The following is a 61,850-nucleotide window of genomic DNA, read 5'->3' as shown; positions in this document are numbered from 1 at the left end:
TTCCTTATCCATTTTCAGTGAATTAGAGATCTTTTTTATTTTTATATAACAAATTTTCTATCTCTAATATTGCCAAATAGGTAATAAGTTATTAGTACTCAAATTACATTTGATATACTATTTTTATCATGCATTTTGAATAAGTTATTTTTTTCTTTGTTTTAGTTGTGATTTGATTCTTGTAATTTACTGTGTACTTTTCTGTGTGGATTAAGCATCGATATCATTTGGACTTTTGGTTAATCAATAAGTTCACGTACCACAAAATGGTATGTAAGTCAAACTCATACTTAGAGTAAATTACATTCATATTTTATTTGAATTCCAGATTGCAATTACTTCAATCTGGTACAATCTACATGTTAAACACTTCCATTGTAATTTGAACTATGGACTTAGAGGACTCAGTTTGTCCAGACTGAGGTACATCTTGTGGTCTTCATTGTTGTGGTCTTGGAAAAAAATAGTTTGTCCAACGTGAGATGCATCTTGTGGCCAACCAAGTTGTGGTCTTGTAGAAGGAAGTTTGTCTAGCCTAACTTAATAACTTTTTGCAGGTTTCATTCCTTATAGTCTGCTTTCCTTTATTTCACTTGGATAACCTTCAACCTTCTTTCATTGTTCAGAAACTGCATGCACATAGCTTGATTCCTGCAAAGAAAATATAATAAAACAAAGATATAATTAAATTACTATACGACATACTTTATACTAAATTATAAATACATCCCAAGTTTATGCATTCACATGTTCTGCAAAACAAAATCATATGGAATGTAATACAGTTCATATGTGAGAAATCTGATGATAAGTCAACTCACAGGACAATGAAAAACCTTTTTTCCTTAGAAAAATGGAGGAGGGGATTCAACTCCTTTTCCCCTTTACCTAACACTGGAGTTGAGTATGGATTTGTACTTGCACAATCTTTTGACCACATTTCATTTTAGCTCCATTTCCCTTATGTTTTTTCTTTCCTTTCCTTTCCCTGCGTTTTCCCCTCTCATTGGGGGTACTGAAATTGTAACTGTTTTAACCTTGTAATGAAACTTCAAAATAGAAAATGGCACCACATCACACAAAATTACATTCTCAGCAAAATATAAAATACCTTTGATATTGCCTCTGTCTTAGTTTCTCAAGTTCAAGTTGAACATCTTTTAGGGCTATTGATGATTTAACCATTGGAACTCCTTTAGCAAACTTCAGATTTGTACTGAGAATCTCCATTAGTGAACAATAAGGAGAAATAGCATAGAAGAATAGAAAATAATGGATGGTAGAATTGTTTAGGATTATAAGAGTATTTATAGTGCAGATTATGTGGCTGGTTATGGAGCATTATTATTTGCAGAAATAAAGATTATTTTGCAGATTATGTGGATGGTTATAAAGAAATCTCGATGTACAATTGCAATTGCAGATTATGGCTGATTATGAATTTATTTATGGAGCAATTATAACGTAAAATAAGGTAAATTTATTAATAACTGATTTTATTGATTGATTATTGAGTATATATAAATCTGGACATAATACTTACGGTACTATAAATTAATTAGGTAAGATTGTGTAGTAATTCATTTGGTAAGTTATGATTCACATGTAAATTAATTTCTATAATTAATCGGATATGAATAATATATAATTACTATACTTATTAATTAAATAAATTTAGATATTACATAAATGACCCTAAGTTTTGGGGGGAAAATTTGGGAAGGAGGATTTTAGTTTTATATATATATATATAGATATATAGATTATTACCGGTAACATTATTACCGTCAATTATGTTCTCCCTTAAATAGTATAGGCAAGTGAATATGAAACCACATGTAATAACAATAGATCCTGGCTACTCACAATTAAGTGGTGAAAATAAATCCAAGAATTATCTATTATATTATATACTAATAAGAGGAAATAAAGTTAGGCTTATAACGGGAACTAAAAAATGTCCATGCAATTATTTGATGAAATGAATGGTTCTGATTATTTTGATTTTAGTGTTTGTTTTCTATTTTCCTACTTTATCCTCCATTATATTATTTTCTTCCTTTAAATACCATCGCATTCCGTTAGTATATACTTTAATAACGAAATACTCCGTTAACTATTTATTATTCTTAACTTACTCATTGATTTCTATAGGAAAGGTCTTAGGTTCAAACCATATTCCAATAAGAATTGACATAATTGTTAAACATATACTACAAATATGTTAGAGGTTTTGAAAAAATACAATATAAAATTTAACATAACATTCAAAGTTATAACACAAAATAATGTTATATATTTATTTACCAAGTATTTTATTAATACCATGAAAAATATTAAAAAAAAAAAAACAATTTGAAGCCAATCATTTTAACTACTTTGGAAAGATTTGTTGACAAAGAGAGTACGTATTCAAATAACCCAAAAAATTGAAGTGGATACTATCCAGTAATATCTCTAGATTACATCACAGTTGTTCACTTTAAAGGTAAATTGTATTTCTTTATTAATATGATTTAAAATGTATAAATTTTTACTACATTATCTAATCTTATTCCTTAAATGAACTAGAATTTTTTTATCCGATCCACAAGAACTCATTCAACTATAATGGTTGAACCAAAAGTAGCTCGAGCAGAACACATAAATGACTGATATGCTTTTATGCTAATAATAATATGTAATGGTAATTAAATCATTATCTTATGTAGCTAAATTTAAAACTCATTATTAAAAATATCAATGTAGGGCAATAGAACATCGTGACACATTTGACGCATTGAAAAGATGTCGAAACTACAACAATGGTGCATTTAATCTTACAAATCCTGAAAATGAAAAAATTTAAAAAATAGCCACCGTTGCAGCATTCATTGATCTTGTATGTAAAATTCTTATTATGCATTCTTTAAATATATTAGAACTAATATAAATTTACAATTCATTTCATTTTCTAGACTCAACATGCTTAGATTAAAGACAAAATCAACATCAACCTTGACAACAAAAAACACTTGATATATAAGATGTAGTCACTGATTAAAAAAGGTTTATGCACAAATTAAAGTGACAAACTATTTAACTGCATACATTGTGGTGAAAAGACAACAGTGAGTACTCCAAGGCTAGAATCAATTTAACAAAAAAAAATTAGAAAACACACACACACACGCGCGCACACACACACACGCACGCGCGCGCGTGCGCACACACACAATCAAGTACTACATTCATTCATACTAATTCCAAAAATATGAACTTCAAAATAAACATGTACATAATAGATGTGGAAATTATTGATAAAATTGAACACATTATGACATCAGTATTCGTACTATGTGCAGAGTCATTGTTGTTACTATCAAGTAAACAAGTTATGGAACTAGAACAAGACTACAAGAGGTATGTACTATCATATATGAACCTTCTACAAATATAATACTCCATAAATATTAATATTTTGTTCAATACTTTCACATGAGAATCTACGACACATCTCACAATACATGAAACATGTAGGAAAAAAAACTACCACTGCCAAATATCAATAGGCGCTTGCAAGATCAAAAGTTCATAGTACAACTAAGATCTCAGTCATATACACAACGTAACAAGGCAAATCTACAACTTCTTACATCATAATCTCATTGCATGACGCTACCCTTTATGTTACCACCAGTAACCCAATTGCACATGATGCACTACCAATAAAAAAGAAGAGAATAAGTACTGAAGATGAAGACAAGACAATGCTACCCAAAAGAAAATTAAGAAGATTTAGAGAAATTCAAACCAAAAGTAGTATTTATTTAGACTATAATTTGTAGACTAAGTATTTAGACTAAAGTTTTTACAAAATTGCAAACATTTATTTTAATCACAATTATAATCAAACTCTCATATATTTTCTTGCATTCATATACTTTGAAATACCGATTTAAATAAACAAATTCAACATTCAATTACCTATGCATGAACATTTCTTATAAAATCTTACATTGATATACTTTAAAATACCTATTTAAAAATAAACATGGGACATTATCTTATGCCTGAAACTAATTATTTAATAATGAGAACCATAAATTTTGTTCGTGGCTTGCATTTTTTCTTAACATTTTTTATTTTGGAAATATTTTTTAACATAACTTTTAGTTCATTTGTAAGGTTATTGACAAGATGAAATTTATAAGCATTAAATGCTTATGAGTGAATTGTCGATCAAATTTTAATTTATTGAATGACAACTCCTTATTATTACTTACCCACCATCAATGTCTTAGAAGTTAGACCTTGATAAATGTGATTGGCTTATAATTGTTTACGTGCATGAATTATAATGGAAAGGAAATATTATATGCCTTCGTATTTTTTACTCCCAATTTGTATTTATATATTCAAAATTTTGATGTAAATACAATTACATGGGCTCACATCAAAAAAATAGTCTATCAATATCCGTCATATCAAGGAGTAAATGTGATAGAGTAAGATTTAGAAATACATATATTAAAATTTTAGTTGAAATTGCAAAGACAAACGGTCATGATTAATTAGGTAAAAAAACCATGCCATTTAGTTATGCAACTTTTGACTTTGTCATCGGTCTAATCATGACCGTTCGTCTATTTGTTAGCAGTTGGATGACCTATTTGAATCTTATTCCAATAAAATAAAAAGAGAATCCCAATTTATTGGAACTTTGACATTTTGGCTTCTCATCATCATAGGCCTTGTTAACAATAATAACGATGGTACATATGCATTATTATTACTCTTTTAATTTACTTCATTTTTCACATGACAATTCATTGAACATCAAAGAAACAATACATGGCAATTCATTGAACATCAAAGAAAAAAGAACTGCAATTTTCATGCTTTTTGAGTTGAATATAAAGTTGGTTTTCAATTTTGGATTAATTAACCTAATTTCTAGGTTGGAGAGAAATTCAACCCAATCAACCAATACCCAAATTGCTTTAGATTATATTGTGACATATGTCATGTGGTGTTGATTAATCCCTTTAAAATGGATATACTGTTAGTTAAGATTTTAAATTAATACTCCCCGTCCTATTTTATGTGTCTGGTTCGGTTAATGATACTTGACTGAAGTTATTTTTAATCAAATTTTCTATAATATTAAGTTTAGTATTAGTATACAAAATTTATATATTTAGAAACTACACTAAAAATACTATTAATTTTAAAGGTCAAAATTACAACAAATTATTACACAAGAAAAAAAAAACACAAAAAAATCAAATTTAAAAATAAGTAAAAAATACTAAAGAAAATTTTAAAAAATTGTTTTGACCAATAAATATTAAGTAGAACAGATAAAAATAGAGTAATTTTCTTTCTTACAAAAATGTTAACGTTTGAAGTTGAATTGTTATTTGTATTAAAATATTGTACCATTAAAATTGTTTCATATCAATTTGTATCAAGATAATTAATTCATGAGTAGTCAAATCACATTGAAAGATTTACAAAATTTCCTCCAAAATAAAGTATATGGTTTGAATCTTTTAAATAAAATAACAGACATTAAAATTGACAAATAAAACTAATATTTTTTTCCTGCTGTACTAAATTTATCCCAATGTTTTAAAAATCTACTTAGGTGGCCGTCTAGATTGAGGGGATTTTAGCCTTAGGCGTCTTTTAGTCGGTCGACCGACTCGGTCAAGTCGGCGCCTAACTAAGCTGAGTTTTTTTCTCTTAGGGTTTAAGGTGGCTACACTTTATTATTATTATTTTACTCGGCCGTCTAGGCGCTCTAGGTGTTAGGCGTCTCCCGCCTGTCCGACTAGCGCCGAGTGCCTTTTGCAACCTTGATTTATATATCCTCTTAATATGATAATAAAACTTTTTATATTCATTAGATGCCCGTAAATTATTGACCCACCAAAAATTTTAAAATAAAAATTATTTAGCAAACAAATAAAAAAAATCAAATAGTGGTATATAACAAGATGTTACTTAGAAAGGAGATCTAGGATATGCTCATTTTTAAGAAAAATTCTTCATTTATCTAGAGAAATGAAAATCTAGGGTTATGAAAATAGAAAATTTGTTTATTTGTATATTTCTTCAATTTGAAAAAATAATAATAACTAATGGATGATAGAAAACTGAGGTTAAAGTAAATGTAGTTCATATATAGTGTAAATGAGATCAAAGGATAGGACTATAGGATTACACTACGTAATAAGGACATAAGGTGACTTTGTGTTGTTGATTATGTACAAGGTGAGTAGGGCTAAGTCAACTATATATGGATGGACTCTTATCAATTTACAAGATTAAGCTAGTGTGAGTTGTGATATGGAGTTGAAAAATAATTTGAGTTACAAGAGAGGGTATTATTTATACTAAAGTTATGATGATCTGTGGCAAGTGGTACGTGTTGACATGGCGAGCTTTGGTTAGTGGACATAGACAGTTAGTTAGGTAGCGCGACAAATATACAACTATGACAACCTAGTTTGGTATTACTGGCTACTTGCTAGGCATAGGTCAACTTATCTAATTTTACCTTACTAAGTGCAAGTGAATCTTTATTTGTTCTTCTCAACAATATATGTTTAGCCGAGCCCTCAAGAACACAACTTTTTTTTAATCTTTGCATGATTTGTTGGACCTAGCTATTATTCAAGTTATTGAGCGAGTTGGACAGCCTTGTAATCCTAACGATTTTCTTGTCCCAAGTCTATTGCATAAGTGAGTAGTTAATATGCAAAGAGATACACTAGAAGGCAAAATGTGAGAATATATATCTAGTACCCTTTTAGTCTTGATAATATTTTTTGATTGATAATTGACAATAACAAGTTTACAATGGTTCTACAATATAAACTATGTTTCAACTTAAAATTGGATGCCTTTAGATAATCTCTTTCCTTTTATAGGCCCCTATGATGGTTTAAAATTTCTCCACACAACCTGACATCATGGGTTGTGCATGTTCACCAAACTCTTGTAAAAATGACTTTGACCGCACTCCTCGATTGCCCACGTTACCAATGACACACATGTGTTGTGCCTAGGGCATGCCCGTGCTATGCTGAGATGTATTCATGCCACACTAGGTCTTGTGGTCATCATGCCATGTGCCCATGCTTATGTTGCACCATTTTTGCGCTTGTGTTACACCAGATCATACACTTGTGTTACGTTGCATGCACGCGCTCGCGCTTATATCGTGTTGCTTTTGTGCATTACCTGCATGCCTCGTGCTTGCGTCGTGCTACCACTACACCTTGCTAGCACACCTCATGCAAATGCCTTGCTTCACCATGGTACCACACATCTCACTACAACACCTATATGTGTTGTGTACTTGTTGCCACTACGTAGTGCATGTTCGTGCCATGTTGTGCCACACCTTGTATTGTGCTTGGTTTTATACTTTTATTTTATATATACCAAGCACCTCAAGATCAGATTCTAACTTACAATTTCGCTCAAGATTTCAAACAACTTAGGCTCAAATTTTCATCAAACCCTAATAATAGGATAACATTACTTAAATTAGTAATAACTTAATGTTGAATTAAGTGAAGATCTATATTAGATACTATAAGTTATGATTTAGAAAGAAAATAGAAAAAGCATTTTGTGAAAGCATATGCTCCATATGAAAGGAGCGGAAGGAAATAATCTCCGCGGAAAAGGGGCAAATGACAGCCACTGGATGGACGCGTGGCCATGAAAATCAAAACAAAAACTTTACGGAAACTATTTAAAGTAAGAAGCAAATTGAAGTTGCAGCTGACTCTTTCCTGTAATAAATTCATAAAGTAGCTTTTTAATGTATGGACCACTCTGTCTCTTTGAATTGGTCCAACTCCACTCAGACCTCGACGTCTGCTGCTTCAATCCAGCTTAGAGTCAAAACTATGAATGTGAACCAATGCTTTTCAAGCTTATCTTTTATTTTGAGCTGTAAATAACTTCAACCTAGCTGATGATTAACACGTTTCAGGCTAACCAAATCTTGTACGGTGTGATTTAATTACCTACTTGTGATCTGTTACCGGTTAAGGTCACAAGACGAGATTTATCCAAATATTCTGAAATAATTATTGCGGATTTTTCTCGTCACTTTAAATCTTATACTGTGACACAATCACAGTTAATTAAGTTCAACTCTTAGCAAGAACAACTTATTGACTTTTATGATTTGAATCAGTCAGTTAAGTCTTTCTTGGTTGAGCCGGTCACGCAGAACCTTCTTGATTGAGCCAATCAACTATGTGCATCTTTGTAATTCTCTAAAATATTGGTATACCTCAATTTGCCCACAGAGATAAAGTAAAAGTATGATTTATTTTAAATTGGTTGATTAATTTAGTTCAGTCGACAACACCAAATTATAGAAGGTGGATTTTTTAAGATAAAAATCTTTAGTCAAGTATTTTGTGGTCTGATGACATCACTGTTATTATTTCAAATGGAAAGTCTCGAGTTCGAGTTCCATATTCGAATCAAAGATGTTGACATTATCATAAGAAGATACTATATTTAGGAATCCAACGGGATAGCTCAAGTAACAAATGAGCTCTCTTTGTGGGTCGATTCCCCTTGAGCCAGCTCCCGAGGATTAATCTGGTGGACCCGTCCGACGGGCATAAAAAAACCTGAACCCGTCGGACTGACATAAAAAGACCTAGACCACATGGTGGTTTACACCAAAAAAAAAAAAAAAAAAAAAAAAAAAAAAAAAAAGATACTATGTTTAGGAAAAGATAAAAATCTTTAAGAGCATCCACATTGGTTGGGAAGAATGGGGAGATAATGTAAGAGTGATTAGGAAAGAGAGTGTGGGAGAGGAGAGAAAAAAAAAAAAGAAAAAACAAAACAAAAAAAAAATTAAAAAAAAAAGAAAGTAGTCAGACGCGTCAGGCGCGCCTGACGCGCCTCCGCGTGCAGTGCACGCGCCCGGCTTTTGCCCAAGGCTGTGCGCGAACGCGCACAGCCTTGCTTCTTCTTCTTTCTCTTTTTTTTTTTTTTTTTTTTTTTTTTTTTTTTTTGACAATCTCCCTACATTTGCAGGGAGATTATTTTTCAATTATCTCATGTTCACACTAGCTATTATCTCATGAAGGGAAGATTTAATTCTGAATTCTCCCCACAATATCCACAAGTGTGGATGGCCTAAAAGGTGGCAATGATGTGAACTTTTGTAAAGAGTAGTGAATGCACAATAAATACAGTTTCTGTGGAGCTATAAATACAGCAAAGCAGAAGAGATTCAGAGCACAGAACAAATAGATATTACAATACCCTGCAATCCCTCATTTCCCTTCTTCCCATCACAAGAAAACTCTGTTTCTTCATTTCTCAAACCATTTTTTTTTCTTTATATTTACAGTCCTCTCTTCCTCCATTGATCCTCACCTTCACTCAGGGGTCACTGGACTTCCCGCAAATTTCCCGTGTTTTTCTGAGAAATTTGCAGCTTTTCTTGAAAGAAAATGGAGAGCATTCATGGAAGTAATATGCCATTTGTTTATGGCAAAAACTCTGAAATTGGACCGTCTCTCTCGCAACTCATTTTGACGGGCGGTGCGAACACAATGGACTCCATTTTCTCCGGTTACCCGGAACCGGCGGCCAACCACAACTCCGCCGCCTCTGAGCCGCTGGGCTCTTCCGTCTATCTCCTACACAGAGAAATTCTCCAGAAATTCTGGCAAGAAAACAGAGTAACAACCCCTGCGTTGTTCACAACTACAAGAGCCCCTGGGGCATTCAACGATGGCCTTAGCGCTTACATGAACCCGATGAAGAAGAAGCTGTACAGAGGAGTGCGGCAACGCCACTGGGGAAAATGGGTTGCAGAGATTAGACTTCCCCAGAACCGGATGAGAGTTTGGCTGGGGACTTACGAGACCGCCGAGGCGGCGGCCTATGCGTATGACCGAGCGGCCTATAAGCTTCGCGGCGAGTATGCGCGCCTGAATTTTCCCAATCTTCGCGATCCAAGCAAGCTGGGATTCGGAGACGACGCCAAATTGGCGGAGCTGAAGAAAGCAGTGGACGCCAAGATTCACGCAATTTCCCAGAAGGTGAAGAGGGAGAGCAAAGCCAAGGAGTCCAAGAAACGAAATGCTAAGCAGAGCTCTGCTCAGACTGTGGGAACTATTGAGTCGCCGTCTTCTCCGTTCGCCGGGAATCAGGTTTCTGAAGAGGAATTCTGCAGCTGCAAGAGCAAGGCGTCGACGACGAGCTCGGATTCCGGCGGGATTCCGGCGCTGCCCTCCATTGATTCCGATTTTGATGATTGCAGTCTTGCGAGGATACCTTCTTTTGATCTGGACTTGATTTGGGAAGTTCTGGCTAATTAGGACAACAGTTCTGTTGATCTTTATATTTTGCTATCTAATCTCCACTCATATTAGTAGCTTTCTATGGCATGAACATAAATTTTTATGTTTGTTCGTGGCCAACACTAGTAGAATAAATTATTGACTTTCTCAGTTTAAGTCCGGTTAGTTATAACAATCTAGACTGGTTATCCATCTTTAGTAGTTGTTTTGGACTTCCCCGTAAATCAAATAATAAGTTTGTATATTTTAACTATGGAAAAATAGGAATTAGTAATTGTATACTCATTTCACTGTTAAAAAGATGTTATTAAGGTGATAAATGTGTTCTTAAATAAAATTTAGAAATAATTTAAGTATTTTGTGATTATTTGATACAAGACAATTTGTAACAAAGACAAAAAAAATCTGGGAATTTTTTTTTTTTTAAGTTAAAATATAATTTATAAGTTATTACATAGAAGCAAACTTTAATCATGTAAAAAAAAAAAAAAAAAAAAAAAAAAACTTAGGAGACTAGATTGATAACTAGGATTAACATGTGAGGTGTAGAGCAAAGCGGGAAGCTTGCATGTGATGTAGAAAACTATTTCCATCATCAATAGATTTGTGCAATAATGGTCCTCCTTTTGGCTTTATGATTTTACCTAATTTTCCGTCTCTCAAATATATAGCCAATGTGGGAATTAATCTTCGCATTGATAACTAAAACTAGGTGTAGAGGTGGCTATTAGGACTAACCCTATAAGCGTCGTGCCAAGCATTTTGTGCTCAATTGCTATCTCTATAATTTTTCTTGAGGAAAAGTTACAAAATTGAATCATTATTCGGTGGTATGGTATTGACTTTTGATCTACAATTGAATAGATACTACATTGTAATAGAGTGGATAGTGCTAACAAAAATGATTCCCTATAAGGGTTGGTCAAAATCCTTTATTAACATAGATATAATCTCAATTAAGTTGGTTAGACAGTTAATTTAGTAATCACAAGTTTCAAGTTTGACTTTACGTATGAGCGGTCTAAATACACCATTGCTAATTTGCCTAGTTCGTTCCAATTGTATGAATTACTACATGATTTATTATTCTTCGAAAATATATATTGCAATCCCAATATGCCTAAATTCCTATATATTTTGTAGAATTAATGATCGTTGTTTTGGTCCATCAATTATGTCGTAATTATTAAATTAGTCCTCAGCTATAATTTTTAACCAAATAAATTCTCAATTATTGATTTCCTAACCGATTTGGTCATCCATCAAACTGATCGAGGACCAATTTGATAATTACGGAGGACCAAATCAGTTACGAAGTCAATATTTGAGGATTTAATTGGTCAAAATTGATAGTCAATGACCAATTTGATAAGTATGATATAATCGAGTGACGAAAACAATCATTAATTCTATTTTGTATGTATTTGTTTTAGATATTATATATATATATATATATATATATATATATATATATATATATATATATATATATATATATGCTTGTCTAGCATGATTACGTATATTTATGGAGATATAATTGCAATTTAATTTGTTGGTTGCTGAATTATTTGTCCACATTTATGAATTCTGCGTATATATTTATTTTGAAAACATTTTTTTTTAGATTTATATGGGCTTATAATTTAAAATTTTCAAATTGAAAATATTCAGTTAGAGTTAATTCCATTTTTAGTCCTAAATTTACATGTGACACTCCACTTTTAGTTATTTTTTATTAGAACATCCTCATTTAGTCATAGTATTATTGTGTCATGGCCATTTTTAGTCCCCATTCAATAAAATCGTTGAAATATCTTTAAATACAAAGATATTTCAATCTTTTTTTATATACAAAGTAGGTTGAACCACTATATTTTTTATGTTTATTTTTTTTTTTAAAAAAAATCCACAATTGAAGACCGAAATGCCCTTGTATTTAATGTTATTTAAATTGTTTTGTTGATAAAGAACAAAAAATGATCATGCCAAAATAATACTAAGACCAAAAATGGATGTTCTAATAAAAAAATAACTTAAAGTGAATTTTCACTTATAAATCTATGACCAAAAATGGAATTAACTCTATTCGGTTATTATTAAATTGATATTCAATTTGGGCCTTCAAGTTTTGGACTTGTATGTTTATTTGAGTTTAATAATTATGTTCATATGCCAAGGATCTTATGGTCTAGTAGAACCAAATTGCTCTCCCATATGAGAGATTGTGGGTTTAAACATCAATGGAGGTGGTATTGACTCTTAATAGTGTTAATAATACTCAAAACAAAATAGAAAATTATGCTCATATGAAATTGTTTTAATTGTTACAATTTCTTTCCTGCCATTAGTTTAATAATATGTATATTCCGTAGCATTTTATTTTTTTCTATTTTAATGTATACATTTAACACGTACACTTGTTGATATGGATTGAAGAAGCTTTTCCCTTAGTGGGAATTTGGCATTTGATGGTGGACTTCTACCTTACAACGCTTCTACTGGGAATGAGAGGCACATGCATGTAATAGCTGCTCTTGTGTCACTACATTATATTCTCAAAAAAAGCCAATTTTTATTTTCCTAGTTTGAAGGTTTTTAGTTGTCAATATTATTTTTTCCCATGTGCTTCATTTGGAAAGGGAAGCTAGGGAAGCTACCCTTGATCAACATAGAGTTTAACCCTATGATTCAAGGGTTACTTTGGAAGTCTTGCTTCAGCGGTAGGGTGGAGGTTCAATTCCCACAGCTTAAAAATTCGATCAGAGATAGATGAAGACCTTTTAGAACACATTCCAAATGGATTTGACATAAAACAACTTTATAACGCAATTGACATAAAACATGATATAAAGTGACTCATTACATATTAAACAAGATAATAATAGTCCCTATTTTAGAACCACACAACTTTCTCACATGAGCTTCAATGCTTGTCAATTTTCATATAACACACAACTTTATGTAAGTATAGAATCATTAAAACACATGTAGTTAGAATACATTGAGCACAACCCTACTTCACCGCCTAAACTCATACTATAAATTCAAATAAAGATCGAGCATACTCTCCATCACCAAAATTTTAATTTAACCAAAATTAGTCCTACTATTGATTTTGTTCCAATTCTAGTCCTTATGTTAAATGTCAATTAAATAGACCTTAAATTTGAAGGCAAGAATGTAAAATCAAGTCTTTTGCCATTTTCTTCTTCATTCTTCTCCATCACATTTCTTATCAGATCAAATAAGGAATTCCTTAACCAAATTCTAGAATCCTAAGAGAAATGTTGAAATAGTGATGTGGTAACATAAACAAAATTTAAGCAAATTATTAACAACCCTAGTTTTAATTGTCCAGCAAATCGAAGCTATAAGTATGGGCTTACGATGAAGGATTGGGATTGATGATATTCCAAACTACGGTGTGTTTTCTTTTAATATTTTCTATGAGATTATAATTTCATTGTGCTTGAAAGTTATGTAATGCATAATAAATATAGTTTTTTTTTTCTTGTGGACCAGGGTGATTTATTGGTGTATATATATATTGAGTATGAAGAATGTGATGTATAGGGACCATTGATCAAAGTGGAAATTATTTATTGAATGTTTGCTAGTGTAACAAACCCTCAACTCCTTGTGACCATTGTGTTGTGTTGTGTTGTTTGCTAGTGTAGAAAACATTTAAATAGAGACCATTGTGTTGTACGTTGATAACCAATTTAAATATTGGAATAAGGTCAAATAAGCTCATTAAATTTAGTGAACAATGCAATTAAATTTTAAAACATAAATAATTAAATCTAAGCCAATTAAAGTAGGAAAAATACAATTAAGTCAGGGCATGTGCAATGTTAAAATTCTCTTTGAGAAGTTTTGTGAGATCATATCTTTCACACCAACCCTCAATATCTCATCTACTTCTAATATATTTCCCCTCCATTGTTACTCATCACTCTCCCTCAAACTTTTGTAAGATTAGCCTTTCCATATCATCTATAATTTATTTGTCCGTTTGATTTAAGGAAAACCTACCGGCGTCACCTATAATTTATAATTCAAATTTTAAAGAAATTAAAAAAATTCAATTTTAAATTAAATACTACATATATAATTTAAACTTTAATTATAAATTCGAATTCAAATACTACAAATAGAAATAATACAAAATAAAAATACACAAAATATATCATATAAAATAGGAGTGGCCAGTTCAATTTGAGTTATTACCTAAAGTAAACCGAACCGAACCAGTTCGATTTTGATTTATTATTTAGAAATCGAACGATTTCGATTCGTTTTTCGAACCAAGTTGAAAACTGTTCAGCTATATATAATTAATTCCAATAATTTTTATACTTACAAATTAAAATAACCCAAATATATATACTAAATTTAGCCACACTTTAAACTTAATTTGTATTTTTATATTAGACACTTAGATTATTATTTTGTTATTTGGACTTATGTGATATTTGGATTTTGAAATATGCATGTTTGACTTGTTGTATAAACTTATTTTAGATTGAGAAATTTAAAACATACATTGTTAACTTGTTGTTTAGCTTTTGAAATTTAAATTATTGGTGAAAATAAATAAATAATTATGTGTGCTAGAAAATTAGGGAATATTTGAGTTCTCAAACCGATTCAAAATTCGAACCAAACTAAGCATTAGTCGAACCGAACTCTTTCAAATCGAACTAAACTAAAATTGTAAACTGAATAATTTCATTTTTTTCAAAACCAAAAAAATTGAATTGAAAAAAAAAAAAAAATCGAACCGAAACTCAAAATGTTCACTCCTAATATAAAATAAGAACTATACGCCCTGCAGAGTTTAGCTGAATGGTTCAAAAGTCACCCTTAAAGTCTTGCTCCAATAACAGAATGGTGATGAATACTCCTTGTACGCAACTCGCAATTTACCTATTTGATAGTTAAATGAAATACAACTACTACAATAGTACATAAGTACACATTTTTAATTAGTAATTGTTGTCATTTGTCCATTTGTGCTCAATCAAGTCACTGGTACGGGTAGTTGGGATTGTTTGGTTGCATTTTTATATCAATTTAAAAAATGTTAAAAATTATGAGAAATGTTCAAACCTCAGTGGAGGCGTTATTGGTTCTTTGTGTTTCAGTGGGTTGAGAAAGTATATGAACAGATACTACAATGTAATAGAGCCAGTAACTTTCAAAAAAAAAAAAAAAAAAAAGAGGGTAAAATATGAGTGATGTTGTAAACATGGCAATAATAGGCAATTTTTTTTTTAAATGATTGTTGAGTTAAAAACGAAAGCAACGGTCAACTTTTCTTTGAATATGTGATATTCATTTGGAATATCACATACCTAAATCACTTCTATCTACCCATTGGACTTGCCCTAAATAAATTGAAACATAAAAGCATTCCCATTGGTAATTTTTAAATTTAATATGATTTTTTTAAGATTTTTAAACTGACTTGGAGTTAGAGGCGAGTGATGAGAGGATAAAGAAGAAAAATGAATTAGACCATTCTCAATATGAAAGTTTTTTGCCGGCTAAATAAGATGGTTAGGTGAGAAAAAAAAAAAAACAAGAAAATAGAAAAGAAAAAATTTATACTACTTACGTGCCTGCTAGTGCACCACACGCGCACCATGAGTTTTTTTTTTTTTTTTTTTTTTTTTTTTTTTTTTTTTCTTTCTTTTAGGGTCTGTTTGGAAAGCAGGAAAATGACTTTTGGAAAATGTTTTCTGAAAAATGAGTCATTTTCCGAAAAACATTTTCTTTTCCCGTGTTTGGTTGCATTCTGAAAAACTGGATTGGTGTGTTTGGTTCATTTTTTAAAAAATGAGTAGAATTGTATAAATTAATATTTTAATTATTTTATTTAGAATATAAAAATATTTATAATAATAATACTAAAATAATTTTTAATATAATCATATAATATTAAAATAAGTACATTCAAAATATAAGTACATTTAAAAAAAAAAAAAAAAAAAAACAGATCTTCATTGGTTTCTGGCGGAAACCATGTCATGGTTTCCGATAGGGAAACCATGTTTGATTTCCGCGCCGGACACCATGGAATGGTTTCCGATACGTAAACCATGTCTGGTTTCCGCCCGAAAACCAGATGGGCATTTTATTATAAAAAAAAAAAAAATACCTTTGGTTTCCGGCGGAAACTAGATTCCCGCCGGAAACCAAAGCTTAAAGGAAACCAGTGCTCACTGGTTTCCGGAAGGACGCCGGAAACCAGTGAGTACTGGTTTCTGAAGCCAACAGATGAAGAAGAAACTAGCGCGAAAGTGGAGAAAGTGGAAAGTCAACATCTGGAAATTGACTTCCCCTTTAAAAAAGGGAAGTTGTTTTCCGGAAAAACAAGCTCATTTTCCATTGGTCAATGCCTCATTTTCCGTTGACTTTAAATTTTCATTCTTTCCAAACAGTGAAAACTCGAAAAATAATTTCCAGAAATCATTTTCTGGGTTTCCAAACACACCCTTATTTCCTTCTAATCCTGGGTTCCACAAAAAAAAATAATAAATAAATCATCTTTCCTCCAACTCATTACCTCTCTCCGTCCAACACTGCAAAACAAAACCAAGAAAAAACCCTTTTTTGGATACTCTTACTCAATACGGAGTATAATTTTTTTGAGTTATATTATATGTACTCGCAAATTTTACTTTCTGAGATGACAAACAAGGATTGATTATTTAACACGTGGGTTTACAAAAAAGTATCTACATCAAAAAAAGTTGAGAGTATAAAATGAGAGCATACCAAATATTTTTTTAAATTTTTGTTTTGTGAATAGAAAAAATAAGAAATAATTGTAGAAAGTTGGAAGAAGAAATAATTGTAGTAGATGCGCGTGGGGTGCACCTACCGCGTCCAACAGGCGCGTGCACTGCATGCCCAAGCTAGGCGCGTTAAAGCCTGCAGAGTTTGTTTGTATTTTTGTCTCTTTTCCCAAAATGGAAAAAAACTCCAACGGGTACGTATCGGAGATGCTCTGCCTTTCAGAGGAATCAGAGCTGTCTACGTTTTAAAACCCCCGTGAAATGCACAGCTAAGATCACCATGAAAACCTTCAAGAAACCCTAGTTTCCCTTCATTTTTAGATTTATTCTCCCAAAAGCGTAACCTTTTTCTTTGTTTCTCCAAACACACCGATGAAATTCTTAACTCTCCGTAGCCGGAAAGATGATAGTTGGAACTTACGGCCGGCGGAGCCGAAGGGCGGAAATGGATTTGAAGATGGGGCAGGGGATTCGCTCCATTAGGACGTTTCCAATTTTACATTTTCGTCCCAAGACTCCGGCCACTGATCATCTCAGGAGGCCGATGGGGATGGAGATTTTGAGGATAGGAATGGGCACTTCAGGAAATCCAAGAAGAAATCAGAGGGTGAGTGGCGATTTATTTCTAAAGTTCTGGGTACTGAGTTTAATATTTTGATGGCTCTGGTTTTATCATATTTTGATGACCTGTTATGCAATGTTAGCTTTTGAAATCATATTATATATTCTATAGAATTCAGCCTACAATTTACCTTTAAATTTCTTGGAATTATTTTGGTAGAGCTACTGGTAAAACTAGTACTCATGTTATTTTGATTACTTAATATGCAAAATGACATTTAGGGAGCGTTTGGTTCAGGTTATATTATATAACCAAGGGAATGTGACATTCCCGAGCTTACATTCCTATGTTTGGTTCATTTTCTGTGAGGGAATATAACATTCCCAGGGAATGCAACATTCCCTCCACATGGGATTTTGAAGGGAATGTGATTCCCTTCATTTTGTTAGGTAATGTAGGATAACCTTGCATATTTATGAATTTTGTCATTTTAATTCTAATTATTTAAAGATATATATTTTATGTTAGCTTTTATATATATACTAGTTTTTTACGCGCATCGCGCGATTAGTATAATGCCCAATGCTTTTTTGTTAAATAAGTACTTTAAAGTATATTAAGGCAGGATTATATTGAAATTATGCATGCATAGATAATTGAAGGTTGAATTTGCGTATTTAAATAGGTAATTATTCTCCCAAAGGTTGAGTCCCCAACCCCAAGGGCCCCCCACAATCCGACCCGACAGAGCATTATGGGAAGTTGTAAATCACGGTGACTCAATGGTTCAGCAGACAGGGCCAAATGCTGATACGCACAAGGAATCTGCCCACTTTGGGCATAATTCCCGCACTGCCGCCGCTGAGGTTCAAACCTTGGTCTCTTCTCCCAAATACTACCCACTAAACCATTGAGCTAAGCCCGTGCGAGTTAAATAGGTAATTCTAAGTTTACAGATGCAAGATAATATAGTCAAGATTGATTATAATTGTCAATAAAATAATTGTATAGGTATAGTTGAAACCAAATACGGGACATAAGGGAGAACAAATAAAAATTAGGGCATAAAATATTAAATATATACTAATATTGTTTGAGGAGATTCCGACATTAGGATTTGTGGTTAAGTTCTATTAATACTTTAATATTAGAATTAGATTAATGGTGTAGTTATAATTCTATATTAGACTTTAATATTAGAATTAGACTAACGGTGAATTAACGGAAAAGTTAAATGGATAATCATATAATTAATGATAAATTAGAAAATCTTAAAAGAAAAAAATTAAAACCTGAACAATATGAACCATTCATTTGATTTAATAATTTGGCCGGTCATTTTTTCTACCCAATGTTAATAATTAAATAAATTCGCTGATCAAATCCGCTAACGCTAACCGTTAAGTGCTGATTGTCAAACAAGGACGTTGCGAGGTAGTTCTCACTTCAATTTGTTGTGTGATTTGAATACTCTCTTTGTCACAAAATCTTTCAAGTAGTTAATATGGTTGGCTTTATTAATTATATTTTTTTTAATTTTTTCATGGTATTAATAAAATACTTGGTAAATAAATATATAGCATTATTTTGTATTATAACTTTGATATTTAATTAGAAAAATAGTGCACAAAAAAGATAATAGATAATGTAGTGAATATAATCAATTGATGAATTTGAATGTAAAAATTTTTACATTTTGAGAAAAATTAAGACAATATAACTAATGAAAATATTTCTTTTAATTAATTTATTGATAATTAATAATTTTTTTTCACTGAATAAAGACATTGTAAGGACAATGTAGCGAATATAATCAATTAATAAATTTGAATATAAATAATTTTTATATTGAAGAAAAATAAAGACAATATAATTAATAAAATTATTTCTCTTATTTAATTTATTGATAATGAATAAATTTTTTTTTTTTGAATAAATGCATTGTAAACACATAATTCTAAATTAAAGAAATGCATATGTATTATTTTTTGTTGTAACTACTAAATTATTATTTATATAATTTAATAAGAGTAAAATAGAGTACTAATTATGCCAACTTTGATTGGGATGTGGTTCGAACCTAAGACATTTTTTTATTGAAATCAATGAGTAAGTTAACGGTGAACTAACGGCAATTCTTAAAATTTTAACGGAATTAGTAACGGTGTGTGGGTATTTTAGAAAATTTTTGTGTAAAATTTAAATCTGATCAATCTTTTAATCAATCTGAGCCATTCATTTGATTAAAATCTGCGACCGCCATTTTTTCTACCCATTATAGGCCTAACTCTCTTGGGCTCTTATTAGTATAGTAGATATATATATATATATATATATATATATATATATATATATATATATATATATATATATATATATATATATATATAAAAGATAAGATAACCCTAAACCAAACATAATTATATTACATACCTCAATTTTAACCAAACACAGGAATCTAACATTCCCAGTAATCTAACATTCCCAGCAATCTAACATTCCTAAGGTAATCTAACATACCGTGAACCAAACGGCCCCTTAGGGTGTGTTTGGAAACCTGAAAAATGAGTTCTGAAAATCATTTTCCAAGTTTCTATTGTTTGGATGTGCCTGGAAAATCAAATCTAACGGAAATCATTTTCCATTGACTTTGAAAAATAGGCTTGTTTTGGAGGAAAATGACTTTCTTTTTTTTTTTGAAAGTTATTTTTCAACTTTTAAACCAACATCATCAAACCATACCACCATCACCACCATTACTACCGCCGCCACCACCACTATACCATCGCAACCACCGCCACCACACCACCACCACTACCACCACTACCACCACCATTACCACCACCAACACCATACCACCGCAACCACTACCACCACTAATACTATCAACACCATACCACCACCACCATACCATCGTCGCCGCCACCACCGCAACCACCGCCACCACCACCACACCACCACCATCACACCACCACCACCACCATACCACCGCCGCCACCACTGCCACCACCGTCATACTACCACCAGTTGTTATTATTATTATTATTATTATTATTATTATATAACAAATAACACCACTACCATTACACCACCACCACCACCATAATATTTTTGATATATTATTAGTTATTTTTTTTATATTTAAAATTATTATTATATTATTATATATTATTATACATGTTGTAATATTCTAAATAAAATAATTAAAATGTTTAATTATACCATTCTACTCATTTTTCAGAAAATGAACCATACACACAAAAACAATTTTCCAGAATGCAACCAAACACGGGAAAAGGAAAATGTTTTCCGGGAAATGACTCATTTTTCAGAAAATATTTTTCAGAAGTCATTTTCCTGCTTTCCAAACGGACCCTTAGCTTATAATTTTTAGATGATTTTTTTCTATCATTTCCTCTGTGAGTACAAGTGATGAGGGGGCCTTTTCCTTAAAGTGGTTTACTGAATCTCAAACTGATCTGATTGGAAGGTATGACCATTGATTCTTGGTGGTTGAGAACATATTAATGATGGAAAAATTAAGAACATATAGCAAAAGTTAATACCTATTGATCAAAATAGAGATAGATGGAAGAAATAAAGGACAGAAGCTTGAACTTATGGATGATCCTTTTGCTTCTGATGAGGATGATTTTGAACCTTCTAAATGGGATTTACAGTTCATGGACATGAAGACAAAAAGTAATTTTCTTGCTTGCTTGTTTATATTCCTTCTTTAGACTTTTAGTAGTGTGGAAGCCTTAATTGTGCACTGGGTCCAACCAAAACTTTTTTATTGTTTCTTTTGCTATATGAAGAAAGTGAGCTTTCCATTGTCCATGGAAGAATGATGAGGAATTTTCATGCCTTCATTGGATATTTTAAGAGTAAACATTGAGTTTCATTCATGATTTTTTCATTGACAGGTTTTGATGAACTTAACAAATGACAGCCCCATCGGCTGGGCAGTGGAAGGTGGTGAAAGCTGGAAGGGGGACGGGGCAAATGGCACCAGGTTTCTGTTCTACTTTGCGGTATGCTTTTGTGATTTTCAATTTATTGCTATGCAGCCTAAGTATATTGTTCTATCGAAGTATATTATGTTTGCGACTTAATACCATCTGGGTTCTCCGAATATAGTGATTCTGTCATGTTTAGTCTTAAACTTTCAAATTGACCACCCGTGGTCCTTCGACTTTCAAATTGCTATCATTCGTGGTTCAAGTTAACCACTTATGATCCTTCAACTATCAAATTTTAACCACCCATGGTCCTTTCAGGAAGACCAGAACTGGTTAAATTTTGAAAGTTGAAGGACCATGGGTAATAAACTTAGATCATGGATGGTAACAATTTAAAAGTTAAAGGACCTTTAGGACTAAACGTGACAAAACCACCATAATTGGAGGACCCCATATAACATTAATTATTATGTGTGCACACACTTCTTTTTATTTCGTACTCAAGCAAAATGATATGATGCTAGAAATAAAATGATACCAAAGAAAGTAACTCTCTTTTTCTCTGTTTACTTATCAAAGATAGAATATCATATTACTTGGTGTTCTGGATTTGTTTCATAGTGCAAACTCTTAAGAAATATTGAACTAGTGTTATTTACACTTTTGGTTCTATGAATATTGGGGTCTTGTTAATTTCAATTCACGACTTTCAAAACTAACAATTGAGTACTCTAACTATTCAATTTTTATCAATTTTGGTCCATCCGGCCAAACTGCCAACGAAAAGTGACTGAAAAATTTTAATGGATAAAATCTTTAGGGCAATTTAGTCATTTGCTCTTCCTCTTTTCTTTTCTCTGTTTCTTCTCTTCTCTTCTACGCCAGTAGCCATGGAAGATGACGGAGAAACAAAATTGTAAAGTTACCCTTTCTTCTAATTTTGAACTATGGTGAGATGAGGGTGTCGGTGTCCGGTGCCGGAATACTGAATAAAAAGCTCACCATAATCCACCGTTCCTGTTTCATCCAGGCACCCCATTATCGACCTCCCGTCGGGGATAAATATCCTCGTTTTCGTCCTCATCTCCTGCAACCGACAGGTGCGGGATTTTTCCTAGCCACCGGGTTTTGCGTCCGTCAATTGCACGAGCTTTCCAGCAGGGAGTGTTTAGTTTCCCCTCAATCCCTCTGTTTCCTACTCTGGGCTTGTGGGTGGGAACAACTTCTTCTTGCGCCATTCCAACGATAGTACCATCGCCTTCAGTGCTGGCAATGGCCGGGGTTTCGACATTCCAACGAGAGTACAATCGCCTTCAGTGCTAGCAATGGCTGGGGTTTTGCCATTCCAACGAGAGTACCATCGCCTCAAAACTCGCATTGGGTCGAGATTTCGTTTGCGGGTTGCGCGATTCGGACAAAGTTCAGTGTCTAGGAAGTGATTCAAATGTCACCGATTATGCCCCTAACGGGACTTACAGTGATTCGCCGGAGGGGCAGTTGGATTGCAAGGGAGATATGGCTAGAGAAAAGTTGGACGAGGAATTTGTGAATCTTGCCTTGGGAGAGAACCGGGGATGCGCGATAAGACGGTCTAACGGAACAGTAGTTTGCTGGGGAGAAAATGGGTTTAGCCTCCCCAAAAAGTTGCAGGGCAGGCGTTTCATGGCGTTGGCGGTGAGAGAAACAATGTTTTGCGGCGTGGAGGCGGCGAATTCAACGTTGTATTGTTCGGGAAATGCGTTTTTCAATTCAAATTCTAAGGTTTTCGACGAAATAGTTCCTGGCCAGTGCACGAATTCTTGTCTTTGCAGTCCTATGCCTTTTTATGGTAAATTTTGCGGCTAAAATCTAAGGATATGTGAGCCGTGCATTCTTGAAACTCCCACTGAGAATCCACCTTCACAACCACCAATGTCGTCGTCGTGGTTCTAATTTTGAACTGTTGGCGGCAACGACGACGACGACATTGGTGGTTGTGAAGGTGGATTCTTAGTAGGAGTTTCAAGAATGCACGGCTCACATATCATTAGATTTGTCCAAAAAATTTATCGTAGAAAGGCATATGACCGCAACGACAAAAATTGCAAGGAACTACTTCGTCGAAAAGCTTAGATTTTGAATCAAAAAATGCATTTCCCCAACAATACAACGTTGAATTCGCTGCCTCTACGCCATAAAACATTGTTTCTCTCGCCGCCAACGCCATGAAATGCTTGCCCTGCAACTTTCCGAGGAGGCTAAACCCATTTTCACCCCAACAAACTACCGTTCCGTTAGACCGTCTTATCGCGCATCCCCTGTTCTCTCCCAAGGCAAGATCTACAAATTCCCCGTCCGGTTTTTCTCCAGTCATATCTCCCTTGCAATCCAATTGCCCCTCCGGCGAATCACTGTAAGTCCCGTTGGGGGCATGATCGGTGACATTTGAATCACTTCCTAGGCACTAAACTTTGCCCGAATCGCGCAACCCGCAAACGAAATCTCGACCCAATGCGAAATTTGAGGTGATGGTACTCTCGTTGGAATGACGAAACCCCCGGCCATTGCCAGCATTGAAGGAGGTCGGAATTCTCCACGATTCCAGAAATGCAAGAATTCCCAGAACCAAGATCGACGATCCTTGAGCCGAGGTAGATTCTCTTGTACGCCATCTCGGTCCCGTTTATTGAAAATCTCCAGCACACCATGGCAGAAACTGATGAAGAAAAAGAAGAGGTGAGAGCGCAAGAAGAAGCTGTTCCCACCCACAAGCCTAGAGTAGGAAATGGAGGGATTGAGGGGAATCCGAACACTCCCGGCTGGAAAGCTAGTACAATTGACGGACGCAGAACCCATCGGCTAAGAAGAATCCCGCACCTGTCGGTTGTAGGAGCTGAGGACGAAAACGAGGATATTTATCTCCGACGGGAGGTTGATGATGGGGTGCCTAGATGAAACAGGAACGGTGGATTATAGATCCAATTTTTCACTTTTTTGGATTCCTTGTCATTTGTTTTTCTTGTTCCTGGTGGTATCAAAACGCCGCTATGTCGGGATATCTTATCTGCTCTTCCAGGGAAATATATATCTCCAGAAAAGATTTTCAGTTCAATTCTTTTTTTTTTTTTCTCCACCCTGACCAACCCGCCTACTCGGCTTCTTATATTTAAGGTGATTTGTGTATCTACCCCAATGATACTATTGTTCCGTACCATTATGGAAATGGAAGAAGATCCGGGTAAGATATGCACTTCTTCGGGAATGAAAAAAAATCGATCTACTTTCTTTTGGTGTTTTGGTCGAAATTCCCTCACTCCTCGATACTGAATCAAATCCTCTTTTTTCACGATTGAATGCATTTCTAGAGTCCCATATTTAGTACTGCCCGAACTCATTCTTCTGTACCGAGGATCGTCGAAATAAGCAATAATACTATTTCCACAGAAAATACCATTTGTGGGGATTTTCATCGAGATACCTGAACAGGGCATTAGTTCCTTCTTGCGTTCTTGAATCGATTGGAGTGGAATGATGAATTGATTTCTTCGCCTCTTTGATAATAAATTTGACAAAAAATCCGAATTCTCGGCTAGAATAGGTAGAATAGCCGGATATACGAGATTAGAATGATCAGTACATATGATTCGATTGAGGTCTGAATAATCAGCAATCCTATCTTCTTTTTGACCAGAAAAATGCGCACTAAAGATTTTTTGTCTCGCCCGATCATTAGTTTCTGAGAGGTTGGAAATAGATCTTCGCTTGACAAAAAGGGAATGCGCACTCTTTTGATCCTGATCCCTGTGGATCGAAAGGGAGACTAGACTGGAACGGCACGGCTCCCCTAATAATATCCATAAATGACTTGTTTTTGATAATAAATGAACATTCCCATATGTAAATTCAGGTGCATGATACACATCAGTACTCCAGTGCATTTCTCCATCTGAATCAGAATAAATATGTTTGCGAACCTTCTCTTTCAAATTCAAAGTAGATGTTCCTGCGCGAATCTCAGCAATCACTTGTTCGGATTCTACATATTGATCGTTTTGAACTAAAAGAAAACTTTTGGGGGGAATATTCACATTATGTAGAATATCTTCACTCTCAATAGTTACATACAAATCTATAGAACATAGAAAAGCGGGATGCCCATGACGTGTACGTGTCGGATGAACCAAATCCTCATGAAATCTTATTTTTCCATTAGAAGGGGCTCGGACATGTTCTGCAGTACCCCCTGTGAATACTCCGCCAGTATGAAAAGTTCTTAATGTTAATTGAGTCCCAGGTTCTCCAATCGATTGACCTGCAATAATACCTACAGCTTCCCCCAATTCAACCAGGTCGCCATGAGTAGGACTCCGGCCATAACATAATCGACAAATCCAAGATGTACTCCTACAAGTAAAGGGAGTTCGAATCGATATTGGTTGGGCTCGAAAGGTTATGAATCGATTTACAAGTCCAACTCCAATGTTTTGATTTCTAGTGGCAATACACCGTGGGCCTATGTATATATCATCTGCTAATACACGACCAATTAATGTTTGGATCAAAATCCTTTCCGGCATCATCCCATTCTGAGGACTCACAGAAACCCCTCGGACAGTGCCGCAATCCGCTCGACGTACAACAATGTGTTGAACTACTTCAACAAGTCTGCGCGTGAGATATCCAGCATCTGATGTTCGTACAGCAGTATCCACAACCCCCTTATGGGCCCCGTAGCAAGAAATGATGTATTCCGTTAAAGAAAGTCCTTCGCGTAAATTGCTTTGAATGGGTAAATCAATCATTTGTCCTTGTGGATCTGACATTAATCCTCTCATACCTACCAATTGATGTACCTGAGATGCATTTCCTCTAGCTCCCGAAAAAGACATTATATGAACTGGATTCAAAGGGTCAGTCATCCTAAAATTAGGATTCATTTCTTGTCGCAAATACTCACTTGTAGCATACCATATTTCAATGGATTGACGTAATTTTTCTACCGCGTGTACATTCCCATAATGATGGTGTTTTTCCAAAATCAAACTTTGCTGTTCCGCATCTTGAACTAGCCATCCCTTAGAAGGTATTGTTAAAAGATCATCAATTCCTAATGAAATGGATGTAGCAGTAGCTTGTTGAAAACCCAGAGTTTTGACTTGATCCAGGATATGTGATGTATATGCCATTCCGAAGTGATTTATTAATCTACTAATAAGTCGTTTCATGGCAGTTCCGTCTATCACTTTATTGTGAAAGACCAGATTGGCCCGTTCTGCCATAAGTACCTCCATATTCTGCTAAGTAGGATTCGACATTCGACAAGACAATGTTTTTGAGTAATTGATTGTAAAACTTCCTTTTATCGATCTTGTTTCGCGTAGAAATTCCGGAGCTATGGTCCTAGCTGAACCGGAGAGCCCCGAACTCCCGTTGGTATCTATCATAGAATTATGTTAGGTATCGGATGACCCGGCCCGAGAAAACCCCTGTATAGCTTCTTCGATTTCTCGATAAAGAGAAATGTGGCCAACAGTGGTTCGAATGTATATAAAAATAATTTCTTTTTTTAGACTTCTTACTATTAGATAGTGTCCATAAATCTCATAATAAGTCCCTAGGGATTCATAGTGAACTTCGATGGGAGTTTCTCTTGAAGTAATAACGCGTTGATCTAGTCTCCACCGGAGCCATAAAGGACTATCTAAATTGATTCGTTTCTGTCGATAAGCTCCAATTGCATCATAGGAATTACAAAAAACGGGCTCTTTCTTATACTTATAATTACTATTGTCACTTCTTTTAGTTTGAGAGTTTCTACGATTACACTTAGTATACCTATTTAGACAAATACCTCGACGATTTTCGCTCGTTAATACATAGAGTCCAATAAGCATATCTTGGGTTGGTACGGAAATGGGATCCCCAATAGCCGGAGATAAAAGATTCATATGAGAAAACATAAGTAAACGGGCCTCCACTTGAGCCTCCAAAGATAAGGGTACATGAACAGCCATTTGATCTCCATCAAAATCTGCATTGAACCCCTTACAAACTAATGGATGTAAACAAATAGCACGCCCCTCCACTAAAACGGGCCACAAGCCTAGAGTAGGAAATGGAGGGATTGAGGGGAATCCGAACACTCCCGGCTGGAAAGCTAGTACAATTGACGGACGCAGAACCCATCGGCTAAGAAGAATCCCGCACCTGTCGGTTGTAGGAGCTGAGGACGAAAACGAGGATATTTATCTCCGACGGGAGGTTGATGATGGGGTGCCTAGATGAAACAGGAACGGTGGATTATGGTGAGGTTTTTATTCAGTACTCCGGACACCGACACCCTCATCTCACCATAGTTCAAAATTAGAAGAAATGGTAATTTTACAATTTTGCCCCTCAGATTATACACTAAATTAAGGATTAAGTTCTTTCGGCGAAATTTGGCCGAAGTGACCAAAATTGCATAGTTAAGGTAAGTAAGTAACACTTTTGACTACAATTAACAATACCTCTATAGTCACAGGACTAAAATTGAAATTTTACTCTACTTATAGGCAGTAGCACTAATTGGACATTTACTTTTATCAGTTTTTGAAACTAAAAATGGAAACCTATTATTTGTTTTTTAAACTAACAGTTGGACAAATTAAGATAAAGTTCCTTAAGATATGACTAATTTTGGAAGTTTCCTTGTATATAGAAAATTTACCTTCAGAAAGTTTCTTTATGTATAGAAAATTGAAGTAAATAACGAATTTTCAAATCTTTAAAAAACGATTTAGAGTTTGTGCATTGTGAAAGTCTTTGAGAAATTTGCCTTAAACGAGTTTTGTAGTAGTGTTAAAATGTGTTTGTTCCTTAAGTTCAACACCAAAATTTAAGAAATAAGAGTAGAGAGAGAGAACCAAGGATTTTTATAGTAGTTTGGGTTAATCCTACATTTCTACTCCATTCTTTTTCTTAACACAAGAGGTTCCACTAATATCCACACAATACAAGTGAAATGTATATAGCCTTTCACACTAGTTGCAAACCAAGCCAACTATTTGCAATCCACCAAATGACAGTCCTTGGAGCGATTTTCTTCACCAAGTTGCACGTTCTTCGCTGCCTTACAACCTTCAAAGATTGTCCACTAAGTTGCCTTGAAAGAAGCAAGTGGTGATCCTTAAGGATGTTTAGTCTGAGAGACTAAAGGTTGGACAATACCTAGATGATTTTTAAAGCCGTTTTAGCTCTTGAGAATGGCTGGGTACTTTTTGCACAATAGCTTTTAGAAGTTAGTATTCGTAGCTTCTTCATGCTTCAGGAGGGGCCCTTTACATAGAGTTAAAGGTTTTGAAAATTTGAACGTTTGAATTCTTTCCCTAGGCGCTTTTTGAAATGGTAGGTGTCCAAAAGCTGTCATTTTCCCATTTTCTACAACATGCCATTGACTATTGGGTAAAAATTATTTTCTTTTAAGTGAAAGGAATTTTCTGATTGATGCGAGGGCGGCCAAAAAGCATGCTTCTTATTGTCAAGTGTCTTAGCGAGCGTGCCCACTGCCCAACCTTAGGCAATCATCCTTATAACTTCCTCCATCATCTCAAACTCTATGGGGTGCTGGCTTGCTAGTTTTCTTTGGTGCCATTAAAGAAAATAGAGAAGTTTGAAAGGGGTTGAGAGAAAGAACGACGAGAGTATTTAGAGATTCTGGAGACTGGGAATTGCAAAGGGCTCCGGAGTTTTTAGGATAATGAAAGTGAGAATATGGAAGGGTATTGGAGGCTTAAAAGGAGTTTGGAAGGGTTGAATTTTCTAAGAAAATAGGTGAAAACGACATGAAAAGGTAAGGCTTTAGGAGAATGAGAGAGTATGACAGACTCAATAACTCAAGTATGGATACATTTTCTATTTCCTTATTATTAAATGCATGAAATTAATGCTCCATACGTGTGTTAGAATTGTAAACCCACTTTTCCTACTTATACTAGGATCTTTTGACTGGACACATGTACGCTCATGATAAATTTAGTTGGTTATATAAGCTCCTGCTTATTGCTTGACAAACAAACATTCCACATCATTAAATGCTTGGAAATTAGAAATGATGTTCCAAAAATCGGCTTAGGCATCCATCCGACTAGTCAGACAAGTCAGTCATTTTTCCTATGTTGTCGCAGTCTTCGTTGGAGTTTTCACCCTCACAATCGCCCATCATAATTGTAGCTAGCCGCCTCACTCATCACTTTCGCAAAACCCCTCGCCTTGTTGAACGGTTGGATTTTCTTCGTGTGTCAAAGTCCATCGTTCTAACTCAATATTGCCGCTTGGAAGTCATCTACTCATCACCTTTCAAAGTTCAAGAGAGATGGTAGGGCTTCATTAAAAGAATTATGAAATCTTTGGACTTGAAATTAGGGTTAGATTTTTAGTTTTTGGATAGTTTGGACTTGGGCTAAACTTTTAAGTTTTGGTCAATTGGACTAAACTTTTAAGTTTTGAGCTAATTAAAGTTAGGCCTTAATGCTTTATTGAATGTAATAAAAAAAAATTATTAGAGAACCTAGGCGATGATTACGTGCCCATTCACCTCCTGATATCTTTCACTGTATGTGGTAATGCTCTTGGATCTATTTCCATGGAAAACCTCAGCTCCCTGGTGAAGGATTGCTAGGAGTAATCCAGGAAGTGAAGGTTTATTTTTCCTTTTGTAGGAATGTTGACCGACTTTCTAGGCAATAAGGTGTTTGTTGGGTGGTAAAAACTTTTCAATATAATATTTTTAACCATTTCAATAATATTAAAAATAATAAACTCGCCAATGTCTTTTAAGACTATAAAGTATTGTTTGTAGGAATAGAGTTCTTATCTGAGTTCTAGATAGATTCAATTTTTCCTTTAAAATTATTAAACTTCAAGTTGGGGTGATTCCTAAAGCTTCACTTCTATTCGGGACTTGGTTTTCTAGTTAGCTACCCAAACGACCGACAAAGTAAAAATCTCATTATACCATATTCCTACGTACCTATTAATTATTTGGTTCGGAATAAAGAATCCTAGCACAAATTTGTTACTAGTAGAAGCTAAAATATATCCATTTTCATCAAATGGTCTGGTAGAATATTTTCTACGGTAACAAAATCTCATTATATTTGTATGTAACTCTAATCGTAAAAAATCCTTGTGAATTGTGATCAAATAGAAAGACCCCAAGTACGAAAATGGATATATTTTAGCTTAGAAAATATTCCACCCGACCATTTGATGAAAATGGATATATTTTAGCTTCTACTAGTAACAAATTTGTGTTAGGATTCTTTATTCCGAACCAAACAATTAATAGGTACGTAGGAATATGGTATAATGAGATTTTTACTTTGTCGGTCGTTTGGGTAGCTAACCAGAGAACCTAGTCCCGAATAGAAGTGAAGCTTTAGGAATCACCCCAACTTGAAGTTTAATAATTTTAAAGGAAAAATTGAATCTATCTAGAGCTCAGATAAGAACTCTATTCCTACAAACAATACTTTATAGTCTTAAAAGACATTAGCGAGTTTATTATTTTTTATATTATTGAAAGGGTTAAAAATATTATATTGAAAATTTTTTACCACCCAACAGATACCTTATTGCCAAGCAACTGTCAACATCCCTACAAAATGAAAAATAAATCTTCACTTCTTGAAGTACTCCTAGCAATCCTTTGCTAGGGAGGTTTTCCGTTGGAATAGATCCAAAAGCATTATCAAAAATAGTGATAGATATCAGGAGGTGGATAGGCGCGTAGTCGCCGGCTCGCCGCCTAAGTTCCTTAATAATTTTTTATTACATATGATAAAGCATTAAATCCTAACCTTATCCCAGAAGTTAATGACAAAGCTTAAAAGTTTTGTCCAAGCCCACTCTTCAAAGACTACAAATTTAACCCGGATTTCAAGTCCTAAAATTTTATATTTCCATCGATGAAGCAGTACCATTTCTCTCCTAATTTAGCAATAGCGATGACTTGATGACTTCCAAGCAGTAATAACGAGCTGCAATGATGGGCTTTGACACGCAAGAAAATCTAGCCATCTAACAAGATGAGGAGCTTTGTGAAGGTGATGATGGGTGAGGCAGAAAGTTACAACTATGATGGATGATTGCAAGGGTGCGAACTTCAGCAGCAACATATAAAGGAGAAATGACTGACTTGTCTTACTAGTTGGACGGGCACATATTAGATTACACACCTAGGGGTGCCTAGGCGACAAACCTGTCTGATTTTTGTAACACTGCTTAGCAAATAAATGACCTTCCAATTAATACATGTTCTATCACACTTGTCAATTCCTACTACGCCTTTTCCAGAAACTTCATTCTCCTAGCAGATTTGCTAAACGATATCTGCTGATGTCTTATTACCTAATCTGCAAGATCTTCTGTCCTATTCAACCTATGTTAACCATAGCCAACTCCACTTTTAGCTCATTGTGTCTTGATTCAAGCAATTAAGGATTTTATTAAGATGTGTGCTAGGTGCTACGCTGTATTGGATTTTGCATTATGTATATGGCATTAATGTTGTCACACATGATGCAAATCTCCGAGGCGTGAATTCCATAAATAAATAATAAAAAAGAGTTAATACCTATTTTGGTCCCTTGACTATTGAGTATTTCTTAATTTAGTCATTGACTGAAAATTACTCAATCTGATCCCCTGACTTAAAAAATTACACTCAATTTGGTTCTCTGTTATAAAATCCGTTCAAAAGCTGTTAAATTGAAGGGTAAAATGGTCAGTCTATCTTGATTTTGTGCAACTATTCGATTTAAAAGCCATGAGTTCGGAAGAGCATATAACCTAGAAGAATTAAGTGACAGTAATGACTGCCATGGAGGACCATAAGCAAGAAGAGGAAGAGTTGTCGTTGGAGACTTTAGCGTGTTTGCCGCCATGGACGAAGCAAAAAACGGTGTGGGGGGTGGCATAGAGAATTGATAGATGGAGCACTTATGCCTTATCTTTCATTTCATAGAGAATTTATTGAGAGTGCTTCCACATATCCTTCTTGAAAATGCCACTCAAAAGTGAGTCATAATCTTCCTTCAAATTTGAAGGAAGAAAAAATCTTCCTTCAAATTTGACAATGGCGCATAATAGGCGAATGTAAATACCAAGACTGTTGTTTGTACTTTGTAATTGCTAGGAGCCTAGGATTCTTCCCAACTATTTCAACTCCTATAAGCTCATATGTTTTCCTAGCGAGTGAAGGGGGCTGATGATATCCCGACCATCCTATTACTGCACTTGTTTGTTACCACTCCCCTCACCGTTATTTGCTTCGTCCACGGCGGCAAACGCGCTGAAGCTTCCGACGGAAACTCCCCTTCTTCTTGCTTCTGATCTTCCATGGTAGCCATTACTGCCACTTATTTCTTTTGGGTATATGCTCTTCTGAACTCATGGCTTTTGGATCAAATAGCTGAACAAAATCAATGTGAATTGATCATTTTACCTTTCAAATTAACATCCTTTGGACGAATTTCGTGACGAAAGATCAAATTGAGTGTGAATTTTAAAGTCAAAGGGTCAAATTGAGTAATTTTCAAAGTCAAAGGATTAAAGTAAATAATACCCAATAGTTGAGAACCAAAATAGATATTTACTCTAAATGCATGCATGTATGTATGTATGTATAGTAAAAATAATTTGACTCAAAATTTAGTAGTTAATTTACCGTCCATTGATTATATTTCTGTATGTTAATCACTTATAACTTAAATAAAATGATAATTAAGATGAGGTAACGACATCATAGCATTTGCAACAAATCCAATGCATACAAAGACCTTTACAATTTCAAGGGTTACGTCAAATTGTTCTTCTTTACGGACATATTGGGAAAAGGATAATCAAGTGGTATAACATTAGATGTTACCACAATTTCTCAACTTGTCTGTAAAGAAAAACAATTTGACGTGACCCTTCAAGTTGTAAAGGTATTTGCATGCATTGAATTTGTTGCAAATGTTGTAATGTTTTTACCTCATCTTAATTACATAATATCATTTTATTTAACTTATAAAAAGTTAGTGGTTAACACACACACATATATATATATATATATGTGTGTGTGTGTGTGTGTGTGTGTATGTATGTTGATACAGTATATACAGGCGTATGTGTATCATACGGTGGTATATACCTGACAACACCGTGTCATGCGCAGGACTGAATACCCGCTACCGGCCTCTATGGTTGGGATTTGGGTCAATCCTAGGGCTCAGAAGACCAGATAAATGGCATACTAATGAGGTCGAATGGGCAGCTCGGTCGGGGTGGGAATCATGACCGGGGTAGATCGGTTTGGGGTGTGTGTGGTCTAAGGGTCCATTACCGACCATAATGTCAATCGTATGGCGGGTAGTATACAGAGGTAATATCCCTATCATATTTATTGCCCAATATAATATGCTTGAATAACTATAAAGTCCGCAAATGATCACCACTTAAACTAAAAATATCAATAGACAATTCTGTGCTTGAATAAACTGATTAATGGCTTTTAGAGTTTTTAGTAAGACCAAGATATTAATTCGTGTTGAGCATATATATACTATATATAAACATATATTTGCAATAAAATTATCTATTTAGACTTTTCGCTAAGATGAAAAACATGTTTTAATTTGGTATCAACAATCCCATACTAATGGTCATAGGTTCACATAAGGGGACATTGAGCATACAATTTTTATTTTAGTTTTTCTAATTTACATCCATAATATAACGCATAATAAAAATAAAAAGATACTCCGTAGTATAGTCGTATTCATACACAGACGGCGTGCCGCGTGCGTGACTGCCCCCCTAGTCGTGATCTTCAATCAAGATACTGCTTCAGGAACTTACGAATTCGCTTTCCAAAACCGTAATTCTTCTCCATTTTCTCGCGATCGAAGCGATGATAGTGTTTCGACGCATACTTTGCGAGCTTCTCTTCACCGTCGCCGCGGTGACGGTGGTGGCCGTGGTGGTGAAGGAACGGGATCCACTCCGGCGGAACTTGGCGCACGTCGCCGTGGATCGTGACGTCACCGAGGTTTTTAGTTTCCGGAGAAGAGAGAATCATATCATCCCCGTAGGGGATCTGGCCGCCCGATCTCATAACCAGCCTTTGCTTGTGGCCGTTACCAAAGCGGTGGCGGCATCGAAGGAAGGGGAGCGCAGATCGGAGGCGGAAGCGACGGTTGACCGGACGGAATCTGACTAGATGTAGCGGCATGACCTCGGCGGCGACCACGGCTTTCGTCTCTGTCTCAATAGCATCGGTTTCCTCGTGATTTGACTCGCTAGGGAGGCGAATAGCGTCACCGGCGTCCGATTTGGTAACTGACTCGCTAGGGAGGCGAATAGCATCACCGGCATCCGATTTGGTAACGGAGTCTGACAGTTGGTTAACTGTGACGTCATTTTCCGGCTTGCTTAACGGAGAACGAGCAACAGAGATGGTGAAAAGCAAAAAGAGAACTGCAACGGAAAGCCTAGCCATGGTTCAAGGCAGGAACAGCGCGTTGTATAGCTTAATACTCGTGAATATATAGTTGTAGTCAACTTGTATATTTTCTCCTTTAAATTAAATTAAATTTTATAAATACTTTTTAAGCATCAAATTATATACAAAATCTTTTACAGCAAATCAATATACATTTGCTGCAGTGCATATCGGGGGTAGGCTGGTAACGCTGATGTCGGCGATGATGTGTGAAACGTGTAAAAGATAATGAGAAATTAAAATTTACACTTATTAAAAGAGCTTGCTTCGTTGACTGTTATGGAGGAAAGAAAGTTGTTCACACCCGATTAAGATTGAATACCATAAATTAATATTCAATACATCAATACAGTCCATATATAAATCATTAAATCAAGCTTCCTGAAATGCATATGTGGGAAGGGAAATTGGTGCTAAGGCTTTGGTTATCCAACGATACTTTCTCATTTAAAAAAATAAGGCATACTGCATATCTTTATGGAATTTTTTTAAAATCATGAGATGTCTTGAGTATACTTTAAGTATAGAGTAAATACTTGAAATGGTCCCTCGACTATAGCTAAATTCACAAATTGGTTCTCAACTTTTAATTTCAACCAATTAAGTCCTTAACTTTGCAATTTTAACACAATTTGATCCTCCGTCTATTTGACTGTTTGTTGACCGTGATCTTTGAGGATATATATGTAATTTCACGTGCAAAGCTCAAAAGAATTTTGACCGGGTTCAGCTTGCCTACGTGGCTTGGAGTCACGGCTTTCTTGAAGAGCCGCTCCAGGGACTTCGTCAATCTATCTATCAAAAGCTATAATCTTTCCGGCATGGGGTGCATCTCCGGCCTAATCTCGATCGATCTTGCACGTGACCTCCTGTACGTGCACCCAAACTCTAACGCCCTGGTGGTTAGCACGGAGATGATTACGTCCAACTATTACCAAAGGCGACCAAATTTGGTAGATTGCTTTCGACAGTGGATTCAAATGTAACATTGCGGTCTGAAAATGCAACCGGAACCTGAAAAAATGACGATGGACCGTGAAATTACTTATATATCCTCAAAAATCACAGTCAACAAACTGTCAAATAGACGGATGACCAAATCGTATTAAAATTGCAAAGTTAAGGACTTAATTGGTTGAAATTGAAAGTCGATAACCAATTTATGAATTTAGCTATAGTCGAGGGACCATTTTAGATATTTACTTTTTAAGTATATGAGGTACTTTTAAATTCATATCATATTCATATTAATTCTCGTTCACATTATATTTGTAATTTATCCACAATTTTTTCTACATCTCTTCAATTTCAATTCATTTTTAATTATTATTATTATTATTATTATTATTATTGTTATTATTGTTATTATTGTTATCTTTATCTTTACAAATAATTTGGGCCCACAAATGTACTATTAATGCTAGCAAATGGACGATAAAGCGCCAACTACTATGTAGTGAGGCTATTAGTGGCTTCTAATGCTTGCTACTTAGAGCAACATTATCAATGAATATTATGGGGAGAATGTCAGATTAAATCACCCATGATCAAGATTATAGCAAATGTTTGAGAAGAATTAATTGGGAAAGGATGGGTTTGCAAAGGCCAAAAATAATGAAAAAAGCAAAATGAAGAGGGAAAGGTGTTATGCGCTTTTCGCGCACAGCAGCGGCCCATACGAGCGCGTGCGTTGCACGCGCCTGACACTGTTTTTTATATTATTATTATTTTTTTGAAAACATATATTATTATTTTAGATTACTTTATAATTAACTAGAAAGATACTTACCAAACTACAATTTCTCTCTTCAATTCCAAATTTTCTCTCTACCTAGGGTTTCTAGGTATTCCGGTCGTTTCTTCAACAATTCTTTACGGACGAATTCTGATTCCGACAACGACATCTAACGACGTTTCGTCTCTGCATGCGAGATGTCTACGACGCCGACTGATCCGGATGTGGCTGGTTTGACGGCCAGGTGGGCTGATATTGTGCTCCAAGAGGAAGCCACGGCGTTTCTGCCGGTTGAAGGGGACGGGACCGAGGAGGGGGGCGACGAGGTGGAGGAGAGTTGGGGGGTGGTGGGAAGGTTCTTGACACGGAAGCTAGTCAGGTTGGAATTTATGAGTCAGGTCCTGGCATCGGTGTGGCAGCCGGTGAGCGGGGTTGAGGCAACGGAGGTTGAACCTGGTCGGTTCCTGTTTGTTTTTCATCATGTCACGGACATGGAACGAGTTCTGAACGAGGGGCCCTGGTCTTTTGATAATAGTACGCTGGTGTGTAAGCAGGTCCCTGACGGAGTTATGTCGGTTGATGTAGTGCTGGATACGGTGGATTTATGGGTTCAGCTACATGGACTGCTGAACGGATACTCATCTAGTAGGATTTTGGAACAGATTGGAAATTTCTTGGGTACGTTTGTGAAATATGATGATCGTTTCGAAAACGCCCCATGGAAGACGTATCACCGTATTAGGGTTTCGTTGCCTGTTGATAAACCCTTAAAAAGACGAATGAATTTCATTAAACGAGATAAGACGAGTTGCTGGGTCATGTTTAAGTATGAACGCCTTCATACATATTGCTATTTCTGCGGGATGTTAGGCCACTCGTATCAGTTTTGTCGTGGGGCAAGGGACTCGAAGATGCCGGTGGAGGAGTACTTGTATGGCCCGGAGCTACGGGCAGGAGGGAGCCGTGGCTCTAGGCCGGTGGGGGGCAGCTGGCTGTTGCCGACGGGTCGGCATGCCGTGGGGAGGAAATCGCCAGCTGACCGAGCAGTTGTGGGGGGGAGTTCGCAAGGTGGGAACCGGACCGAGGGGGTAGTTGAGGCGGAGGTGGTGGCGGTAGCCAAGCGGCGCCGGGGGGAGGTGGATGGGGAGGGACGTAGGTGCGAGGGAGGTGACATTGTCATGGTTGAGATTCCAAAAAACTTGCAGCAGGCGGGCTCTGGTTCCCAGACCCGCCCGAATCAATGAGTACTTTAAGTTAGAACTGCTGTGGCTTGGGTAATCTACGGACAGTTCGGGGAGATTGTGGACATGGTGTCCCGGAAGCAACCCGACTTTGTATTTCTAATGGAGACTAAGGTGGCACGTGATCATGCAAAGCGATTACGTGTTAAAATCGGTTACGAAGGACTTTTTTATGTTGACAGTGATGGGTTAAGTGGTGGTATAGCGTTACTGTGGAGGAAGAATAGTACGGCTCGGCTAATCAGTTACTCAACGAACTATGTTGATGTTGGGGTAACTATTACTGGCTTTCCTGAATGGCGAATGACGGGTTATTATGGATTTTCTGAGCGAACAAGACGTGCTGAGTCATGGGATCTATTGAGAACGCTCTCGGGTAGGTCGAACCTCCCCTGGGTTGTTATTGGAGATTTTAATGATTTGTTATATCAGAATGAGAAGAGAGGGTGAAATCCGCATCCGAATAGCCTCCTACGCGGCTTTGGGGAAGCTATTGAGGACTGTGGGCTTGCTCAATTGCCTATGGTTGGTTATCCGTACACATGGGAGAAGGGGAAGGGGACAGCAAACTGGATGGAGGAGAGGCTCGATAAAGTTCTAGTAACGGACGAGTGGCGGGGTATGGTGATGGGGGCTAAGGTGATGAACCTGAGAACTCGGAAGTCTGATCACTCGGCTCTCTTTCTGGGGATTCAGGACTCCAGTGGGGGTGTTGGGTATCGCAGGAGGGGTTTTCGGTTCGAGAAGACCTGGTTGCATGATTAGGGGTGCAGGAGTGTGGTAGAGCAGTCCTGGCAGGAGGGGACACTACAAAAAAACGCGAAAATAGCGATGGCTTTAGCGACGGACGTGTTCCGTTGCTAATTTAGAGACGGAATAGCGACAAATTAGTGACAGATTTCAATTTTTTTGTTAAATGAAAATTTAGCGATGGATTAGCGACGGCTTAACGACGGAGTTTGCAACGGAATATTTCCGTCGTTAAATACGTAGCTAATTTTCGCGGTAAACTTTGGTGCGAAAATTAGAAACAAATTAGCGACGGATTTGCGACGGTTCTTTTGCGAGCTGATTTCATTATTTTAATTGCTACAACCTAGCGACGGATATAAGCATCCGTCGCTAGATATTAAAGTATAAATGTGTTTTGTTTACATTGTAGCGACGGATAGTTGAATCCGTCGCTATCTAGCGACGGATTTGAACATCCGTCGCTATATTTATGTAGCGGGAAGAATTTTTTAAAACATTTTAACGACGGAATTCAATTCCGTCGCTAAGCTTACATATCGGATTTTTAACATATGCTATATAGCGACGGATTTATCATCCGTCGCTACATTTATGAAGTGGTAAGAATTTTTTAAATCATTTTAACGACGGAATTGAAATTCCGTCGCTAAGCTTGCATATTTGATTTTTAACATATATTAAGTAGCGACGGATTTTACATCCGTTGCTAAATTTGGAGGCGGGATTATACTTATACGTTAGCGACGGATATCCGTCCGTCACTACTTAGGTGAGACCAATTTTATTTTATTTTTTTAAATTGTAGCTACGGATTATGGATTCCGTCGCTATGTATCACAAATTTAAAACGTAGGCCAAGTTCACTAAAACGAACAAAGCTGAACATTTTCTCCTAACCCTAACTAGACTTCTTTCTTCTTCTCCGACTCGCGTCTCTCTTCCCTATCTAGACTGCGCTGCCTCCGACGACGACTGCGCTGCCTACCCTGACGCCCATCGCCGACGGCGCTGCTTCTCCGCCGACCGTCGCTTCCCCTGCCGCCTACTCTGCTACTCTATTCTCTGGTATGTATTCGTTTATGGCTTGTATTTTGTGCTTATTGAATTTTTTGAGTTGAGTGTTTGTGGTTGGCAGCGAGTGTTTGTGTTTCTGTATGTGTGTTTATGCGTTGATTTGAGTGTTTATGCGTTTCTGTATTTGTGTGCATTCACTGTTAATCTGCTGAGATAAGGTTGTGTTAATTTGTTAATCTGTTTGTATTCACTGTATGTGTTAATTGCATGCTTGAGGTTGCTGAATGAAGCCAAAATATATGTATGTATGATAGGTACGGTATAAACAAAGGGGGTAAGTAGTGGTTCAACAGACAAGATTGCGACCATTTATGTTTACTAAACATTAAGTACAACTATCACCAAAGGAGCACTCATATACTAAACAAGTGTATATATTATCCACATTCTTTGATAATAATGAAGTAATCCTTATTCCTCAAAACCAGCATTATTGAAGAACTATGTAACTCATATTCAAAGAAGAAATTGACAAGTCAATGGATTTTTTGTACAAGGCAATTCAATAACTGTTTTGTTTTACTTTTTTTAATATCAAAGGTAAATATATATATTAACAATAATAGAGAAGGAGATCAAAACTCAAAATTTTTACCTACATTCACAACATACTAATTCACTGTGAATTTCCTATTTTCTTTTCATGTTTCTGTTTTCATTTTTCATGTTTCTGTGTACATTTTGTTTGTGGGAATGCAGAATTTTGGGTGTTTTCTTGATTTATGTATAAACTGATTTTAGCCTAAGAAGACTAAGAAAAAAGGTTACCAAAATACCAATATCATCAAAGAGAATGAAAGTTTTGCTAATTTTTCTAAACTCAGGATATAAACACATGTATTGTTAATTTTTCTAAACCATGTATACTCCAACCAAAATAAACACATGTATTAGCTTATTTTTCTAAACTCAAAGAGAATGGCATTATATTTTAGGGTTATTTGCATGTCTCATGTTAATTTTTCTAAACCATGTATACTCTAACCAAAATAAGCACATTAGCTATTTGTGATTAGAACCAGTGATTAGAATCAGTCTCAGCTTGCTCTTTCCTGTAGTCACAGTTTGTAAATAAGCAAGAAAACATTAGGTACATGCCACTTTTAGATATTAATGAAAAAAGGAATAATTGATTGGGATTATTGCTTAAATACTACTAAAGTTCTTGTTTTTTTTTTTTTTTTTGGTTCACTGATTTTGATTATTCACCTGTTTCTGTTGGTTAGGATGCCACAGTTTTTTTTGGTTCATTGATTTTTTTTATATGTAAAACAGGTTCACTAATTTTGATTATTCACTGATCATTACATTAATTTTGTCAAAATCCCTTTTTGTTCATTCATGTTTTTATTCTCAAAGTTTTAGGATTGTACTGGCGGTTTCTTTTATATCTGAAGATTTTGACCTTTTAAAAATCATTAATTGTTTAAGATGCCACAGTTTAATGTAAAAGATTTCAGGTTATTTTTGCAGCTTAAAAACATTAATTCTGTACTGCTTTTGACTTTTAAAAAAGCATTTTAGGTTATTTTTCAGCTTTCCCTTCTAATTTATTTGCACTTGGAACCTTGTGTACTTTAATAATTCCTTACCAAACAGCATATGAAACAAAGCAAAATTGAATATGTAGAAAGAACCTTTAACCTTGAAGCTGCACAAGTAGTCATCACTACTTACTAAACAATATTTGATTAGTTTTTCTATCTTTAATTTATTCATTTTGAAACCCAATTGTTGATTTATACACAACTTGTTGATAGCTTAACTTTATTATATTTTATTTTAGATGACACGAGGTGGTAGTAGAGCTGGACGCATAAGAGGACTTGGACGAGGTGCATCGATTACACCTCCGAGTTCTAACCCATCATCGTCTGCACCTCCGAGTTGAGATGGAGGCTCGGATGGAAGCTAAACTACAAGCTGAAAGAACTTAAATGCAGAGGCCTAAATGCAGGCTCAAATGCAAGCTTAGATTCATGCTCAAATGCAAGTTCAGATTGCAAGTTTGATGGATCACTTGCGTCGCAAACGGCATGCTATCCACTCCAAGTACTCAAGCTGAAAATTCTGCTAATTCAAATGATGAAAATTTAGGAGATGATTAGATTATGTTTATTAATATATTTGGTATTGTTTCTAACGATGTAACATTATACTGCTATACTTTTGTTATTGTAATTGAGTTTGAATGCTTTAATATAATATATTTTACAATTATATTATTCAAGTACTATATTATAGGCTTAATGCAGGTTTGTGATATTAATTGCTGGGTACATTTATTTTATTAGTTTTTAGAATTTAGCAACGGACAAATATTGTAGTAAGGCAACGAAATAGCGACGGAAAAATCTGTAGTAACGACGGACACTAGCGACAGAAATGTCTGTCGCTGTATTACGTGTAATGACGGACACTAGCGACGGAAATGTCCGGGTGTGTTTAGTGACGGAAAACTCCGTCGCTATGCCGTTGCAAATCTCGTCGCCAGATCGTTGTACTATGAAATTAACGACGGATATTTTGTTGTTTTAGCGACGGAATTTCCGTCGCTAGATATAGCGACAGAAATTTCGTCGTTATTCGCTCACAAATTTTGTCTTCAAATCCGTCGTCGTAAGAAATTTAGAAACGAATATTTTTAATTTTGCGACGGAAAATTCCGTCGCTAAAGTTAGCGACGGAAATAAATTGTGTCGCTAGATTCTAGCGACGAGGGTTTTTGTGACGGACGAATTCCGTTGCTAATCCGTCGCTAAACACTTTAGCGACGGATTTTCACTATTTAGCGACGGAATTCATCCGTCGCTATTCCCGTGTTTTTTTGTAGTGGGAGGGGCCAGGGTTTACAGAACTGTATTCAGTATTGTGGGACCCGGTTAACACGATGGGGTGGAGACCGGTATCATAAGTACGGAAAACGGATTAATGAACTGACAAGAGAACAGCAGCGTTTGAGGAGGCGTACTGACCCGACCTCCCTGGCTGAGTTTCAGCGCCTAGAACAGCTGTTAAGCTGTACAGAAGCTCAGGAGGATGCATACTGGAGACAGAGAGCCAAGCAACACTGGCTTAAGGAGGCAGACGCTAATATAAAGTGTTTCCACATGTATGCCTCTCACCGAAAAAAGAAGAATACTATTTCTAGATTGATGAATGATAATGGGGATTGGCTTGAGGGGGAGCCTGTGAAAAATATTATCCTGCATTATTATAATCGTATTTTCTCTGCTGGAACCCCGGGAACTGGGGAGGATTTCTTTGAGGGAATTGTCCCGCGAATCACGCAGGCACAAAATGAGTCTTTGATGCGTTCATTTGAACTGGATGAGGTTAAGAGTGCACTGTTTGCTATGTTTCCGAACAAGGCACCAGGCCCGGATGGAATGAATCCAGGCTTTTACCAACATTTTTGGGATGTGGTTGGGGGTGATGTGGCGAGCTTTATAATTAATTGTGTTGAGTCCTGTGATTTTCCGCCTGGGTTGACTGAGACTGATATTATTCTAATCCCTAAGAAGAAAACCCCGAAGTATGTCACTGATTTGCGGCCTATAGCCCTCAGTAATGTGGTCTATAGAGTTATGGCAAAAATGTTGGCTAATAGAATGAAGCCGTTAAGGGAAGGAGTAATATCTGAGTCACAAAGCGCATTTATCCCGGATAGATTGATAACGGATAATATACTATTAGCTGCAGAGGTGGGGCATTTCTTGAATAGGAAACAATGTGGAGTGGGGGGATGGAGTGCCCTTAAATTAGACATGGCGAAGGCATATGATCGGGTTGAATGACCCTTCTTACGAAGGATGATGTTGGCACTGGGATTTCATGCTGGTTGGGTGGAGTTGATTATGAAGTGTGTAACCTCTGTCTCATATAATATTCAGGTGAATGTATTAAGATGTGATCATATTATACCCACTCGTGGAATAAGGCAAGGGGATCCTTTGTCCCCATATCTATTTATTATTTGTGCAGAGGGTCTATCTTTGATGTTGCAGCAGGCACATAATGTGGGATCGATACATGGCTGCAGGGTAGCAAGAGGAGCCCCCCGATTTCTCACTTATTTTTTGCAGATGATAGTCTACTGTTTTTTAAGACCAAGGCGGAGGAAGCAACTGAGGTTAAAAGGTGTCTATCTGTTTATGAGAATTTATCCGGGCAGGCAGTAAATTATCACAAGTCAAGCATATGCTATAGCAGAAATACTAGTGATGAGGATAGAAAAAATGTGGCTCAAATTTTGGGTGTGGCACAGGCACCGAATTATGGCAAGTATTTGGGACTCCCCTCTTTTATTGGAAGGCACAAGAAAGCAGTTTTTGCGTATGTGGAAGACAAAATACAGGCAGGGAAAGAAATTCTTTTGAAAACTGTAGCACAATCTATGCCTACGTTTTCAATGAGTGTTTTCTTGTTACCTGTATCAGTGTGTACGACGATAGAAAGGACGATGAATTGTTACTGGTGGGATTCTGGAACTGACAGGCGAATACACTGGAAGACATGAGATAAGTTATGTGTACCAAAGAAATATGGTGGGCTAGGATTTAAAGATTTGCGAGCATTTAATCTAGCAATGCTAGGAAAGCAGGCGTGGAGAATGTTGACTAAGCCTGACTCTCTAGTAGCACGTGTGTATAAGGCCCGGTATTTTCCGAAAGGATCTTTCTTTGATGCACAGGTGGGAAATAATCCCAGTTTCTGCTGGCGGAGCATCATGGCAGCAAAGAGTATTATTTGTGGTGGGGTCAGGCGCAGAATTGGTAATGGGGAATCTACATTCATATAGACCCATCCTTGGCTACGAAATGACCATGACCCAATGATACAAACAGAAATGCCAATACAGTTGAAGGAAGCCAAGGTGGCAGGTTTGATAGACCAGCAAACTGGTGTCTGGGATCCCTCAATCTTAACTGATTTATTTCAACCCAGTGATGTGGCGGAAATTATGAAAATACCCATCTCCCCGGAGTATGATGATACTTGGTACTGGCATGGGGATTTAAGAGGAGAGTACACGGTTAAAAGTGGATATAAGCAAGTAATGGGAAATTATCAACATACTAATGGGGTATTTACAAAATGATTATCCCTATGGAAATTAAAAATCCCCCCAAAATGGAGAATGTTTCTATGGAGAGCCATTAGTGATATATTGCCTATTACTACAAACTTGCTTATAAAGAGGGTGGATGTGGATCCACGATGTGCCATGTGTGGATTATCTCAAGAAGACACAATGCATGCTTTGGTGTTGTGTGATTTTGCAAGGAACATTTGGGATAAATCTAACCTCACAATTTCAAATATAATCACAAATATTTTTTATGTTTGGTTTGATGAACTTCTAAATGCTCTAGACTCTGACGGGATATTCTATGCAGTAGCAATACTTTACAATATATGGAGAGCAAGGAACAGGGTCGTATGGGAAGCAACATTACCATGACCGGAAGTGGTCCTCAACATTACCACGACCGGAAGTGGTCCTCAAAATAGCCGCTGCTGCCAAGCTGGCTTGGACTCGGGCGCACCCACAGCAGCCCACGGCACCGCCCACCACGCTCCTAGCCATGCCAAATCCGTTGCAAGGGAACGCCAACCTCCATGCGCCAGATTCCTACGCTGCCGAGCCACCTGGACCGCCAAGGCGCATATGCCGTGTGGACGGGGGGTATTTGCAGGAGACAGGACAAGCTGCTTTGGGGGTACTCTTACTAGACACGGACGGGGGATATGTTTCGGCATTCAGTGGACCACTACAAGGATGCTCCTCACCACTTATGGCAGAGGTGCTCGCATGTAAAGAGGCTCTATCATGGTTGAAGGATCGGGGTGAGCAGAATGTTGAGGTTTATACGGACTGCCTGACACTACATCACTATCTTACTACACCAACTATTGTGCTGCGCACATATCTAGGCTATGCCATTGACACTTGCAGGCTTATTGCATCTTCGTTTAAGTCTTGTTCGTTTCATTTTATTCTTAGAGTAGAGAATCATTTAGCTCATGTTTTAGCTACTACGGCTTATCAGCAAACTGCAATTATGTATTGCGATCTGCTCCCACCGGATGTTATTTCGGCCTACTTTTAATGAAGCATCATAAAATTTTCCAAAAAAATATATTATTATTTTAACAAAAATCAATTTTGGTTTTTTTTTTCTTTTTTTCTCTCCTCTCTCATCTTCTCTTTCCTAATTACTCTTACAATAACTCCACCATTGTGGATGCTCTTAGAGCAACCTTATCAGTTGGGATTTTTTATGAGTTATTTGTGGGCCCAACATCCACCTCATCCTCCATTATCTCACTCAATCGCAAAAAACTCTTCTCCACATCAGTTTTAAATTTTTTTCTCCGTTTTTTTTGTGGACCCACTATTTAACCCACTATATTTTAATTATTTCTTTTATCTATTTTAATTATTATGGACCCATCAGTTTTATGACATTATTTGGTTGTTTGTAGTGGGATTATTTTTTAAATAACTCACAACCACATCAGCTATTAACTTGTCATTCACCTCTAGTGTGGATGCTCTTAGCGGGCTATAGTAGGTTGGTTGGCCTTGCCACCAGAAAATTATGTTGTGGACCCAGGTCCACCTTGCAATGTGGACATTAGTTATATTCACAATTTTTGAATTCTATATTCACAATTTTTGAATTGAATATACACAATTTTAGATCTCAATATACAAAATTATAGAACTCAATATTAACAATTTTTGAACTCAATATTAACAAATTTTTAACTCTATATTTATAATTTTAAAACTCTATATTCACAATTTTAGAACTAAATATTCATAATTTTAGATCTCAATATACAAAATTGCAGAACTCAATATTCACAATTTTAGAACTCTATATTCACAATTATATAGAACTTTATATTCACAATTTCATAACTATATATATTCACAATTAAAGAAACTCTATATTCAGAGACAAACTTAAACAAGAAATAGTCATTGTCCAGGGCTAGCTATCAACTCCATCTTGAACTTGGGGTGCCAAATGGTGTTTAGTCATTTGAGAAGGTAGGCATATCCAACTCTACGTCTCATTTTTCTTATCTTCTTCTTCGTCATCAGAAGCGATCTCCAGTTCCTTCTTGCTCATGGCATTGCAGTCATGGGCTCCTATCAAGGTGGCCATGTACGACGCATTGGTTTCAGTAGCAGGATTTGGCTGGGTTTTTGGCACAGCCTCCTGATCATCTGCGATCATGGTGTTGCCTTCGCCACAAAAGGTCTCGATCGGAGATTCCATCTCGACTCCTTCCATGTCGTCACTAGGGCCACTCATTGCCACCGCTCTCTTTGTTTTCTTTGTGCTCCTTTCGAGCAAATCTTGGTCCTTCGTCGACCGTTGCTTGGAGGGGACAGAGGATTCCGGCGAGGACATTTTTTACCCTTGGTTATAATTTTATTTGGGTAATCAAGAGTATTTTACGCAATGAATAGGAGAATTAAATAAATAAGACATTAAGTCGCAAGTGTTCTTTTAGGGTGTGTTTGAAAATCCAGAAAATGATTTTTGGAAATCATTTTCTGTGTTTTTAGTGTTTGACAATGAGGAAAATACTAAAGTCAATGTAAAATGAAGCTTGGTCAATGAAAAAATGAGTCATTTTTACGGAAAATGACTTCCTTTTTTTTTTTTTTTTTTTTTTTTTATAGGAGAAGTCATTTTCCGCTTCTCTTCTTCGCACAGAGGCCATACACCACCAACACAGCTTCCTTCTAGACTACAGAAACCTTCTTCTTCGCGACATTCAACAACGCCAATTTCTCGACCATCGAAAACGATTTCCGGCGTACCCACAGCCGGAAACGTATTGATTTTCGACTTGGAAACCCACAGATCTGGTTTTCCAAATCAGAAACCAAACCAGTGGTCTGGTTTGGTTTCCGGCTTGGGAAACCAGTCCACTTTAAAAAAATAAATAAATAAATTTATTGTTTGGATTTTTTTTTTTAAAAAATAGATTTGAAGATTATATAGTCCTAGACAAGTTAAATCTCTCTTCGCATTATAACAATCAAAATGGTGAAGTATACAATTTTGCTCATTTTCTGCAAAATGAACAAAACACACAAGACAGTTTACTGTTGTTGCAGCCAAACACCGGAAAAGAAAATATTTTTTGAAAAATAAAAATGAATCATTTTTCGAAAAACATTTTCCTGAGGTCATTTTCCTGTTTTCCAAACAAACCCTTAGTCTGTAATAAATTAATATTAAATTGTTGGACTAAAAGATCGAGTCTGATACAAGTTTTTTCAAGACAAACTGCTTGGTGATGTCTAAAACGAGTCGTTATGCTGTGCATCCATGTGCACCATGCATGGTGCACACGGATGCAAAATCAGCGTCGTTTTGACGTGGACTTAAAAAAAAATTAATTCAGAATTACATAACTACACATCCATAATTTCATAACTATACATCCAGAATTGCATAACTACACATCCATAACTTCATTACTATACATCCAGAATTTGCATAACTACACATCCAGAACTATAAATCCAGAATTGCATAACTATACATCCATAATTTTAAAACTATACATTCAGAAATTATGCACAACATAATGTTGTTGACGAGAATTGAAACTGAATATATTTTTTTTAAAGTTGGACGCGCGTTTTTAGTCAAAACGACATCGTTTGCATGGTGCACACGGATGCACAGCATAATTTGACGTCTAAAACGAGCTTGAGACCCCTATTTATAATACTCTAAGGGCCGATGCATGATAGCTGAAAAAATAGGGAAACTTTGGACCATACACGAGCCTATCCTATTGCCAAGCCATCACTCACACCATCGAGCGTTAAATTAACGACTTGGCAGCTGCTAACCGCCCCATCCCCAATTGAACCCCGTATGGGTGCAGGCAGGGGTGTCGGTTGACGTCCCTAATGTCCAGGCGGGGCCAAAGGGCACCCCCACCGCCTTGACTTGCCAAATTACTCATTTTCATCCCCTTATTAGTCTTTGTACCTTGAGACTTTAGATTGTATGCATTCTCGCACTTTACACCTAAAGTCCTTGCATTCTCACTTTTTTCTTCCATATTTTCTCCCTTTATGCAATTTATAATCCATCCCTTAAGTCATTCTCACCCCCTTAGAGGATTAAAAGCGTGACTTTTGCTTTCCAATTCACTCTTTTTAATTTGCTTTAATTGCTATTTCATTTATCTTTTTTATTAGTGTAGCTATTGTATTTGCTTTTCTTGAGAGCTAGTCAACTAGTCGTGTAAAAAAATTGATGTACTATATTTTACATTGAATTATTCTTTTTGGTGGATATACTTAATTCTATTATCTCTTGACTCTATTATTGGTCTCAAACTCAAAATACCTCCTAATTTTTCTTTGTTGTGAGACACATTCAAATTTCATACTCATCTAAGTCTCCTTATGTTGAAGAATAACAATCCAAGTCTGGACAGTCAACATTGCAGCCAGTCAACATTGCAGCCATCAGCTAAGGGTAGTTAAGGGTGTTTTGGTCTATCTTCCTCCCCTAGACGGTTATAACCGTAGAACTATCCCTTCCCGCTTTTATCCTCTGTATATAAGCCTTTCTTGCTGTATATTCAACTGATTTTCTTCCACCAATAATCAATGAAGTTCTGATCTCCTCCTATCACTTCTGCTTCAATCATGAGTTTCAACATGGTATCAGAGCGGCGCTCTTATGCCGCCGCGGTCTCCGCTGCCGGAGAAACAGTTCAGACGATGCATACCGCGTCCCCTACGACTCAGTCTCCCGTCCGAGCTTCACCAACGACGCGTTCACAGAATCCGCAGAGGAATCTGTCATCTCAAGCGCCGAGAAGCCTCAACCTGGAGGAGTCGGAGAATCCTCTGACGATCAGCTCTTCCGATCATCCGTCCGCGATTCTCGTTAGCCCCCCCCCCCCCCCCCTAACAGGAAGCTCCAATTATGGTTCGTGGAGTATCTCTATGCGCATCGCATTAGAGGTGAAAAACAAGTGGTGCTTCGTAGATGGAAGCGCCTTAGCACCAGAGAGAGACCATCGATTGTTTCCGGCATGGCGTCGATGCAATCTGATGATATGCTCGTGGATTTTCAAGTCGGTACATCCGTCAATTGCGCAAAGTGTTATGCATTTAGACAAAGCTATGGAGGTCTGGAACGATCTGAAACGGAGATTCTCACAGCGAGATGCCCAGCGAATATCCAGCGTTCAAAACGAAATCTACGGATTGAAACAAGGTAACCTCTCCGTTAATGACTACTACACTAAATGCCGCATATTGTGGGAGGAACTGAATACCTTGAGGCCATTACCTGTCTGTAAATGCATACCTAGATGTGCTTGTGCTTGTGACTTAGTTGATGAAATCAGAAATGAACGGGATGTGGATCAGGTCATCCGTTTCCTTCAAGGTCTAAATGAAGACTTCAATAGTCTAAAATCAAATATCCTTGTTCTTGATCCTCTACCAGAGGTTTATAAAGTATTTGTAATGGCCGAAAAGCTTGAAAGGCAAATTAATCTAGCAAGTTTGAATCTAGACAGTCTGGAAATCAATCAGGTTAATGTTGTTCAGAATAGTCAAGGCTCTGTGTCTGAAAATACCATTGCTGCTGCTGTGAACAATTCCAATTCCAATTTTAACAGACGAGGTAACGGGGGAAATAAGAGTGCTAAGTGCACATTTTGTGGGATGACTGGGCACACCGTTGATAGGTGCTACAAGAAGCACGGCTACCCTCCGGGATGGGTGCCGGGCTTCAAATCCAAGGGAAAACAACAACAATTTGCTGCTGCTGCGACTAACAATACAGGGAATATGGCTATAGATTCTGAGCAGTTACAAAGGATTATTTCCCTTCTCCAAACGCAGGTTGGACAATCTTCTAGTCCCAACACCACAGCAGCAGTATCATTAATCCCCAACTTCAGTGAAGTGCAGTCAGCAGATGAAGGCAAGCAATCCATGCCTCATATTAACTCTATCTTGATAAATTCTTCTTGTTGGATTCTTGATTCAGGAGCTACCAATCATATTGTTTGTTCCCTGGATCATCTTGTTAGTCATCGAGTTGCTGTCAGAACAGAAGTGAGCTTACCAACCGGAAAATGCATCCCTGTTGAAAACATAGGAGATGTCAAGCTTAATGATGATTTGTGGCTAAAAGGGGCCTTGCATATTCCTACCTTTCAGTTCAATATCATATCAGTGAGCAAGCTTCTTCAGGATACTCCATACAAACTAATGTTCATGTCTGATGAATGTGTTATTCAGGGGATTCATGGAACAGTGGCTGGTATAGCTAGACAGGAAATGGGATTATACATGTTGATGCAGCCGCCCAGTTTGCCTGTCAAAAATTTTGCTTTACAATGTACTAGTAGTGAGGTTTGGCACCAAAGATTAGGGCATTTCCCAATCAATAAATTCCACCTCCTAAACAATGTTCATGTCTATAGTAATAAAAGTGTGGCATGTGATGTATGTCACCTAGCAAAACAGAAACGTGCTTCATTTCCTATAAGTACTACTGCTTCAACTACTTGCTTTGAGCTTCTGCACATAGATATATGGGGCCCCTTTCCCGTTTGTTCCCAAAAAGGGGAACGTTATTTTCTCACTTTGGTTGATGACTATTCCCGTTTTACTTGGCTGCGTCTGATGAGAAATAAATCTGAAGCTAAACAGTTTATAAAGTATTTTCACACCTATGTTTGTACGCAGTTTGGGTCCCTAATCAAAGCTATCCGTAGTGATAATGGTTCAGAATTTCAGATGGCAGATTTTTTCAGAGAAAAGGGCATCATACACCAAAGATCTTGTGTCAATACTCCACAACAAAACGCTATTGTTGAGCGTAAACACCAACACATTCTCAATGTTGCAAGAGCCCTCCGGTTTCAAGCTCATCTCCCACTTGAATTTTGGGGGCATTGCGTCATGCATGCCGTATATATAATCAACCGGCTCCCCTCCCCTATCATTGCGGGTTCTAATCCCTTTCAGAGGCTTTATGGGGTTAATCCGGACATGAGCAGGTTCAAGGTGTTCGGCTGCCTCTGTTATGCAGCCACTTTATCTAATTCTAGACACAAGATGGCTCCACGGGCTCGGAAGTGTTTATTCATTGGGATACCGGCAGATGTGAAAGGATACTTGTTGTATGATATTGGTGAAAGCACGACTTTCATATCTCGTGATGTTATTTTTTATGAAAGTGAGTTTCCTTTTGCAGTCCATATTGATCATCCTGATGTGCCACAATATCAATGCCAGCCGTCCCTTCCTCTTGTTCCAATAGATGACAACATGCAGAGTGGCCAGGGACAATATTCCATGAATAAGAGTCACCAATATCCCATGGACAAGAGTCCTAATGAGCAGCAGCATCCCATGGATAACAGCTCTCACTTACAACAGACTCCAGTGGATAATGCACATCCTTGGCAGAAGAATCCCATGGATAATAGTCTGCCTCCATGCTTGGATACCACCCCTCCACATGTAGAGTGTAACAATGATGATACTTTAACACAACAGAGGTCTGATGACACGGCTGTTCCCACACTCCAAATTAGACAGTCATCCAGAATCAGACGTGCACCAAGCAAACTCCAAGACTACTATTGCCAAGCTGCCATGATCAGAGGCTCTTCTCCTCACCTTCTCTCTAAGGTTATCTCATATAACAATCTTGCTCTACCTCACAAGATTTTTTCAATGGCTGTTACTTCGGCTGTAGAGCCTCAAAGCTACAATCAGGCCATACAATCTGCTTGTTGGAAAGATGCCATGAATGCTGAGATAAAGGCTCTACAGGAAAATCAAACATGGGAACTTACAGATTTGCCTCCCGGGAAAAAGCCCATAGGTTGCAAGTGGGTGTATAAGGTCAAGCTGAAAGCGGATGGATCCATAGAACGTTACAAGGCAAGATTGGTCGCCAAAGGTTTCACTCAACAACTGGGGGTTGATTATATAGAAACCTTCTCCCCTGTAGAAAGAATGACTACCATTCGTTCTTTTCTAGCTGTGGCTGCATCCCGGAGTTGGCATATCCAATAGCTCGACATTAATAACGCTTTCTTGCACGGTGATTTGGACGAAGAAGTCTATATGCTGTTGCCTCCGGGCTTTCAAGGGGACAAACCAAACCAAGTATGCAAACTTCTTCGTTCTCTCTACGGGCTCAAGCAGGCTAGCCGGCAGTGGAATGCGAAGCTCACTACTGCCTTAACAAAGGAGGGATTCCAGCAGTCTAAGGCCGATCCATCCCTATTTACAAGAGGACATGATGCTAGCTTCATTGCCCTCCTAGTTTACGTGGATGACATTATTGTTACCAGTGCTAACATGTCTTTAATTCACGAGCTCAAGGTTTTTCTGGACAGTGTATTCAAGATTAAAGACTTAGGCAGCTTGGGCTATTTCCTTGGAATAGAGGCACAGTTAACAGAAAATGGTCTCAACATATGCCAGCGCAAATATGCTCTGGATATTCTTGAAGAGTCAGGGTTCACTCACAGTAAGCCTGTGAGCACGCCAATGATACAAAATCAACATCTCACACATGATGATAGTCCTAGTCTTGGTGATATTGGCAGCTACAGACGTTTAATAGGCAGGTTATTATACCTAATCGCAACTCGCCCGGACATTGCTTATATAGTTCAACAACTAAGCCAATTTGTTGATGCTCCTACTGAGGCACATATGTCCGCTGCTCATCGTCTTCTACGCTATCTCAAAAGTGCTCCAGGTCAGGGATTACACTACCCAAAGAACGGGAATATGCAGCTCACAGTTTTCTCTGACTCGGATTGGGCGACTTGTGCGGAGACACGAAAATCCATCACTGGCTTTTGTGTGTTCCTTGGATCAGCACTCATCTCCTGGAGATCGAAGAAGCAGGCTACGGTCTCTAGATCATCTTCCGAAGCGGAGTATCGTGCCCTTGCTACAACTGTTTGTGAAGTACAATGGATTAAGTCCTTATTGCGCGATCTCCAAGTTGAAATAGACAAACCAGCAGCACTCTTTTGTGACAACAAAGCAGCCATTGCCATCTCCGAAAATCATGTGTTTCACGAGAGAACGAAACACATAGAAATCGATTGTCACGTTGTCCGTGAAAGAGTAACACAAGGCCTAGTTAAGTTGCTATACGTTCCATCCTCAGGGCAGGTTGCAGATGGATTCACCAAGCCTTTACCCACTGCTTAATACCAGCTATTCACCTCTAAGCTGGGCACACAAGACTTGCATGCTCCAGCTTACGGGGGGGTGTTGAAGAATAACAATCCAAGTCTGGACAGTCAACATTGCAGCCAGTCAACATTGCAGCCATCAGCTAAGGGTAGTTAAGGGTGTTTTGGTCTATCTTCCTCCCCTAGACGGTTATAACCGTAGAACTATCACTTCCCGCTTTTATCCTCTGTATATAAGCCTTTCTTGCTGTATATTCAACTGATTTTCTTCCACCAATAATCAATGAAGTTCTGATCTCCTCCTATCACTTCTGCTTCGATCATGAGTTTCAACACCTTAAAAAAAATTCAAATCAATAAAACCAAAAAAAAAAATGTCAAACTTCTTAAATGAAAAAATGAAATTGGTATCGACTGGGAGAGTGTCTTTGGTTTGGCACTGCACAAATATGATCTGGGTATATATCATATATATATATTATGCACTTTATAACACATCCCTTAAGTCCTTGTGCTCTCAACCCCTCAATTTTGCTCCTTAGCCTAATCCCTTAAATCTGGCACTTTACATAGCTCTCCCAGACCTTATCCATGTGGTCCAACCATTCTGAACTTAATGAACCCTTAGCTTCAACCTTTCACCCCATCTTTCACCTGGGAGACTCTTTGCATGTGAACTCATTCCTATATATATATATATATATATATATATATATATATATATATATATATATATATATATATATATATATATATTAACAAAAGAATCCAATTTTTGTTATCAATAGAGATGCTCTTATATTCAGTTGAGTATATGTTAACATGCCTTAGACTTGTAAAACCTGCCCAAAGTCACCACTAGTTCTGGACTTGTTATTCCATAACCTCTTCAAAACTTATTGCAATGTTATACCATGGACTAGGCTATACCTTGCATTGTGGACTCTGATTCAAAAATTATGTGTCTGTAGTTAATATATAATGTGTCTTCAGTTAATAAGTTAATATATAGACACAATTTTATTTCCTAAAGAATAATAATATAAATATACCCACATTTTATTTCCTAAAGAATAATAATATGCATATACTCTGAGTTTCTATTTACGGAGTATTTTTTGTACTAGTCTGTTCTGATTTATTTGAAAAAAAAATAGTGGGTCACCGTTTTTATTATTATTCTCTTTATTATCTTATACCAATAAAATCATGTGACATGAGTTTTACTTTTTTATTTATTTATTTTTGATAACCCAAGTTTCCCGATGACTATATCTTGAACCCACCTATTGGCCTATGAGGAAGTAAATAGAATCAATATAGTTTTGAGACTGAATATTAAAATGTATATTTTTGTGCACAAAGAGCCCAATCAAAATTAGACCAATCGTTATACCGTGCACCATGTGCGCCCCGCGCCTCCCAAAACGACGTAGTTTTGTTAAGTTGTGTGGTGAGTTGACGCGACAGAGTGTATGTGTATTCTATTATATAATTATGCACATTATGTTATACAATTATGTACATTATGTTATACAATCATGTACATTTTTTTATACAATTATGTACATCCGAAACAATGCATTTTTTTTAAGAGTGTAAAGATTGTGTTTATTATGTTAAGAGTTTATGTGTATTATGTATTATGTTAGATTATGTGTATTATCTTTTCAAAAAAGAGTATGTGTATTCTGTTATACAATTATATATGTACATTCTGTTATACAATTATATATGTACATTCTATTATACAATTATGTACATTTTTGAAACATGAGATTTTTTTAAGAAGTTAACGTCCGACACGAAAAGTGGAATTTTCTATAAAAAAAAAAAAAAAAAAAAAAAAAAAAAAAAAAAGAGTACAAAACGATGTCGTTTTGCACCAGGGGCACAATGGACTCACTGGAAATTATGAAATTTCCGACCACCTGAAAATGATCTTAAACCAAGTCGAAAGCCTTGTTCCGACCACTTTTGGTATCCGGAAAAACCTTTATTGCTATTTCCGATCACTTTTTGCTTTCAACTTGATTTAAGATCACTTTCAGGTGGTCGGGAATTCCATAATTTCTAGCCGTGACTGTGCGTCCTGGTGCACGATATAAATTGCCAAATTAGACTCAACACTAGATTGTACACTTTTACATCGGAAGAGCCAAACCCAAATTCAAATCCCCAAACATGAACTATGGCTATTAGGACTCTATGTATATGAGTCTGTTTAGAACTTCTTATCCTTGTCACACTGTGACTCTCTACTTCTTATCATTGTCACACTGTGACTCTCTATTCTATATATTCACATCATCTGATCTCATTGTAATCAAGTTCAGAAAATATAATACAATCAGTTCTCATCTGGTATCAGTTAGCTAGGGTTTTGTGATTCATAAAATCAAGAAGATGCAGCGCTGCGATGGCAACCTTAATTACCGTGGAGGTCAGCAACGTGGCTTCGATGATCCGTGTCAAATCTGTAAAGGTTTCGGCCACACAGGAGTCAATTGTTTTTGGCGCTATGATGATCCGTGTCAAATTTGTAAACGTTTTGGTCACACGGGAGCCAATTGTTTTTGGCGCTATGATGATCCGTGTCAAATTTGTAAACGTTTTGGTCACACGGGAGCCAATTGTTTTTGGCGCTATAATGATCCGTGTCAAATTTGCAAAAGTTTCAGTCACACGGGAGTCAACTGTTTTCGGCGATATTCAGGGGCTCCGGGTTCTCAGGCTAATTTGGTGTTTCAGAATGGTTTAGTTGCTAAAACCTCGTCAAATTCTCATACTTGGGTTCCGAACACTGGAGCCACAAATCATGCAACTCCGAACATCGCTGCCCTTTCTACAACGGAGAAGTACACTGGTAATGACACTTTACGTGTCGGTGACGGTATGGGTTTATCTATTAGTCATGTTGGCCATGCCTCTTTTAATACCCCTTCTAGATCATTTACATTGTCTGATATACTTCACGTTCCGCGTTTGTCTAATTCTTTATTATCTGTTCAGAAGTTTGCATCCGATAATAAAGTCTTTTTTGAGTTTCACCCCTCCTTTTTTGTTGTGAAAGATATCAATACCAAGGAAATACTTCTTCGGGGCAATAGTTCAGGGGGACTATACACACTTTCATTACCTAGTTCGTCTCCGTCAGCGTTTATTTCTGCTCGTGCCTCGGCTTCCACTTGGCACAATCGTCTGGGTCATCCTCATAACCGTGTTCTTACCCATATACTTCGTTCTTGTTTGGTTAGTGGGTCTCGTGATAATATTCGTTGTCATAATTCTTTATGCAATGCGTGTCAATTAGGCAAATATGCCCGTTTTCCCCTCCCCCGTGTTGCTTCCTCTAGTTCTCAAGTCCTAGATCTTATTTACACAGACATTTGGGGTCCTGCGCCCACTTTATCTACTTCTGGCTTCCGTCATTTTGTGATCTTTGTGGATGACTATTCCCGTTATACATGGTTCTTCCCTATGAAATTAAAGTCTGATCTTTATGTCATCTTTGATAAATTTCGTACTCTTGTTGAACGGTCCTTTAATTGCAAAATAAAGGCCATTCAGTCTGATTTAGGTGCTGAGTACAAAAAGTTGCATTCTTTGTTTGTTCAATTAGGAATTCAACATAGACAATCCTGTGCCTATACACATGAACAGAATGGTCGTGTTGAACGAAAACATCGTCACATTGTTGAAACTGGTCTGGCTCTTCTAGCTCATGCCTCTGTTCCTTTGAAATTTTGGGATTTTGCCTTTGAGACTGCTGTCTATTTAATTAACAGAATGCCATCTTCTGTATTAAATAACTCCAGTCCTCATCTCCTGTTACATAAATCCCCTCCTTCCTATCTTTTTCTTCGTGTCTTTGGGTGTTTATGCTACCCTCATCTTCGGCCATATAATCGTCATAAGATGTCATACAGGTCTTCTCCATGTGTCTTCCTAGGTTATCCTGAGTCCTTTAGGGGGTACAGATGCATGGACTTACATACTAATAAGATTTACACATGCAGGCATGTCAGATTTGATGAAGAAGTTTTCCCCTTTGCTACTAAAATTTCTTTACAGGATCTATCTACTCCGTTTTCTGGACCTTGGGCGGAATCTGTTCTCAGTCACAGCACACCTATTCCTGCCGTGTCTAATGATGAGCTGCCAGAACCGCCGCTACCTGCTTCATTCGAACCAGCCGTGGATCCCGGACAGGCTGCCTCGTCGGGTGATCCTGTGGAGCCTGTTGCTCGCCGGCGAGGCCGTCCACGTGGGCGGTCCATCAGGCCCAATGTTCGTACTCACTCTTTGGCCACTCGCAGCAACGCAGATGCTCCTCTTTTTGCTCTAGCAGCTCAAGTGCATCCCACGGAACCCACATGTTACTCTCAAGCTGTCAAATATCCTGAGTGGCGTGAAGCCATGGACCAAGAATTCAATGCTCTCCTGCATAACCACACATGGTCTCTAGTTTCACCCACTGCAGGTATGAATATTATTGGCTGTAAATGGGTGTTTCGTACGAAGAGAAAGGCTGATGGTGCTATTGAAAGGCATAAAGCCAGGCTGGTTGCGAAAGGTTTTAATCAGGTTCCAGGTCAGGACTTCTTCGACACTTTTAGTCCAGTGGTAAAGCCTACGACTGTAAGACTCCTTCTATCTCTAGCTTTATCATCTGGGTGGTCTATCAAACAGCTAGATGTTCATAATGCTTTTCTGAATGGTAATCTGGCTGAAACAGTTTATATGAAGCAACCCCCTGGTTATATTGATGCTAACTTCCTGAATCATGTTTGTTTGTTAAAAAGATCTCTGTATGGGTTAAAACAAGCTCCCAGAGCTTGGTTTAATCGACTACATACGTTCTTACTATCGGTTGGCTTTCAAGCATCCAAGACAGATGTCTCTCTATTCTATTACTCTAAAGACTCTGCTTTGGTTTATCTATTGGTGTACGTGGATGACATTCTTGTAATGGGAAGTGATCAGGGTATTATGTCTCAGCTCTTGTCCAAACTGTCTGCTACATTCAAAATCAGAGATCTTGGTGAACCAAATTTTTTTCTGGGTATTGAAACAGTTAAGAGTGACAATGGGATTATTTTATCTCAACAACGGTATATGAATGATATTTTAAAACGGGCTGGAATGTTTGAATGCAAACCCCTTTCTACACCTATCTCTGTCTCGAAAACTGTCCCCTTCAATTCAGATCTATATGATGATCCCACACAGTACAGGAGTCTAGCTGGAGCACTACAATATCTCACTGTCACACGACCTGACCTATCCTTTGCAGTTAATCAGTTATGCCAGCATATGCATGCTCCCACCATATCACACTGGGAGCAGCTCAAACGGGTACTCAGGTATGTTAAGGGAACAGTTGATCATGGTTTACGCATACGATGGTGCTCATCTAGAGACATTCATGCTTTCTCTGATTCTGATTGGGCTGGTTGTCCTTACGATCGAAAATCCACGAGTGGTTTTGCTGTTTTCTTAGGGAGTAATCTTATATCATGGGTTTGCAAGAAACAGAGAACTGTTGCCAGGTCATCCACTGAGGCTGAATACAAAGCTCTTGCAGATGTTTGTGCAGAGGTTCTATGGATTATGTCATTATTGCGTGAGATACAGATTCCGGGTATTTTCATTCCAAAATTATGGTGTGATAATCTAGGAGCTACATATATGAGTGCCAATCCAATCTTTCATGCCCGCACCAAGCATGTGGAGATTGATTATCATTTTGTTCGTGATCGAGTAGCTTCGGGCGATATCCAAGTCAACTTCATCTCCACAAAGGATCAACTTGCTGATATCTTTACCAAAGCTCTGCCTGGACCTAGATTTTCTTCCTTAAGGGACAAGCTACAGGTTACTAGTATACGTTGTGCTTGAGGGGGAGTATTAGGACTCTATATATATGAGTCTGTTTAGAACTTCTTATCCTTGTCACACTGTGACTCTCTACTTCTTATCATTGTCACACTGTGACTCTCTATTCTATATATTCACATCATCTGATCTCATTGTAATCAAGTTCAGAAAATATAATACAATCAGTTCTCATCAAGGCAATACCCTATGGGCATGAGTTTTACTTCTTGGTTGTGTCTATATATGCATCATTTTCCTTTCCAAATTTGTTGTTTTCCCTTTCAGTGTTCAAATGTCATTATATTTTTTGTTGTACTTCATTCTATGTCACCCTCCCTAGGACTCTAGGAGTGATTTTGACATAGTAAGTTGCATTGATATATATGAGTCGCTGTTATGCATGAGATTCCGTATGCATGCACATAGGACAGTGACCACAGAATGATTCCAAGGAATAAGCAAAAGCAAAAACAAAAACAAAAAAGCCAGGCCAGTTCTTGGACCAAACAAGTGATTTTAAAACCAATAAAACGTGACGGCGGTTCCAATGCAGGCCCCTTCTCAGTCACCTCAACTACGTCAACAAATGTTTCAAAGCATCGATGATTCCCAGATAACTTGACGACAATGAAACCATACTATATTTATATTCAAAAGGCGCAAGCTTTTATTTTACTGGCCACCTCTGATCTTCTCTGATCTCCAGCAAACCAGCATATATCCATCCCATCCTCCATTACTCGAACCTTCAGTTTCTTTCACAAAAGATGTGATAGTAAAGCATGCAGGATAATGATTAGGCCGGGCTTTGACTACCAATCCAAGGAGGAGCGTTAGGTATAGTACTGCGACGAATTGAAGATAGTCTTTGGCCATGTCGATTCACGAGTACCATAAAGGAAGCATTGAGGGCGTATGATAAGGTTTTGCATTGGAAAGGAGCACATGTTTCAATTTTGTATCAAAGCAGATCCCTATGTCAAAGGTCATGAGGTCGAAATATGTTGCTTGGTACCCGTCAAAAATAATTATTGACTCACACATATATATAATCCAACTATAAGTTTAGACTTTTAGTTGATATGGATTAAGAGCACATACTTCAATTGTCTAGAGGTTTAGCTAGAATGGTGATTTGTGTGGAGGGTCAGAGTTAGGAAGGAGAGTTGAGAAGCTTGCCTAATCTTAAAATATGGGTTGGGGTAGTTAGAATGGCATTCTGGAAGTAAAAAAAAAAAAAAAAAAAAAAAAAAAAAAAAAAAAAAAAAAGCATTCTTTTTCAAAGTCTAAATCTGATGACAAAAAAAAGAAGCTACAGAGGAGAGAAGTGTTACCATATTCGAATAAGATATATAATTAAATAGCTATAAATAATGAGACTAGTTTTCCAAAAAAAAAAAAAAAAAAAAATGAGACGAAGGTTACATTACGTAATTGTTGTTCGTTAGTAGCACCAAGTTACTCTCCCATATGGGAGGTTGTGGGTTCGAGCTCAATGGAGACACTATGTTGAGAAAATAGTTATGAACAAATACCGCATTGTAGTAAAGTCAGTAGTACTAAAAAATGATTTGACTACGTTAATTAGGCCTCAGACTTATCCAGCCAGCCCAAGTAGGGCTTGTGATCTGATTCCACAAGGTCTTCACAACTTGCTATAATATGTTGTTGAGCCCAGTAATTACAGAATCCTATTATGGGTCAAACAATTTGGGTGACAAATTAAAAGAACTGAAATTATAAACA

The 61,850-nt window shown here is 36.9% G+C and overlaps 4 protein-coding genes across 4 annotated transcripts; all 4 read left to right on the top strand.

Moving 5' to 3' along the window:
- Positions 1–9,205: 9,205 nt before the first annotated feature.
- Positions 9,206–10,590, top strand: LOC109164654 (ethylene-responsive transcription factor ERF061-like). Its single transcript, XM_019313180.1, has one exon. The coding sequence runs from the start codon at positions 9,486–9,488 to the stop codon at positions 10,356–10,358; it is 873 nt and encodes a 290-aa protein (XP_019168725.1). The 5' UTR covers positions 9,206–9,485; the 3' UTR covers positions 10,359–10,590.
- Positions 10,591–17,328: 6,738 nt separating this feature from the next.
- On the top strand, positions 17,329–42,199 carry LOC109165707. Its single transcript, XM_019314592.1, has 4 exons — positions 17,329–17,750; positions 21,632–21,739; positions 39,851–39,965; positions 41,761–42,199. Exons 1-4 carry the CDS (start codon positions 17,547–17,549, stop codon positions 41,775–41,777), a joined length of 444 nt encoding a protein of 147 aa, XP_019170137.1. The 5' UTR covers positions 17,329–17,546; the 3' UTR covers positions 41,778–42,199.
- Positions 42,200–43,561: 1,362 nt separating this feature from the next.
- On the top strand, positions 43,562–44,468 carry LOC109164772. The gene is made up of 3 exons (XM_019313321.1): positions 43,562–43,762; positions 44,083–44,309; positions 44,414–44,468. Exons 1-3 carry the CDS (start codon positions 43,562–43,564, stop codon positions 44,466–44,468), a joined length of 483 nt encoding a protein of 160 aa, XP_019168866.1.
- An 8,665-nt stretch (positions 44,469–53,133) lies between these two features.
- On the top strand, positions 53,134–54,240 carry LOC109164771 (uncharacterized mitochondrial protein AtMg00810-like). Its single transcript, XM_019313320.1, has one exon. The coding sequence runs from the start codon at positions 53,134–53,136 to the stop codon at positions 54,238–54,240; it is 1,107 nt and encodes a 368-aa protein (XP_019168865.1).
- The last annotated feature ends 7,610 nt before the right edge of the window (positions 54,241–61,850 follow it).

The sequence above is a fragment of the Ipomoea nil genome, unplaced genomic scaffold, assembly GCF_001879475.1.
Source record: "Ipomoea nil cultivar Tokyo-kokei standard unplaced genomic scaffold, Asagao_1.1 scaffold3069, whole genome shotgun sequence".
Classification (NCBI taxonomy): Eukaryota; Viridiplantae; Streptophyta; class Magnoliopsida; order Solanales; family Convolvulaceae; genus Ipomoea; species Ipomoea nil.
Note: the sequence above shows the minus strand (reverse complement) of the source record. Positions and strands in the feature narration are given on the sequence as shown.

Excerpts from the sequence above, each read along its gene's own strand:
- LOC109164654 (XM_019313180.1), top strand. The coding sequence starts at position 9,486 with ATGGAGAGCATTCATGGAAGTAATATGCCATTTGTTTATGGCAAAAAC.
- LOC109165707 (XM_019314592.1), top strand. The coding sequence starts at position 17,547 with ATGATAGTTGGAACTTACGGCCGGCGGAGCCGAAGGGCGGAAATGGAT. Across the intron at positions 17,751-21,631 it reads ATCCAAGAAGAAATCAGAGG|GTTTTGATGAACTTAACAAA; the intron begins GTGAGTGGCGAT and ends TTTCATTGACAG. Across the intron at positions 21,740-39,850 it reads GGTTTCTGTTCTACTTTGCG|ACTGCGCTGCCTCCGACGAC; the intron begins GTATGCTTTTGT and ends TTCCCTATCTAG.
- LOC109164772 (XM_019313321.1), top strand. The coding sequence starts at position 43,562 with ATGGCAAAAATGTTGGCTAATAGAATGAAGCCGTTAAGGGAAGGAGTA. Across the intron at positions 43,763-44,082 it reads TGGCGAAGGCATATGATCGG|ACCAAGGCGGAGGAAGCAAC; the intron begins GTTGAATGACCC and ends CTGTTTTTTAAG. Across the intron at positions 44,310-44,413 it reads CACAAGAAAGCAGTTTTTGC|TGTGTACGACGATAGAAAGG; the intron begins GTATGTGGAAGA and ends TACCTGTATCAG.
- LOC109164771 (XM_019313320.1), top strand. The coding sequence starts at position 53,134 with ATGCTGTTGCCTCCGGGCTTTCAAGGGGACAAACCAAACCAAGTATGC.